The sequence below is a fragment of the Canis aureus genome, chromosome 2 (assembly GCF_053574225.1).
Source record: "Canis aureus isolate CA01 chromosome 2, VMU_Caureus_v.1.0, whole genome shotgun sequence".
In the NCBI taxonomy this organism is placed as follows: domain Eukaryota; kingdom Metazoa; phylum Chordata; class Mammalia; order Carnivora; family Canidae; genus Canis; species Canis aureus.
Window position 1 is genome coordinate 85985327 of NC_135612.1, and position 72089 is coordinate 86057415.

The window sequence follows — 72089 nt, forward strand, 5'->3', positions numbered from 1 at the left end:
GGGATGCAGAGACACAGGCAGAGGGAGAAGCAGGCTTCATGCAGGTAGCCTGACGTGGGACTCGATCTCAGGTCTCCAGGATCACGCCCTGGGCCAAAGGCAGGCGCCAAACTGCTGAGCCATCCAGGGATCCCCGACTTTATGTATTTTGAAACTGTTATTATGTATACACAAATTAAAAATATTCTATCTTCCCGGTGAATTGAATCTTTTATCATTATGAACTATTCCACTTTATGTTTAATAATGCCATGCGTCGTTTTTTATATGTATATTTTTTATTGGAGTTCGACTTGCCAACATATAGTGTAACACCCAGTGTTCATCCCATCAAGTGCCCCCCTCAGTGCCCGTCACCCAGTTGCCATGTGTCTTAAAGTCTACTTTTAAAATCTATTATTAGTAATCTTTGCTGGCTTTCTGTTTTGTTAATATTTGCAAGTTGTATCTTTTCCCATAGCTTTTTTTTTTTTTAAGATTTTATTCATTTATTTATTCATGAGAGACACACACAGAGAGAGAGAGAGAGAGAGAGTCAGAGACACAGGCAGAGGGAGAAGCAGGCTCCGTGTATGGAGGCTTGGGACTCGATCCCATGTCTCCAGGATCAGGCCCTGGACCAAAGGCAGCATTAAACCGCTGAGCCACCAGGGCTGCCTTTTTTTCATAGCTTTTGGTTTTAGATGTGTTCTCAGTAGCATGTAATTGCTTCTGTTGTTAAAAATCTAGTCTGGGGACACCTGGGTGGCTCACCTGCCCCTGGCTCAGGGTGTGATCTGCAGTCTCAGGATCAAGTCCCACATCAGGCTCCCTGCCTAGAGCCTGCTTCTCCCTCTGCCTACATCTCTGCCTTTCTCTCTCCGTGTCTTTCATGAATAAATAAATAAAATCTTTTAAAAAAAATCTAGACTGATAATCATCATCTTCTAAAAGGAATATTTAGCTCACTTACATTTAATACTGGTTTCTACGTGTCCTATCCATTTCTTTTTCTCTCTTTCCTGCCTTATCTGAAGTGATTATTTTTTATTATTTTTTTCTGTATTATATGGAAATTATATTTTACTATTTCTTTAAGGGTTGCACTAGAAATGACAAAAAAAATTCTATATTTGCAAAAATCTTAAGTTGATTGGTACTTTTACTCTTCTGAGACAATACAAGTCTCTTTGGAACAGAATTTCCCAAATTCTAATGTGTATATAAATCACAGAGGACCCTGTTAAAATGGGAATTCTGATTTAGCAAGTCTGGAGAAAGGCTCAAGATTCTCCCTTCTAATAACCTCTATGTGCCAGTCTAGGAGTAAAAAGCCCTTCGAACACTTCACCTCTATTTAATTAAATGTTAGTCAAGTGCTTTGATTCTATACATATATAAACCCCTCAACACATTACTGAAACCATTTTCTTTTTGCCTTACTTAAAGACACTCTTAGGGTTTCTTTTCATGGTGTTCTGTTGGTGAAAATTCTGTTTTTACCTAAAAATGTACCCTTAACTTTTTTTTAAAAATAAACTTTTTATTTTGGAATACTTTTAAAATTACAGCGATAAAACAGAAGGTTCTCATATATTCTTCTCTCAGTTTCCCCCAATGTTAATTTTTTTATTTTTTTATTTTTTAATTTTTTTCCCCAATGTTAATTTTATCTTACCATAATACATTTACTGAAACTAAGAAGCAACTTGACACATACTCTTGACCATACCTCAGACTTTATTTGGATTTCTCTAGTTTTTTCATTAGTGTCTTCCTTCTGCTTCAGGATCCACTCTAGGATACCATAAGTGATTAAGTCATTTGAATATCATGTACACCTGATATGAGAAGTGCATTGAACTTCTGTCGTATTCTCCAAACCAATAGCTCTGGTCTAATCATGAGAAAATATCCAACTTCAATTGTGGAACATTCTAGAAAACACCTGGCCAGTATTCCTCAAAGTTTTCACAGTCATGGAGAATAAGAAGAAACTGAGAAATTATAATAGCTTGAAGGAAACAAAGGAGACGTGATAACTGAATGCAATGTGCTTTCCTGGATTGGCACATTGAAAAAGGCAAAGCAAAAACTGACCTCAGAAAAGCAACTACTTAAGGTAGAATTATGCCAAGATGATATTTGGGTTAGATACTGGGAAATATTTGGGTTAGATGATGGGAAAGAAGGGACAAAAATTTTATTGATCCTGAAGTCTTGAAAAAATTGATAATCCTTACCTGTTTGTTTGTTTTCACTGGCAAGAGTAGAGTGTTAAAAGGGCTAGTGTAGGGTGTGAGAAGACCTTTGGATATAAGACCTTCAAAGATTTTATTTAGAGGTGAGGCAGAGAGAGAGAGAGAGAGAGAGAGAGAATCTCAAGTAGACTCTGTACTCAGTGTGGAGCCAGACACAGGGCTCGATCTCACAATTCTGGGATCATGATCCTGAGATCATGACCTCAGCTGAAATCAAGAATCAGATGCTTAACCAGCTGAGCTACCCAGGAGACTTTGGATTTAAGACCTTCAACTAAAAAAAAAAAAAAAAAAAAAAAAAAAGACCTTCAACTATTGCTTTGAACTCTTCCTTTGCTTCTGGTTTCAAGGGATATTGGAGATGTTGAGTTGCAGTTTTGTAGGATCTATTTTTTGGGTTCTGCTCCAATTATTTTTTCTCTGTCAGGAGATGTTGAAGGTCATAGAATGTCAGAAATAAGGCAAGATCTTTATCTGGGAGGGCAAAGATATATCTTTGTTTATATTGTTATATATATATAACTATATATATAACAGACACAACCTGATTATTAATAGAAGAGTCCTCTGGAACTTTGATACTTCTTTCCATTGAGCATTTAATATTATGATTCCATTTGCAGAGTAAGTCTCTGCTTATTAAATTTGCAGGGGTGCTGTCACAGAGCAAAAAGGAATGCTTTTCACTCAAGAGTGCAGTTAAGGGCTGGCAGGTAGGAAAAAAATCTGTGGGTTGTTTGAAAGACATATCCCTTGTGTATATGTTTAGTCTGAGGAAGAGGTTGAGCAAGATGAGGGATTTAATGTAGTAAGAGGAGCACCCCTTTCTACCGGGAATTGATTAGGTTGACAATCTACATTCAACTTGAGTGTTTAAGGTGTTGCGCGCACTGCAGCAACACGATCAGGGTCCTGAGGATAAGGGGATGAGGAAAATAAAAGTAAAGAGATGGGGACAGGAGGGACACAGTGGATGATGTCCAAGCAGTGCCAGCTTTATTCAAGGTTTTACAACATTTTATAGCATGAGCAAAACAAAGCCAAGAAGGTGTTTATTTTTAGCAGGTTTGTGAAACACTCCAAAGTTCCCCTTTCTCAGCATGCAAGACAGACTCATGGGTGCCAGAAGACCTTGGTAAATCGATAAGCTTGTTGCTCCAGATGTGCATACTTCGAAGGAATATTAGGTATGGTAAACAGACCAGCAAGGACAGACAGACCCTTATTTACATTGATGACCAGGCCAGAATAAGTTTTATCTATTGTGTTATGTGGGCGATCACGTACAAGCGAGCCCTGAGAACCATTGCTCAAGCACTTTCTCAAGCGTCTACCAACTATTCACCCTTTAGGCTCTCGAGCCTTTTGAGTGAACGAGGGACGCAAGTCCGGGCCTGGTTTGGTTCAGTTACTCCAGCTAGTTCGTGGTCGCCCACATCAAGGGTTAAGTCAGGGTATTGGGAACTGTTTCTTTCTTCAGAGTGCCCTCTTTGATCACAAATGAGGGTTTTTCTCCGTGTCTGTTTTTCTTTTATAAGATGGGACATTCTTTTTGCCAGTGTCCCTTCTGTTTACAACATCTACAATGTCCTTGTCAAAAATGGTTGCTTGGGAGGTGTGCCACCTAGCTGTTTGATCTACAAGATCATAGTTTATTTTAGATTGTCACATTTTTATTCTAAACCCTTCTTTTTTTCCCCCTAAATCTTTATTTAAATCCTAGTTAGTTAACGTATAGTATAATATTGGTTTCTGGAGTAGAATTTTGTGATTCACCACTTACATAAAACACCCAGTGCTCCTCACAATGAGTGCCCTCCTTAATACCCATCACTCATTTATTTTAAATCCTTCTTAAAATGTTCCAACAAGTGTTCAGGCAAAGAGGCTATTTCCTATCCTAATTTCTATTTTTGAATCAGGCTTCAGCTTCAAGTTCAGCTCCATTGAGAGATTGAGATGAAAGGGGTGTTTTTACACTGACACCTTTGTAAACTCCCAAATGTTGTTAGAAGTATTTTCTCATCCAGCACAAAAATCTCTTATATTTTTACCTTTTTTCTGTTTTCGTGATTAAATTACAGTCCAATCAATTTTTACTGGAAATATTTAGGGGATACTACTGGTAAGAGATTTGCCCTACACTTGAGGCCCTTTTTTTTTTTTTGGACCCTAGTTTTATTTATTTTTTATTTTTTTATTTTATTTTTTTATTTATTATAGTCACACACACACACACGCACAGAGAGGGAGAGAGAGAGAGAGAGAGAGAGAGGCAGAGACACAGGCAGAGGGAGAAGCAGGCTCCATGACCGGGAGCCCGACGTGGGACTCAATCCCGGGTCTCCAGGATCGCGCCCTGGGCCAAAGGCAGGCGCCAAACTGCTGCGCCACCCAGGGATCCCTGGACCCTAGTTTTATTATGGAAAAAGAGGTCCTGTAACCCTTTCTGGGTTAATCCAATCAGCCTTTGCTATTCAAGATTTAGCATCTGAGGTCCTGACTATGATGTGCACACAATGATGTAGGTTAGGCAACCCTGAATCATATGCACCCAAAAGAATTGTAAATTCTTCCAGGAATAGTTGCTGGTCTTCTTGGGGGCCTTGTAGGGAGGTCCTTACCTATAGCTCTTAATTCATCTTGGGTTGCCTGCATACCTGGTTCATAAGACAGATGGATGTTTAGAAGCAACTGACATTTTATGGTGGCAGGAGGTTGTTGGGAAAACATAGAAGGTCTGCTCAAGAGGAAGAGACAGACGTAGTTGACGGAAGTGAGGAAAGACAGAGATGAGAAGGATAAAGAGGAAGAGGGATATTGGATATACGGTAGCAAGTGGAGGACCAGGAGAAGGAGGATTTACTCAGAAATTAGTCTAGTTTCTTGTTGCTTAGGTTTGTCAAATTGCTCACCAGCTTTGGCCAAAGAATCTTTTAATGAAATAATTTTTGAACTGGAATTTCTTTTGGAGGCTTCTGTATATCAATTAAAAACTGGAGCCCATTGACCTAAGAAATCTTAATTCCCCTCTTTTTCTAGGGTACCTATTAAATGCAAAGTTTATTCAAGTCAAATGTTCCACAGAGTGGCCACTGAAGGCGCAAATCCTCAGAGCTGATGTGATGCTATTTAGAGAGATGGCCACCAGAATTGGGATTGTAATGAGAACACACATAAGTAGCAGCAGCTTTTCCTGGAGGAGGAGCGGATTTAGGCTTAGACAACCCCAGGAGAGCTGGCAAAGGTTGGTTGAAAGTGATGTTTGCACTCTTTGTGTGTCAGATTCCCAACCTGCGGGTTGGCCCCCTCCAATCACTGACCTGACAGTCTGTGCCCGCTGGCAGGTAGAGTGAGCCCTCTCTCTAAATTAAAGGTAAATTCTCAGGACAAAAAGTCAAGGTGGAAGGAGTGCCTTATCCAATTTTATTGGTGACCCGCAGTAAAGTTTGTCCAAACGGATGCCCATCTGGTGAGAACTGCAAACTCATTGGTCTATGAGGCTGGCCTGAACAACAGGCTTATAGGGCCTGCGGCTGTGTCTTACCCTATGACTCTCCTTCTTATGACAAATAGTACTTTCAGATAACACAATACAAAATAAAAGTACAAAAGAGAGCCAAAAAAAAAAAAAAAGAGGAAAAGGAATAGCCTGATTCCATCAAAGATAGCATAAGTAGAATAAATAGCTGAGGAACTCAATGCAAAGATAGCAGGGTTCAGACCCAGCGCTGACAATGCTGGCACAGACTTGACAAGTCACACGCAGCAAGGCGCAAGAGTCCTTTGTGGGGACCACATCTGGTCAAAGGTTAGGGTCCATGGTGATGGACACTGCAGATCGTGCCTCAGTGGGGTCTCTAGGAAAGCTGTGGCAAGAAACAAAGACCACTCGAATAATGGGCAGAGACTAGTCATTCAGAGCTGGCTAGAGCAAGGGAATTAGTCTCCATCACTTGCATTTGGCAGACTCAAGGTGCAGCCAGGGAAGCGGAAAAGCTTTATAGTGAAAAAAATGGGAAGGGTTCAGGTGTACTCTGATTGTTGGTAAGAGGAAGATGGAGGAAGGCTAGCTAGATAAGAACATCTTATGTCATTGGTTTAGGGAGCATATTTGTCTTTCTCTGGTTAGTCCTGAGTTGGAAGCAAGTGAAAAAATTGGGAAGCTGGCAGTCATTGGCTGAGTCCTAAGGGTTCTGGCAAGATTGCTGCCGGGGTTTTGGTTTGAGTCCCTGGGCTACTTGCTGCAGAGATTATGGATTGAGGTTCTTATCCTATCAGACATGGTCTAGTCCTTGTCCAGTTTATCAGAGTGAAGACAGCGTTAAGCAATTACATCTTATCTAATCATCGTAACGGGCTCCTCCATGTCTCTATTTTACAAGTGAGGGAAGCAAAGCTCAGAGAATATGAGTAATGTATCCAAAGTCATACAACCAGTGACACAAGCAAACTTCAGACCTATGAACTTGGATATATACTTTTGAACTATGTTGCATCTTGTAAGGACAATGAAATTATTCTGATGTTGCCCTATTAAAAATATTAGATGCTCAATAAGTATTCCTTGGGTGAGAGAACACTTCTTTTGCAACTGCCTCCAGAACCTGTATTTGTTTTGAGTAACTTCTAAGAAGGCATAGCTTGATGATGGACTTAGTTTCTAGAAACAAAAATTTTTCCAAATTAAGACCAGGAAATAAGGTGAGAGAAACTGCTAGCTCAGAAACCTAGTGTGTCTGCTCAGTAATGAGATGGATCTTGTGATATTTGCACATTTGCCTATGATTGACAAATGGCTTTGAAGGCTTTCTCAGAGAAGTTGGAAGCATAGTTATATTTGGGGAATAAGAACTCAACTCTTCAAAGGTTTAAAGTTGATGCTCACTTAAAAAAATAAGCTAAATTCTCATTATTTTTGTCGCTCATCTTTCTGTGTAGTTTTACAAAGTTCTCAAATGGTCTATCATTTAATAAATATTTGTCAAACATCTATTCTGTGTTTAGTTCTGTGCTTTGAACACATATCAAATATCACCTTTGTCAAACAGGAGCTCACAGTCTAGTTGAGGAAAACAGAAAATTAACAACTGAAATGCAGTTTGACAAGTATGAAGCTGATAAATTATAGGATACCCTAGGAAAGTATAGTTTTTTTTTAAATTTTTATTTATTTATGATAGTCACACACACACACACAGAGAGAGAGAGGCAGAGACACAGGCAGAGGGAGAAGCAGGCTCCATGCACCGGGAGCCCGACGTGGGATTCGATCCCGGGTCTCCAGGATCGCGCCCTGGGCGAAAGGCAGGCGCCAAACCGCTGCGCCTCCCTAGGAAGGTATAGTGGAAGCAATGGTGACTTGGTACACGCTGGACAACTTATTCCTGGGGAGTGGCTGGGAGGCCAGAGCCCGATTTGCAGCATTTGTTGATTTTCATGGAGCAAATACTCCCACTCATGGCCATTTTCAAACTCCTAACATGATGCCACTAAAGAGGGAGCCAGAAAGAGATAATACAGTAGCAGTACACTGCTATGCTGGATTTCCACCCTACAGATACAATAGATGTAAATAATCTCAAAAGCACAGATAACGGCAAAATGCAAAAATAAGTAGGAAGTGGTTAAGTTTGTGTATCTACTTTTGCTTTTCAGAGAGTTAACTTTACTGCAAAGCCACACAATTCATTATTAAAAAGCAACTGCACTTACAAACCAGCTCGCAAGGATCCTGAACATCTAACAATCAGCTCTTGCAAAGCGAGTTTGGACCCGGTCAAGTGGACTCCAGCACAGCGCGGAAGGAGAGCAATGCAACGTCAGGAATGGCTGTGGGCTCACCTAAGGAGGAGAGTGCAAGGAAACCCAAGGCAGGGATCCTACCTTTTCATTTCTGTGCCTCCCATCCCTAGTGCTAGGTTGTTGAATGGTCAAAGCAATTCGTTAATTCAACAGGGATTTTTTATTTTATTTTTTTTTATCTATTTTTATTTTTTATTTTATTTAGTTTTATTTATTTAATTTTATTCATTTTTATTTTTATTCATGCATGCATGCATGCCCTTGCTATATTCCGGGCACTGTTCTAGGCGCTTGGGGGGGGGGGGGTACAGCAGCGGGAACCAGGTGCGTATCTTTAGGCAGTTTACATCCATAGATGTGTGGGTGCGGGGTGTACCAAAAAAAAAAAAAAAAAAGTAAAATCAGGTGATGGGTGGTAAGTGTTGAGGCCCAAAATTCTGTAGTGCCGAGGACGAAGGGAATGGGGCGCTGCTGTGTCCTAGCGGGCTGCCAGGCCCTAGCACATGCTGAGGCTCAGGAAAGTGCGGAGGAGAGGTTCTGGGACTAGAGAGACACGGGGTCGGAAGCCTGAAGCACAGACTGCGCAAATCTCGCCATTCGACCGGGCTGGAGCGCCGAGAAGGCCGCGCCGCCTCCCTCCCGCCGCAGCCGCTGCGCACAGGTGCAGCGCTCCGCCTCCAGGTCGGGCTCGGCGCCGGCGCCCCTGCGCATGCCCAAGCCCGCAGGCCGGGAGCGCCGCTCGGCCAGTTGTGCGCATGTGCACAAACGACTCAGGATGTTTGTCCCGAGGCCTTGCCGTACCGTCCGGGCGGCGGGCGGCGGGCGGCGGGCGGCTTCCTGCTTCAGCGGCCGGGCCCCGCGCGGCCGGCGTGGGACCCCCGCCGCCGGGGCCGCCGCCGAGATGAACCGCGACAGCTTCGCGGCGGGCGAGCGGCTGGTGTCGCCGGCTTACGTGCGGCAGGGCTGTGAGGCCCGCCGCTCGCACGAGCACCTCATACGGCTGCTGCTGGAGAAGGTACGGGGCTGTCGGGCCGGCCTCGGCTCCGCGCCCCGCGGCCCTCGCGGCCCCCCTCGCGGACCCCCCTCCCTGGCGGACCCCCGCCCCCTCGCGGCCCCCGCCCCCCCGCGGCCCTCGCGGCCCCCCTCGCGGCCCCCCCGCCCCCCGCCTCCTCGCGGCCCCCCTCGCGGCCCTCGCGGACCCCCCCCTCCCTGGCGGCCCCCCGCCCCCCCGCGGCCCTCGCGGCCCCCCTCGCGGCCCCCCCGCTGCAGCCCGCGGTGCACGCCCGCCCTCCGCCCTCCGCCCTCCGTCTCCCTCTCCAGCCGGCGCCGAGCGTGGTGTTGCGGAGCTCGCGGGGTCAGCAGGTGGAGTCCTGTTTGGTTTGCTTTTTTGCCCAACTCCGGGCCAGTAGTTGCCTTACTGTTGTGTGTGCGGGAAGGCAAAGTTCGCATCCCTTCCGCTTTGACCATTGCCAGGGACCCCGAGGGCCCTATGCCCGGCTCGGGGGGAGCTGCCGGAGCCTCACGAGTCTGGTTCCCGCCAGGCTCCAGGATTTTTTTGTGTGTGCGCTTTTATTTTATTTTATGTATGTATGTATGTTTTGTTTATTGGAGGTCGACTCGCCGACCTATAGCATATCGCCCGGTGCTCCTCCCACCGAGCGCCCGGCTCCGTGCCCGCCCCCCGCCTGCCACCGCCCCTCGTCCCTTTCCCAGAGTCCGGAGTCTCTCCTGCTCTGTCTCCCTCCCTCTCTGATGCTTCCCACTCAGTTCTTCTCCTTTCCCTCTAATCCCTCTCACCCGAATTTTAATTGCACCCCACTTTGACAAGTCCTCGTTTTCACGGCCTCGGTTGGAGAATCGTCATTTGAAGATGATGACATTTATTGGTTTTCCGTTAACCTGTGCTTCCTGCAGCTTGAGACCCGAGCGGATCTCCTCCTGGTCATTTATTACCCCCCCCCACCTCCCCCCGCAATCCAGAGCTGATGGCGACGCCGTGTAACAAATGTTTGGCCTCCTCAAGGTTTTTCTTGCCTTGGGCCCAATTTATGTCTAAAGTTTAGAAAGCAAGGAGGATGGCAAAATACACATGGCGAAGTTTCAGAAAAAATCATTGAAGGAAGATTCTAGGGCTGAAATATAAGCTTTTTAAAGAACTTACTTTTATTTTCATTTTTATCTTTTTTTTAGGGGAAGTGTCCAGAGGATGGTTGGGATGAAAGTACACTTGAACTTTTTTTGCATGAGCTTGCCATCATGGATAGCAACAATTTCCTGGGCAATTGTGGTGTGGGAGAAAGGGAAGGGAGAGTCGCATCTGCATTAGTTGCTCGACGTCATTACAGGTATATTTTTAAAATAGAAACATATTTTTTTAAAAAAATATTTTGTTTATTTATTTATGAGAGACAGAGCAAGTCAGAGACACAGGCAGGGGAGAAGCAGGCTCCCTGCAGGGAGCCCCATGTGGGACTCCATCCCCTGACCCGGGATCAGGCCCTGAGCCGAAGGCAGGCACTAAACTGCTGAGCCACCCAGGCGTACCCCCACCCCCTTTTTTTTATTTTTTAAGATTTTTGTTGTTTAAAACGATGGTGGTAATACCAATAAAACATCTATTGGTAACCTACTTCTTCCCTATTCAAATGGGCGCATGAACCAGATGCAACAGGGAGATGGAAACAATTTGCCTGACTAGTTGCTTTTCAGGAGAGTAGGGTGAAAGTTCTAATTATCCTGTGGGGTTCTGGGGCTTTAACTCTACTGCCTGTACATTTAATGTGAATGAACCTATTCGGTTGTTAGAATTTAAAATATGTAGAAGTTGTTTATAGTTTGCTATATTTCTTTCCTAACGTTGCGGGTTTTTTAAGAGAATGATTAGTAGGTAGAACTTTAAAACGTTCATCTGGATCTGAACCGAATCCTATTTTATAAATCCCTTGCTTTGCTGAAATAGGTGCAGGAAAGGTACGCTACACTTGATTTTAAATTAAGTCACTTTTTCCTTTTGTGGTATTTTAGAAAGCTTTTTCATCAATTCTTTTAACCATGTAATTGGTAGTGTTTCCAAATATGATCATTTCTCTGCTCTTCCACTTTTCTGTGAAATATAGATAAACTTTTAAAAACTCCTGTCTTGAAATGTTCAGTGGTGAAGTTTTCCTGGGGATAGTAGAATTTATTTCACTCAAAATCATTGCAGTGAGAACTAATGATAATGAATCTATAACTTGGATGAAAAATTCATGGTTAACATAGGCTAATAACATGATTTATGATATTTGTAAAAAAAATGCTTTGTACATTAAGTTTCAGTGGTGATGATGTATGACACTGGTGTTCTGTGATAATCCCAGTGTGACAGATTTCTAATCTAACTATAAAGTGCAAACAGATATAAATTTGAAGAATATTCAGAGGTATCATTCATGTGTATAATGTCATCTAATTTAACATGAGTGGATTTGGACACTAATTTTCAAGGAATGTATACAGATGACCCTTGAAACAATATGGATTTGAACTGTACAGGTCCACCTACACGTGGACTTTTTTCGATGAAAACCGTACTTTCGTTCTTCCTTATGATTTCCTTAGTAAGATTTTCTTTTCTCTAACTTGCTTATTGTAAGAAAACAGTATATAATATAGCATATAAAATATGTGTTAATTGACTGTTTATGATATTGGTATGGCTTCCGGTCAACAATAGGCAAATAGTAATGAAGTTTTTGGGGGAATCAAAGTAGTTATACATAAATTTTTGACTATGCAGGCCTCTCCTAATGCCCCCCCCCCCCCCCCGATTCAAAGGTTAAGTGTAGTATTTTTTAAATTAAGGCAATATTTGAACTTGCAGCTCATCCCCATGGGAACTTAGTCCACTGCTCTCGTTAAGGAAGTGGAAAGAAATAAGAAAATCTAATGTTGCATATATTCTGGTTTTCTTTTGCTGCTAGCAAACCACCTCAAAACTTAGTAGCTTAAAACGATAGCTTATTATTACCTCTCACAGTTTTGTGGGTTAACAGGGCTCAGCAAGTTGATTATTGCTTCCAGCGTGTCATGCAGTTGTAGTCAGATGTTGGCTGAGAGTTTTAGTTACTAGGTTCAACTGGGCAATTTATCCAAGTTGACTCACTTAGGTGGCCGGGAGCTCAGATGGCCTCCCCAGGTGGTTTGGGCCTCTCCCAGCATGGCATCTGGATAATAGGAGGGAGCTCCTGCAAGAGCAGTTCTTCAAGAGGTCAGGTGAAGCTGTAAGGCTTCTTGGATCGAGATCAGAAATTCCAGAACATCACCTCCATTAGATTCTTCCTGGCCAAGCAAGTCACTAAGGCCAGCACATATTCAAGTGGAGAGGAATTTGATTCCATTTCTTGGTGTTGGCAATAGTGTATGGGCATTGGGAGAAGAGGAATTGATGGTGGCCATCTTTGGAGACTAGCCCTACAATGTAATTGATAAATTTGTTTCAATTTAACCAGGATATTTTTACATTATTAATAGTTTATGAAATAAACTTGTCTGCGATAGTCAAGTGTTGTTTCTGGTGTGGGTTTTTTTTTTTTTTTGTTACTGTATCTGTATACTTATACAGTGGATTACTTAGAACACTGAATATTTTTGTCCAGTTGTTGGCCCATTTTTTGCTTAGGTTCATTCATGGAATTGGACGATCGGGTGATATTTCTGCTGTGCAACCAAAAGCTGCAGGTTCTAGCCTTTTGAACAAAATTACCAATTCTTTGGTCCTGGACATCATAAAGTTGGCTGGTATGTACTGTGTTAATCATAATACTTTCGGCTGGCCAGCCACATACACCTTTGCCTCCTATCTTTTATGAACGCCTCTTTCCAAACAGGTTATAAATGGCTTTTGAAAGATATATATTTTTAAAAACCCTTTAGAAAAAGATAGAAAACCAGAGCCATAAGCCTGGAGGTTGAATTTGGCAGTGAGCTTCCTGAGACCAAGTAGAGAGGAAGCACTAAGTCTATAACTCCTACTGTTTGATTGAAGAACTACAGAATTTCTTCAAGAAGGATGCTAGTTTTTAGCGGAATAATTAATTTTTCTTACTTTTTATTTTTAGGTGTCCCTGCAGTGACCAGCTGCTTTGTAGTTCCCATGGCGACTGGTATGAGTCTAACCTTGTGTTTCTTAACGTTACGACACAAAAGACCAAAGGCAAAGTATATTATATGGCCAAGAATAGACCAGAAGTCTTGCTTTAAATCCATGATCACTGCAGGTAAAAGAAGAGAAGTGGCATATATAATGTAGGAAATTCAAACTTTTTGTATAGAGAAAGATGAATGAAGAAGAAACTAAATGTGTTCTTGTTCTCCCTTCTTATTGTAAGAAAGTATACATAACAAGATTTACCATTTTAATCATTTTTAAATGTATGGTTCTGTAACATTATATACATTCACATTGTCGTACAGCCATTGTGTAACATATAATCTCCAGAACTTTTTCATCTCAACTGACTCTGTACCCACTAAAATAATAACTCCTCCCTCCCCACGACCCCCAGTTCCTCACAATCACTATTCTTTCTGTCTCTGAAATTGACTGCTCTGGGTCCTTTATATAAGTGGAGTTACAGAGTATTTGTCCTTTTGAGACTGGCTTATTTCGCATAGCACAATATCTTTAAAGTTCATGTTGCAGCATGTATTAGAATTTCTTTCCTCTTTTAAGGCTAATACATCACTGTATTTATCTTTCTCAACGTTGTTTACTCATTCATTCATTTGTTGATGGACACCTGGGTTGTTTTCACTTTTTGGCTCTGGTGAATAATGCTGCTGTGAATATGGGTGCACAAATACCCATTTGAGTCCTCCTTTGAATTCTTTGGGGTATATGCCATGAAGTGGAATGGCTGTATCGTATGTCCATTCTTTAAAATGGAGTTACAAATACTTATCTCACAAGATTGTTTGAGTATTAAGCAGGATAACATATGAAATGCCCAACAGTAATCCCTGAGCACGAAGGGTGCTAAGGGCTTCAGGAATGGTTGTTGTTGTATATACATATGTGGAAAACACATAAATTGTTGTCATAAATCAAAGTGTAAGGATACAGGCATCGTTATGTATAGACGAGATAAAAACTTCACGTTGGTATTTTAGTATTTGGCTTGCTTAAATCAAGGCAAATCTGAGAATTTAAGGTTAATTTTGAATAATCTCAGTCTGTTGTATGAAATGAACTGTATTGGCCTATAACTAAACCATATAAATAATCCTAAAGAAACTCATGAAAAGGGATTCATAATATGGACATAGAGCAGAAACTGATAGACTTTTAAGAGATATACTGATTTATTTTAAGTGGTATGAAGTTGTCAAGAAGTCTGTTTATTTATATCCTATTAACCAAAGAACTAATAACCAAACTTACAGGAAAGATGGCCATATTGAAGAATTGGAAACTTTTCCAAAAGATGTTAGGATTTGTACTACAATTTATGGTTTATCCTTTCTTAGGATAGTCTATATTCTTAGGAGACAAGATAGTTGTATTCTCAAAAAAAAAAAAACATTTTTAATGTTGAAAGCGAAAGTAGGGTTAGGTCTCAAAAATTTGAGAAAGAATAGAAAATTAGGTGTCATTAGGAAGCACTATTTAGGTTTTGTTTTAATAGCTGTGAAAGTATAGATATAAAACATGGACATCTCTGAACCAACATAATCGGATTGATGATTTTAGGGTGGCCAGGTTTTTATATTTCTGTAGGTAGAATGCAGACAACTTAATATGGATTATAAAACACAGAAGAAAACTACTTCCTCTTAACTGCTTTAATTTTCTGTGTTTTGGCTCCCTTGTCTATGAAATGAGCGAGTTGAGCTAAATGGTTTCTAAATCTCTTATAGCCTCTAAATACATGAGTCCAGCCTGCTGTAGATTTGCTATTTGGGAAGACTGAAAATGTGACTATGTAATGACTTTATGTGTAAAATTTCCCTAGTTTATTTTCTATCCAGTTTGTAAGACTTAAGCACTTTGATTTTACTTTTACCCTAAGTACTTACTAGTGTTACAACATATTTAGTTATCTAAGTGCTTTGTACATTGCTTACTGTATATATTGCACATACAACTCTTAAAGTTTATGGATACCTTAATATTCACCATATAAGATTACACATTATTTGGTCAGACATTTGATCATGTGCTAGTTAAGTGTACTAATTCAATTGAAAATTGAGAAATAGTTTTTATATTTAAAGTATAGAAGGTCCTTGTAAACTATGGGATGGGTCAGTGATCATTAGGCTGATAAAATTCATTACTTTTACTTTAGGACTAAAATATAAAGTTGACGATTGTGATTTGTTTTAGTACTTGAATTATATTATTATTCTTGTCCATCTCTGAAATAAAGCCAACTTAAAAATGAAATGCTGCCAGAGAATGGATTTACTTTTCCTCAGTCTAAATGGAATCATAGTGAAGGAGTCTTACTTTTATAGGTATCTATTTGACCTTTGTTTTCCTTCCCAGAACAAGTCTTCCTAGTCATATCTAAGCATTAAATAGATTTTGTGGTCCTAATTGTGGTCTACTAGTCCTTCACGTTGTTTTGACCTGCTTTTGATTCATGCCAAGATTGAGCCAGGTCTTTATTACAAGGCAAGGGCTCACTGACCAAATTTAGAGTTCCTATGTAGAATAGCACTGCTTCCTAGAGTTCCAGGATCTTCCCTTATTTTAGTTTATCTAACATTTTGATTTCTGGTTGGCTTGGTTAGGTTTTGAGCCTGTGGTGATAGAGAACGTGTTAGAAGGTGATGAGCTGCGCACAGACCTGAAAGCAGTGGAGGCTAAAGTCCAGGAACTTGGGCCTGATAACATTCTGTGTGTTCATTCTACTACATCCTGTTTCGCTCCAAGGGTGCCTGATAGGTAAATCATTCCCAAATAATTGTCCCTTAGGCGTCCATTGGTCTTTTAAATGAAATGCAGATAGAGGGACTCTCAAAGATGCTTATTAAGTAACATTTGGAAAAAAAAAAAAAGTAACATTTGGCAGGAAATAGGTGAATGGACTAGTGGAGAAACAACACAGTGGTTTGGGGAAATAAAAATTTGATACAGAATAAGAAAAACAACTAAAACCAAATGGAGATCCCTTTATCACCTGAGTAGACACAGAGCAACTGTCTTCCTGTTTTTGTCTGTTTCTGATCTCTTTGCATCTTTGCCTCATTATTTAATAGAAGTTTCTAAGCATAATGTTGGATTTAGTTGTTTTAATTGCTCCACTTCTTTGATCTTACAGTTAGTTTTCTTATATCAGAACTACCAGTATCAACAGATTTTTAAGTAGAAAATTTAGGATTATTTATTACCTTCTGAATTTCTTTTCTTTTTTTCTTTTTTTAAAGATTTTATTTATTCATGAGAGACAGAGAGAGAGAGAGAGGGGCAGAGACACAGGCAGAGGCAAAAGCAGCCTCCATGCAGGGAGCCCAACATGGGACTCGATCCCAGGTCTCCAGGACCACATCCTGGGCCGAAGGCAGGTGCTAAATCGCTGAGCCACCCAGGGATCCCCCCCTTCTGAATTTCTTAATTGGAAGATGAACTCGTGTACACTTGAGTGTACACGGTGATTGTCTTTGCATTTAGAGAAAACTGCATATATTTAAGAGAAAAGCAAAAAGAAAAAAAAGCAGAAAAATTTTTTTTCTAAAGGATGTCCACAAATTTTATTCTGAAAATATAACAGGCTTGGGTAGAGTAATACAAATTTCTAGTTTTGATGGCACTCTCTGTTTCATTCTATCATGTTGAACAGAAGTGCTAATAATTTGTCAGAACTATATTGACTTTGGACTATTTTTTAAGATAAAGTTAAACTTTAGTTTTATTCATGGAATCACACAATTTGGCAGTAATGAATGTACGTTACTTTTTTATTAGGCATGTTTTAAGAGACAGTTTTAAGACCATGCTCTTGAAAATTTACCTTGTTTTATTTGTGACTCTGAATCCTATTTTAAGATAATATTACATATCATTTCCTTGTTTATTCATTACTTACCAGTTTTTAAATTTATATTGAAATATAAATAAAGATCTCTGTACTTTATTCATTGATGATTTTGCTACCTAGAAATATTTTAATGTGATAGAAATAAATCACATTTCCCAAAAACAGCACATGGGTATGTGTTAGATTGTTTATACTTTAGGATAGTTTTGTTTCCTTTTGATTTTTTTTTTTTTTAAGATGTTTACAGTATGCTTGGTGTAGGGTTAAGTATTTTACATGTATTATCTCTTTTGGGAAAAAAATTACAAATATTTTTTATCAGAATTCTCAAATGACACTTTTTAGTTCTGTTATATAATGAATGTTCCTGATAAGAGTGAACTTTAGGAAAATGGTGAAGCACAGTTATTAGTAATATGTTCGAATTTCTAATTTTATTAAATTTAAGATGTATTTTGATTTCTTTGCATTGAGATTATTCCTTTATCGTCTTAACTTAAATAAGCATATGTATGTTATCTTTATTAGTTAATTAATTGGACAGAGTATTGTAGGGCAAAATCAGTCAAAGGAAATATAAAAAAATAAGGGTATCATTTCTTCTATCTGAATAACATCTCAATTGGCTGCTAAGTTGCAATACAATTTGATCTACATGGAAAGTATTTTTTATCTGTCCTTGCCTTTCATTAAATATCTTTATATAATATTAGCAGATTTGATCAATTCTGAATATTTAAAACAACTCAAATGATATTTTTTTCCATTTTAAAATAGTACTTTATGTTATTATAGCGTCTTACTCTCAAGGAACTTTGTTAATAAGGAATGCTTTCATTAGAACACAAACATGTCGAAGTGCCTTTTATGAAGAAAATACTTGTGTGCATCCCAGAAGATCTATTTTGTTAAAAACAAGTATCTGATTAATTTGAGTAATGAAAGGTTCCTCTCAATTTGTGAGGTTTATGAAAATGAATGATAAAATGACTTTTTAACTCATAATACCTTAAGGAAGTAAATTGAAAACTTCTGACAGAAAAATGGCATTCCTGTCTGTACTTTTTTTTTTTTTTTTTTCTGTCTGTACTTTAAAAACATAATGCGGGCAGCTCAGGTGGCTCAGCAGTTTAGTACCGCCTTCAGCCCAGAACATGATCATGGACACCCGGGATCGAGTCCCATGTCGGGCTCCCTGCATGGAGCCTGCTTCTCCCTCTACCTGTGTCTCTGCCTCCCTCTCTCTCTCTGTGTCTCTCATGAATAAATAAATAAAATCTTAAAAAACAAACAATGTACATCCAAAAAATGTATTTTGCAAAAATAAATAACTATGTAATATATATTTGAAATACATCCTTATGGGAAAGAACTTTTATTGAATAAAAATGCTTTGCTTCCAAATCCTTTATATTATAGAAAGAACATTTTTAAGAAATTTAAAACTTTATTAAAACATAGGATTTAGTCTTAGTTTCATAGCATGTGAAGATATTTGTTAGAGATGGCCTCAGTCACAAGTAGTATTTGGATTTGCAGAGGAACACCATTCATTACACACTAATTGAAATTTATTACCTTATTTTGCATAGAGCTTGACTCTCAACTTGTTTTAATATAAGGAGTGTCAAATGAAAAAGTAAGAGTGAATTTAAAACCAGCAGCTATTTAAAAGATTCTTTAGTTTGCAAGTTGTTGGAAAATGTTATTTTGGTACTGAAACATTTTAATGTTCTGTATTTTTTAATACATTAAAGTCTACTTGAAAATGTATTTTTTACTTTATGAGATGTTAAATGTAAGATTTCTTAAGATTTTAAGACATGCTAATTATTTTGCAACTATTAGCTTTAGTATGATAAGCAACCAAAAGCATTTAAAAATGAGCATACCACCCTGTTAAGAGATCATTATAATCTTCTCGCTTTTTTATATAGGAAATTTTAAAGTGATTTAAAAGCTCCCATGTATACGGATTTTTATAAACACCCGTTTTCTCATTTATTGGTAACATTAATTTAAAAGCTTTTTTAGGTTTATCCTAAAGTGCCTGCTGCTGAATTTTATGCTAAAATACTGCTGTAGAAATTTCAGTTTTCCCGTTTTTTTCATAGTGTACATTAAGAATAACTATTGAATTAAAAAAAGTTCTCACACTGTAATTTATAAAAGCACAGTAGGAATATGTCTTTCTGTTGAATATTTATGTTTGTAGATTAGAAGAACTGGCTGTGATTTGTGCTAATTCTGGCATTCCACATATAGTCAACAATGCTTATGGAGTGCAGTCTTCAAAGTGTATGCACCTCATCCAGCAGGTAAGAGTTTAAAAAGATGTGTCAAGAAAAAACTATTTTAACATATTACAAGATTCTTCCTTTGTTTTTCTTACTACTTAATATAGTAAAATCAACCATTTGGCATCCTCAACTTCATGCAGCATTAGAAATTGGCATCTGATATCCATACAGTAAAAGTCACTTTTCTTTGCTGGTGGTTGGACTAATAGTTTTGGTCAGGACCAACAGAGAAATACTTCAATAGCTCATTTTTTTAACTTTCTGAGGTTGTTTCATTACCAACATTCTCACTTTTCTTATATACTGGGTTATTATAATTTAAAAACTATATTGATGATTTATTTCATATTTGAGGAATCACTTATTATCCTATGCTGGAAAATAGCTTCACTTTATAACATTTTAGCGTATAGCTATGTAGTTACAGGTTTTAAAATAATGTTATGATTTTGTTCTTATAAATATCAAATAGGATGAGATCCTGGTCATCTGTTTTACATTTTTTTTAAAGATTTATTTATTTATTTTAGAGAGAGTGAGCGCACGCACGTGTGGGAAAGAGGGGGCAGAGGGAGATGGAGAGAACATCTCCAGCAGACTCTGTGCTGAGCGCGATTCAGGGCTCTGTCCCACCACCCTGAGATCATGACCCGAAACCAAGAGTCAGACGCTTAACTGATGATGCTACCCAGGCACCCCTGGTTTAGATCTTTTTTGAAAATATGCCTGGGCATCCCATCCTGCTCAGGTTAAGAATTAGAGCCATGGCCTGCAAGGCTTCGTATATTCAGGCCTCTGTAGCTTCTCAGTTTTGTTTCCTGCTGTGCTCTGTCTCACCTGCTGTCTCCTGCACACCTGCCTTCCTTCTGTTCCTCCAGTGTGCCACAGGTGTGCCCACTGCCCTGGTTTTGTGCTCGTCCCTTCCCCTCACTAGATTCCTCTTCCAGAGACTTGAATGGCTTCTTACCTTTGTCAGACACCCGATCTGAAATTACTGGTTCCTTTTCCTTGCCTGCGTTTTCTGTGTCCCTTTTCCTATTTTATGCCATACTCATTTGTTTTAAGGGATACATTTTCCCACATTGTAACATCTCTAAAATGGGAGCATCTTAGAATTAGTGGTGTCTCATAATGTTAGTTGACAATGTTCTTTCTTACCTAGTGGTGTGGAAAATTTGGGTGCTTCTTAAAATTGATGGTCCCTTGCTCTTTTTCTACAAAGCACATCTCACCATTTAATATGATTTATTTACTTTTTTATTGTCTAGTTATTGTTACTAATGAAAATTGAGGTTCTGTTAAGAAAAGGACTTTGTTTTGTTCACTATTATGTCTTCAGTACTTAGGACAGAATCTGGTGTACATAATTGATACTCAGTAACTGGTTACTGAAAGCATTATCTACTTACAATGAATATTTATACTCTATGAAGATGTGGATAGATACTATTCATGTATGGTATGAAGTGTATAATTTGTGTGCATAATGATGTTGATCACATACTTGGTTTTGACACACATGTGGTTTATGTTATGTGGGGACTTATTCACAGATTATCTGTGACCTTCTTCAGTGCAGTGGTGAATACTCCTTAGCCCAGTAGGTCTTTGCTGGTTAAAAAAAAAAAAAAAAAAAAAAATTGGAGTGTTAATATCAACTCATATAAATGTGGTTTATATGATAGCTATTAGCCGATTTGCTTCTTTTCTCAAAGGTTGTACCAGTTAGGATGCAGTTGGCTACAAATAAAAGAAAACCAACTCAAAATAACCTAACCAGTGGGAACTAGATGCATTTACATAGCATAAGAAGTCCAGAGGTAGAGTGGGTGGTAGGCTTGTTATGCCAGAGGAAGACTATCATTTCTTTCATATCCTTTATTATTCCTTAACTTTTTGAGGAACTTTATCATAATTCTAGAGTAGGTTATTTCCAGTGTGAATGATAGCCAAGAAAAGTCACATAATTCTCTACACTGGAAATCCTAAAAAACATTTTCTTTCAGTGATTTGTTTTTACTTCTCCTCTTCCTTTCCCCCCTCTCTTCTTTTCCTTTTTAATTTTTAGCAGCCTCAATTACTTTGAAAGTTTAGTACATCAGTATTACTAAAAGGTCAGAAAAGTGAGGAAGGAATAGAAGGTCACTCATAATCCTATACCCCAACAAATACCCTTAATAATTTATTTGTCCACTTTTTCTCTTTTTTTATATGTGGATTGCTTTTTACATCGTGGCAATGATTGTGTGCACGAAATGTTACCTTTTTTAAACTTAGGGCAAAAAATATATTTAATTTTTGCAGGTTATATTTTGATATTCTCCACATCCCTATAAAATCTTCATATTGATCATTTCAATGGCTCCAAAACATTTACTCAAATATTATATATTTAACCTAGAAGTCCTTAGTGTTGTGGTGCTCACAGTATAATTTTGAATACCAGAAAATTTGGCAGCATTACTGGAGAGCTTAAGACAGAGACAGTGAGCTCCAGGATATGATGTAAAAGGTGCTGTTGGAGTTGTACATCACAAATGCCCTACTTTGTCAACACCTCTCTTCATTTGTGAGGTGATTTTGCTAAAATTGGGTGTTATTGAGTGCTAGTTGCTATTCATGACATTTAAAAAATTATAGTTAGCTTTAATTCATTGCAATAATTCTTAGTAATATATGCCATTTACTGAGTACCCACCATGTGTCTGGCATCCTGCTAGACTTTTAAAGTTTATTAGCTTAATCCTAACAGTTTAAGGTATACTTATTATTTCCTTTCTACAAATGAAGAAACAGACTCAGAAGGATTAAGTGACTAGCCCAAGGTTCCATAGCTACAAAATGGCCCATTTAGTTCAGTGTGACTTCAGAGCCTCCTATTTTCATCTAAAAAACAAAGTGCTAAAATTGCAAATACTTCCTTGAGAAGATAGTGTTGCACTAATCAATCAATCAAAGGGCTATAACTAAAATGTTTCCGCTCTGTTTTAATTTTTTTTTATTTTAGAGATGATGCCCCAGAATGATTTATGAAGAGCATATGAAACATTCTGGCACACGCATGTCATCCCCAGGAAGGTGGCTTTGAGGAACCTATACTTCTGTTTATATACTATACTGACTAATTTAGGAGACTGATGGAATGTGGATGGGAGGACAGATTAATGGAAAGCAATGTTATAGAGTCACAGAAATACATAGGATAAATGATTTTAGAGTCAGCATGGATTATAAAATGCCCAGAGTGTGAGAAGCAGCAGCTTCGCTTATTAAGAATTTGGGAAGGGATCCCTGGTGGCGCAATGGTTTAGCGCCTGCCTTTGGCCCAGGGCACAATCCTGGAGACCCGGGATCGAATCCCACGTCGGGCTCCCGGTGCATGGAGCCTGCTTCTCCCTCTGCCTATGTCTGCCTTTCTCTCTCTCTCTCTCTCTCTCTCTCTCTCGGTGACTATCATAAATAAATAAACAATTTAAAAAAAAAAGAATTTGGGAAAAGTAGGTGTCCTACTGCTTATTCACAGACCTAGTTGTCCATTCATTCAACAAATATTTACAGGTGCTGGGCATCAGGTTAGGCCGTGGGGATACAGTAGTGAATACAACAAAATCCTTATCTTCATGAAGCAGAAGCAGACAGTAAACAATAAGTATGACGGGTCTTGATAAATGCTCTGGATTGGGGAGGGGGTGTCAGATTAGATGGAGTGATCCAGGAGGTCCTCTCCAAGAAGTAACATTTGAGCAGAGCCCTTAGTGATAGGAAGGCATGAGCCCTGCCGCGCTCTAGAGTCCAGACAGAAGGTAACTAGCAAGTGCCAAGACTGAGGCAGGAGTGTGCTTGGAGTATGTGAGGAGCAGCAAGGATGCCAGGGTGGCTGGATCTGGACAAATGAGGACAACGACAGTAGTAAAGAGATTGAGGTGTGCTAAGGACTTGGGATTTTATCCTTGGTATGGTTGTCAACCATGGGAAGGTTTTGAGCAGGAGAGTGACGTGTAATTTACATTTTTCAGCCTCATTCTGGCTACTGTGGGGTTAATAGACGATAGGGAGGCAAGAATGGAAGGCTGTTGTGGAGCCCACATGAAATATATGTTGGTGGCTCGGGCCAAGCAGGTAGCCGTTAAGGTGTTAAGATGTGGTTGGATTCAGATGTATTTTGAGAGTGGATCTTACAGGGTGTGCTGATGAGTCAGATGTGAGGTATGAGGAAATGAGAATTCAGCGACTCCAGGGCTTTGGCTTGGGTAGCTGGAAGAATGGAAATGCCATGGGAATAATATTTTATTTCATAAACATGGGCTCTTCCTCCAGATTACCTGGCTAGGGTTTAGTCCCTGCTGTGTCTTTGATTACCTGGGTGACTCTCAGTAAGGTGCTTTAACTGCCTGGATTTGAATCCCAGCTGTGCTATTAAGTACATTTCTGACCTTGGGCAGGCTGCTTTAATTCTATCGTGCCTTAATTTTCTCATCTGTGAAATAGCTATTATATTCGCGTCTACCTCATATGGTTATTATGAGGGTCGAATGTAAAGTGCTTAGAATAGTGCCTGATGCATAGTAAGTTCACAGTGAATTCCAGCAGAAATTTTTACATGAACAATTATCTTTTATTTATTACCACTGTCCCTAGAACCTTGAGCAGTGTTTGGCAGCTGATAGGTGCCCGGATACTCTTTTGTGAATAAACAAGGAAACAAATGAACTGATAGATGGCAGCCCTTTCCTTCATAGCAGATGCTCGTGTGTTCCCTATTATGTTTAAGCCCTTTCAGCCTTATTCTGGTGGGGTTTTTTCCTTCTCATTGATATCCTCTGACTTCATTGAGAGTGGGTCCAGCTTGCTGTTTTTTTTTTCTTTTTTGCTAAGCGGGTAATTTATTAAGCCATACGTGATAGATATTAGCTAAACTTCCTATGGTAATCATTTCATAATATATACATATGTCAAATCATCATGTCATACACCTCAAACTTATACATACTATGTCAATTATATCTCAATAAAAATGACAAAAAAGTGTTTTTTCATTAAAAAAAAGAAAAAAAACTCATACTTTCACATTTATTTGCAAAGCTTCAATTATCTTTTAAAAAATATTTAGATCTACTTTGGGACTCATTCATTCTGTTTCTTTGATAAAACCGTTTGTTTTTTGTGAGGCTGTTTGCTTTCTTGCCGTAGTGTCCTGCTCTTTATGCTTTCTGTGTTTTATTGTTTTATTTTTTTTATTTTTTAAAGATTTTATTTATTTGAGAGAGAGAGAGCATGAGAGAGAACATAAGCAGGGGGTGGGGAGAGGGAGAACCAGACTTCGCTGAGCAGGGAGCCCAACATGGGGCTCAGTCCCAGGCCCCCAGGATCATGACCTGAGCCGAAGGCAGATGCTTAATTGAGTGAGCCACCCAGGCACCCCACTTTCTGTGTGTTAGTGATGAAGGGGTTCTAGCAAAGTCTGGCAGTGATTGTTCTCTTAATACTCCTGCTCCTGATTTAGGCTCACATTTCTCTTAGGAAGCTCTGGACAGTACTTAAATGTTAATAAAAGACAACTCTGAGTATTCTTCTTTATTTTTATGTGCTACTACTTTGTGTGCTGTTCAGTTATTTATTCTATTAGTCTTATATGGTTCTCTTAGTCTCTATATGCTTCTTTCTGTTTTCCTGTGATATGGTGAGATTTTCTTTGATCATAGTTTATGAGGAAATTAGAAGAGTAACAGGGAAAGGTTAAGATTTAAATAATCATGCAGTAGCTTCCAAAGTAGTCTGCTTCCCTTTCCTGCTTTTGTGTTTCTACCTATTGCCTGGATCTGGTCTCTTAGATTAGGCTGGCTATCTATTTGCTCCTTCTATTCTCCCTGAGATATGGATGTGGAGGGAAAGTGTGAAGATGAAGGTCATATGTGGTTATAATATTAATAGGAATGTAGATTGTGAATACAGATTGAAAAATCTGTCGCTACAGATAAAGAAAAAAACTATCTTAGTTGAAACTTAGATAGTATCTCTATTTTTAAGAGGAGAAAATTGAAGCACATTAGATAGAAGGTCACAGACTACATTGGATGGGGACTAGAACTTAGTTTTTACGTTTCTAGGAAGTAAGTATTCAATTTTTCACCAGAATATTAGATTTTCACTTGAAGTTCATTTGCAGTGGAATGAGATCATCTAAGATTATAACATTAGGAAACATGAGTTATGTAGAAACATTGCCAAGAGTATACAAAAAAAAATTCCATTAGTTGCTGTTAAAAATAATTTTTTTTTCTCTTTTGTTATCTGAGTGGTGGTAGGAGCAGAGCTGTTGCTTAAAGTAGTCAGATTAAGCATCAAAGAGAGGTACCTAAAGGTGTTAATTCATTGGCAACACGGGTAAGCTACATTAGATTATGGTGGCCACTCTTGAGCTCAGAGGGTGTTTAAAATTACTTAATAGTTGCAGGACCCACTGTTGGCCTTTGTTGTAAATAGAAGATCACAGATGAGACAGGATGAGAGGTATGGGAGGATTCTACTCTTAGCCAACTTTAAGATGAAAAGCTGAGTTCCCACGTGGAATAATACTGAAACTCTGCCTTCCTCCCAAGGTGGTTGTGAGGATGTAATGATTTTTTTTTTGTATGAAAGCAGGTTGGAGACTATAAAGTGCTTTTTCACCTAATAGGAGCAACATTAAAAACTCATTTTCATGCTTAAAAATCCTTTGTTGGCACTGTTATAAAGAAAATAAGAATAGTTGCTCTATTTCTGACTTTTCATGCATTGTCTAATGGTATTTATTTCTTAATAGCAGTTGTCGTTTCTTTTCCTACAAGCCAGTATGTAATACTCCGTGTATTTCATTCCAGGGGGCTCGGGTTGGCCGAATAGATGCTTTCGTTCAGAGCTTGGACAAAAATTTTATGGTTCCAGTAGGTGGTGCTATAATTGCTGGCTTTAATGATTCCTTCATTCAGGAAATCAGCAAGATGTATCCAGGTAAATAAATCAGTTGCTCTTCAGAAAAAGTAACAACAAAAATCCATTTGTACCCAGGCTACTATAATAAATCTTAATTTCTAAAGGGTTTTCCCCCTTCCTGAATGTAACTTGTTTATCTTATTTCAGGAAGAGCTTCAGCTTCACCTTCTTTAGATGTCCTTATTACTTTGTTATCACTTGGATCAAATGGCTATAAGAAGCTATTGAAAGAAAGAAAGGTAAGCTTTCCTTTTAGGTGTTAAATGATACCCTTGACTAAACTTATTCCAAATTATTGGTGTTTTTGCTTTTTGGCTTGTCACTTTGAGAATATAGCTAGCTAGTGTGGTCCTAGGGGATCTACTTTGAATGGAATCCTGTGCCAGGTGGTTTTCAGGTGATCGTTGTTTCCTGTGTGTTCAGATGTTGTGAGGGACCTTGGACAGGTGAGTTCGCCTTTGTTTTTTATTGCGAAATTTCTACATCAGAGATTCCTATTAGTTTACTTAAATTCAGTTTATTTATCACTTCAAGATATTCAAGATAGAGGGTTTTGAAAGACAAATGAACAAGTTTTTCCTTTTTAGTTCTTGGATGTCTGAAGACTTGTATAGGTGTGAGATGTCAGTCAGAGGAGAAGAACCAGGTCAGAATCTGGCCAGCTTCTCATTCTAAGATAACTCATCCCTTGCCATTACTGGAATGCTGAATGCATTGGTTATGTTGGCTGTGAAAGAAAAGTGACATTTTTGCTTGAAAACTGGACTTCATCTGCAACACTGAAAGTGGTTTAATTAATTCGGGACAACTCCAAAACTGTAGACAGAGACAGTGTTGGCAGGGTAGGTCTGGGTCAAACTAAAATGTTTTATTCATCTCTCATCTGGGAGAGCCAGAGGCTGCTGTTACAGTTTTTGCATCTATGTAGGTTTCTAACATTCAGTAGCAATTATAGTCCTTTAGATTTTTTTTTTTTAATTTTTTATTTATTTATGATAGTTACACAGTGAGAGAGAGAGAGGCAGAGACACAGGCAGAGGGAGAAACAGGCTCCATGCTCCGGGAGCCTGACGTGGGATTCGATCACGGGTCTCCAGGATCGCACCCTGGGCCCAAAGGCAGGCGCCAAACCGCTGCGCCACCCAGGGATCCCAGTCCTTTAGATTTATAATAGTACTTTCCATATTTTAAGATATGTTATATGTATTATCTGATAGAGCCTCTCAATAGCCTTATGCATATGCAGTAGAAGTTGAAAAATTTTGTTCCCTATTTTCCTCTAGCCACCTCTCTCCCCTCACCAGTTTAGTCCATAGGAAGATAATTGTTTACTTAGTATTATGGGGACATCTCTTAAGATTTACATGATGTAGGAAAAGAGACCCATCATCAGTCTTTAGGAAATGCATGTGAAAACCAGCGAGATACCACTTCACACCTAGTAGAAGGGCTAATATAAAGAAAACTGACCAGACTAAATGCTGGCAAAGATCTCAAGCAAGTAGAGAACTCTCAGACATGGCTGGCAAGAACACAAATGGTACAGTAACTTTGGAAAAACACTTTTGCAGTTTTTTAGAAAGTTAAGCATATGCTCACCGTATAAACTAGCCATCCTGCTCCTAGCTATTTACTCAAGGGAAATGAAAATTTATGTCTCTACAAAAACCTATACATGAATGTTTATAGAGATTTTATTCATAATTGCCAAACCCTGGAAACAACTCAAATGTCCATCATCTGGTGTATAAACAAACTGTGGTACATACATACTCAGCAATAAAAAGGAACAAATGACTGATATAAGCAACAAAATAATGGCTCTCAAATGCATTATACTAAATGAAATAAGCCAGACTCTAAGGGCTACATATTATATGGTTTCATATATATGCTATTCTGGAAAAGGCAAAACATAGGACAGAGAGAAGTTGTCAGAGTTATGAGTTGAGGAAGGGGGCTCATGGGATAGGAAATGGTTTGTATCCTGATAGTGGGGGTGGTTTTGTAGCTGTGTATGTTTGTCCAAACTCATAGAAGTGGACTCCTAAAAACTAGGCCTCTGAAATTATACCTCAATAAACCTAACCAAGATTTTCAAATGACTAGAATAAAACTCCAGTTTCATAAACTCCCAGAAGTAATCATCATGGTCATAGATTGTTTTAGCTAAGAGAAGGCCTCCAAGGAACCCTTTCCATATGACAGAGGAAGCCTGTTTGTAGATGAGCAAAACTCTTATGTTTATATTGTTTATATGAGAGTTTAGTTGTGTTGGATGGCCGTGGGCCTTAACTCTCCTGTAACTGGTTGTTTCACTATGGAAAAGATATTTGAACTCACAGATATTTTTGTGAGGTGTTCCCATTATCCTCATTTTTACAGGAAATGGAAGGACAGAAGAGTAACACGTGTGAGGTAAATTGTGGGACATGGGTTTAAAGCTAGGCAATTGGGCCTTTGATCCTCTATCTTAACCTTAAACTCTACTGCTTTTTTCTTACATGGATGAATAGTCTAGCCTGGTAGCTATGTAGTTGTCTTATATAGCTATCAATATGAAGACTTAGGTCTACTAATGTCCAGAGGAGGCAAAAACAATGAATGAATTTGGTGATTCTGACCAAAACTCAGTTATATTTTAGAAAGGATATAAGGTGTTTACTTGTGTGGAATCTGTTGGTTGAGAACTCCCCCTTCCTGACACCAGGCAATCCTACTGAGACTGTCAATCACAGCGTCCCTTCTTACTGTCTTTTCAGAGTGGTGGGCATATGATCTGGCTTACGTGGTTCACAGGTGGGCATGCGACAGTAGATCCCTTCCAGCAGGTGTGGTAGATCCTTTAGAGAGAGAGAGAGGGTTTGCTGTTTTGCAGATAGTAAACTGTAAGGAGATAATTTTAATACTCAGCTACCATGTTTCTAGCCATGCCAAGAGTCTTCTTGGGAATTGAGAATATGAGAGGGAAAATGAAACTAAGAGTCATTTGTGTCTCTGGATCCAGCCGTGCCTGCTTGTAGACTTGGCTGTGAGATGAACCAACAAATTCCCTTTTCTGTTTTATTTATTTATTTATGTTTTTAAAGATTTTATTTATTCATGAGAGACAGAGAGAGAGAGAGAGAGAGGCAGAGAGGCAGAGACACAGCTAGAGGGAGAACCAGGCTCCATGCAGGGAGCCTGACGTGGGACTCCATCCCGGGTCCCCAGGATCAGGCCCTGGGCTGAAGGTGGCGCTAAACCACTGAGCCACCCGGGCTGCCCCCTTTTCTGTTTTAAATTAGATTTCTAACACTGATGCTTTTTGATTCCTCTTATACCCTTGAGTCCTTCATAATGTTTACCAGCATTCAATTGCTCCTTTCTACTTCCACTACTACAACCCCTTAGCTCAAGCTCTTACCACATCATACCTGGATCGTTACAGTCATTTACCAGGTCTTCTCCTGATCCCCAATTTTACTCTTCTCTAATTTGCTATGTTCTAGACTAGTACCAGACTAATATTTTAAAGTTCTTCAGGTTATTCTGCTTTGGGTTCTGGTTGCCTGCAAGACAAAGTCCATATTCCTTAGCCTGCCATCACGATTCTTTATAGTCTGTATTGGACCCTGCTCATTCATTTATTCGGGCAAAGAGATATTTATGCATAGGCCCTCATTCACAAATGAGACTTACATAGTCTTTACCATCATGGAAATTATAGTCGGGGGAAATCTAGATATTAAATACACTATTATAAATCTGTCTGGCATTATGAAAGGACAAGCAGAAGGTATGAGAGCATGTGTCACCTAACCCAGCTGGGGCACCTAACCCAGTTCTGGCAGGGTTGGGGAAGGCCTCCCTGAGGAAGAGACATCTGTTCTACAAAAGTACAACTCGTACATTTATTAGACATCTATGGTGTCATCATAAAATAGAGTGGATGACTAAAATAACTGTAAAAACTCTTAAAGGGTACCTTAGACTGAGTCTGGAAAGCAAAGTATTGTGCCAGTTATTGGAGAGTTTGTTCTGGATCACTTCATAAAATTGGCTTTCCTTTAGGATAAATTCAGATTCAGTAAGTCTGGAATGGGGCTCAAACAACTGCATTTTTAACAAACTTCCCTGATGAATCTGATGTACATCCTAGTTTGAAACCCATTGTTTGGGGGGCACACAGGTCACTTGTATCTATAATAGAAATTTGGAGAAGAAACACAACAATGTCCTAGCATTTTAATTCATAGGTAGATAAAATCTTATGGAGTTTGGGATGGACTGCATGAGCATCCCAAATATCAAAGCTTAATGATATAACTTGTTAGTTATCTCTTTATTTCTGATCTTTTCAGTTATCCTAGTTATAGTCTTTTCTTATATTGTTGCTCTTTACCTTATAATGATTCCTCTGCAGATTTGGCTAAAAATTCATTTTTGGAATTTATAATAGCTCTGATAAAATTATTACATAAAGTTTTAAGTTAGACATTTAAAGATTACTCTTTATAATGTAGATAGAAACTTTAAAACGTTTTTATGCTGTTGTTATATCAAGTAAATGTACTATTTCATATTTCCTGTTTCTGTTCTTGAATTGAAACTGTATATGATAACTAACTAATAATTAAACTGATCTGAGTGCATTCCCCCCGCCTCTGCCCCAAATCCCCATCAAGTGTCTAAATTGAAACTTGGTCTTTGATTACAGGTAGTTTGGGAGACTCCTGTCTCCCTCGGAGTTTACATTCATCCCTCTCTGTTCTTCGTATCCTTTGCTTGATATATTAGGTGCTCATCAGATGTTTGTTGAATGAATCAATGGAAGGGATTTGGGAACACTTAGGTTTAGTTTTGTTTAATCATCTCATGTTTTACACAGAATAAGTATCTTTCTGGAAAATTAGAAAGTAAATTAATTTTTTAAAAGATTGTATTTATTTATTTGTGAGAGAGACAGAGAGAGGCATAGGCAGAAGGAGAAGCAGGCTCGCTGTGTGGAGCCTGATGAGGGACTCGATCCCAGGACCCCAGGGTCACCACCTGAGCCAAAATCAGACGCTCAACCACTGAGCCACGCAGGTGTCCTGCAAATTAACTTTTTGACATTATAATTAGGTGTTCTCATGGAAGTATTTCTCTATATGGATATAGTTGCAAATTTGTGAAAAGGAGTGAGTTAAAATGGTGATGACCTGTTATGTGTAACAGGTCCTGTATTTCTGGGAATAGGTCTTCCTCTTTAGCAGGTACTCCACTTTCAAATTAATTTCTTAATCTTAGGATTTTGGAATTGTTGATTGTAGGGGTACTCTGTCGTCTTTTTGGAATCTAAGAATTTCTGCAATGCCATGGTTCTTCTGACTTTTGACATTTATGGTTTGACTTTAAAATTTTCAGCTACTTCAAGATAATTCCAAACACTCATACATGTGTACATTTTGCATGAAAAAGAAAATCTACCAGCTTTGAGAATGACCTATAGGAATATATAGCTTAACTGGTAAATAGATCCAGCAGGTAGCCCAGCTCTACTTCTCATTGGGACTTTGTTCTTTGTTAGTCATTATATAAATATCTTATAGGGCATTTTAAGTTCTAGTGGTATCTATGAATTGAATGACTCTATCTCAGATGTCAGGAGGTTACTTCTCTTTGTAACATTCAGAACTTTGTTCATTTCCTTTTATCTAGATGGAGTAGAGTGGAATACACAGGGACAGGACAAGAATGGGATATAGCTACAGGGTATTAGCATGTGTCTGTAAAGAGTCCTGTCAGCTAATGTTACTTATATTATTATTTTTTAGTTATTTTTTTGGTAAATATTTATTTAAGAGAGAGAAAACACGAATGTGGGGTGGAAGGGCAGAGGAAGTAGGAAGGAGAATCTTGACAGACTTCAACACTGAGTGCAGAGACCTACATGGAGCTTGCTCTCATGACCCCAAGATCATGACCTGAGCCAAAACCAAGAGTTGGATGCTCAACTGAATGTGCCACACAGGTGTCCCACTAATGTTAGCTATTTTAACCTGAAAATTATTTTAGGAGGGAAAAGTAGATGGGTGGAAAGTTTTAGCATTTTTATGAATGTTTACTGTGTGCCAAGAACTCTGTTAGGTTTACTTATTCATTATTTCATGTACTACTTAAAGCAAGTTTGTGAGGAAGATATCATCCCCATTTTATAGATGAAATTGAGGCTCAGAGAAGTTAAGTACTTATTCAAAGAGCACAAAAAAGTGCCAGAACTGCTACTGAAACCCAGATCTGTGTGATTCTAAAGCCTCCGTGCTTTATGTCTTAACCACTCTCTTACTGCTTCCAGTCACTCATCCAGCATTGAGGGAGTGGTTTCCCGCTCTGTACTAGGCATTGGACCCATAAAAATGATGATCTTATGACCCTTTATTCTTAGCTACTGGAGGTATGTAAAACCCCAAAGGCTCTAATATATTAATAGGTTTTATTTAAAATTCTTTGTATAGAATGTACTTAGAACAGAGACTACCTGAAGTAGTAATCTTCAAAGTATTAAAATGCTCCTTTGAGAACTCTGTCATTTTAAGTGAATAAAAGTTTGCTCTTTAACAACTTCATTCAACAGGCAAATCTTTTCATTGAAAAATGTGGATGTCTGCCATAAGCCATAATTGCATATATGTAGCATAAATACTGTTTTTTTATTGGATTTGTTGCAGAAGTAAGGGCCTCTTTTGTTTAAATGGACTTGCTTTTGAACTGTGAAAATTTAATCGTGATAGTTTATCGGTTCAGTTCTGGAGAAGCTGAGGTAAAGCTATTTTGCTTCAGCCAGAGCTATTTATATACCATCACTGAGAGCTCCTTTTTATATTATCGGTGTTATTGCGTACTAAAAAAGGAGTGTTAAAAGAAAACTTAGGATTTTTTTTTTATTCCGTGCCCTTATTCACCACAATGATATTTTTAGAGGTTATTTCATCTAGTATATCTCTTCAGAAAGGGCTTTATCTTTTCACAGTAGAGGCAGACAAGAACTCAGCTTGAAGCCATTCCTTCTCAAGTCTTCTTTTTTGAAGGGTGAAAGGATCAGAGAGAGTGGGACTGTGTGTGTGCATTGAACCCCTGCCCTCGGCCCCTTCCCGATCCACGATCCACGCATGTGCTTCACTGATGGGACAGATGACCAGGAATTTAACTGAAGAGGCCTTTAAGAAAAGGGGTTAACATTTAAGACATTATTTCTGTGAGTTTCTCTCTGCAAAAAAGAAAGATCAGTCTTAGAAGTTTCTCCCCACTTCTGTTTGCTTCCAGAGAAGGCCATCATTCTGCTTAGCTTTCCTTTTAGAAGAGTGCTTTGCTGAACCAAGCAAGCAGATAATCACTCATTGTTGCAGATATCTCCTGAATTGGACAAGTGCGGAAGAGCAAGGGCAGTGGGTGGTTGCTTCAATGGCTAGCGTTTGTTAGCTGAGGCTTTGGAAGATCAGCTAAGTTCTAGAAGAACATCAGACATACGACTTCAAACACTGTCCTATAACAAAGCTAGGTTTGGAAACATGACTAGATTTGCAGCCCTAAAAGAGGAGTTGTTGAATCTCAAAAGTGTTGCATTTTAGACCTGGCAATGGCCTCGACAGAAGAGTTGTTGAAAGCAGTGCTTTAGCCTGAGATGCATGGCCTGCTGAGTATGCCCGGGTCCTTTCAGCTGGCCACAGTCAGAGCAGCATATTGCAGTTAGTACTGGTATCTGCACATATGGACCTCTGTGCATGGATCTGTACCTACAGTCTGTTGTCCATCTGCCCTTTCATGGTATTATGGAGGCGTTAGAGCACTTGTTATGTTTCCCTTTTGATTTTTTACCAACTCTGTAAGACATAATAATTTGTGAAGTTCTATTTTCATCTTCTCTTGTAACGTGAAACAGTATGTTTCAAAAAGCATGATTACAGAAGACATTGTCCCTTAAAATGTAGTGAATTATGCACATTTGGGGGTTATGGGGAGGGATAGGCTAAATGTTGGGCTTTACAACTGCAAATCAATTTGTGAAAGGCCATGTGAAAGATAATGCTTAATATAATTTAACTTCCCTTCCATTAACATCTTGAACTATGGTGTAAAGTTTTGTATTTTTATTCTAGAAATATAGCTGACATTAGCATTCAGGTATGCAGTTCAGTTTATCTCTAGTGAAGAGTCTTTTAAAATTAAGTTAAATACAGCACAAAAGACATGAAAAATCAATAATATTTCATTTCTTTTAAGTAAGATCTTTCTATATACATTTGCTTTGGGTGCTTATAAATTTCTCCCTTTACAGAAGTATTTTATAATAAATGTCAGTTATAGATTTAACTGTGGCAAAAAAATAGTGCAGGTTTTGTAGTACCTTTAATATATCAGGAAAAAAACTGCTTAGCTAAGTAGTATGTGGGAAATAGTGGTTCAGTCTCCTAAACGATATATTTTAAATGTAGTGATATTAACGGGAGAGCATTTAGGACCTTATGCTGTCAGATATTGTAGGATTCATATATTGTGCATTAAGACATTTCAGCTTCTTTGCTGATTGGATTACGTATCATAGCCCTTTACACTGAGTATTTGCGGATGGCTGTGAACTTGACTCACAGATGTTTTCTTTTTTGTCTTACTACTCCCATGCTAGTGATATTAGTATAATGTTTGTAGTCTAAAGATTTTGACTGCAGTTAAAGCTGAATTATAGTGGCATTAGGAAGTGATTGGTAGAACCAGTTAAAACTGATTCGTTAAAGTATTAGAAATGGAGTATTAGGAAAATCTGAGTTTTTTAATAGCCATGTGTGCATCGATAAGTTTAAAAGCACCCTCTAGGGGTGTTACTAAGGAAATATTTCCTCTTTTTTTGGGAAATAGCTAACTACAAATTAAGTACATATTAATTACTCATCAGGCTTTTCTTAGTTTCCAGGTGTGACCACATCAGTGATGACCGTGGCAGCCATATTAGATAGAATAATATTTTAAATTTGTCCTTGCTGCTTAAAGAAGTATTTTGCTGTAACTGTTACGGTGGAAAACGGAGGAATCCATAAAAGGCATTTTTTTCTGTCTATCAGATTTGTTTCTGCTTATGAGACGTTGAATTTGAGACTAAGAACTAGACAGACAGATGCAGATTAAGACTTTGGTGTGTAACAGATGATGAAAAATCGGCAGTTAATCTCTAAGTTAAAACATGCTACTGCCTTTTTCTTTTTTTTAATCAATAAAGAGCATTTAAATTAATGATCTAGTTACTTTATAGTAGTTGAAAATATATAAATGAAACCCAGAAATTTTACTGTTCATTAACACTGGTATATAGTACTAAAAGATAACAGATTGTTCTAGTTGCCAGAAAAAAACTCTTCATTTCTACATTCCATTTGATTATCTTACTGTTTCTGATATACTGTGAATATCAGAATATTAGTTGAAGAGAGGGGGGCCAAGAAATCTACTTGTCTAAGAACAGATGCCTACATAGCTTTTTTTTTTTTTTTTTTTTTTTTTGCCTACATAGCTTTTTACAATTTGCAAATGGTGGTAACATTTGCCTCCTTAAATATTTCTCTATATATTTTTTTTAAATGAAAGAGAAAGGCTTATTACATCTAATAGTAACATTTCCTCGTGGCTTCATTAGATGTGGCAAATGTGGATGTTAACTTTTCTAATATAAAAAAAAAATTGGTTTATTTTAGTGATCTAAGACTTCGTGATTCTGACTTCCTGAGAGAATTGATCTTATAAAATAGCCTAAAAATTTAAGAATGACTATTAGTTTAAAATTTTTTAGCCGGGATCCCTGGGTGGCGCAGCGGTTTGGCGCCTGCCTTTGGCCCAGGGCGTGATCCTGGAGACCCGGGATCGAATCCCACGTCAGGCTCCCGGTGCATGGAGCCTGCTCCTCCCTCTGCCTATGTCTCTGCCTCTCTCTCTCTCTGTGTGACAATCAAAAATAAATAAAAATTAAAAAAAAAAAATTTAAAATTTTTTAGGGCAGAGTATAAAATATACCATATTGACAAGGGCAAAAATACTTGGGATCTTAAGAGTAGACTCATTAATAATGAACAAACTTGGTAGGACTTTCCTCTTCTTTATTTAATAAAAGACAGATTTAGTGGGATCAGACTATCCAGCCTTTACCTTAGAGAAACTGAAGCAGTGTTTGTGGCCTTTGAAGTAGAAGTATTGTTTCCTGCTGTCTCTACTTGGGTACTCTGTTGGCCCTTGGCTCTATGGTGTATCCTTAGAGTTTGTGTGTTTTGACTATGACTGGATGAGGTCAGTACACATGCACTTCTTCAGAAAGACTTATTTGGGCAGATTTTTATTTTAACACTTTATAAAGGGCTTACTAGAAAGTAGAACTTTATCTAACGGTTTCCAATTTAATACTTATTTACAGTATTTTGTTAAAACTTTGTTAAACTACTTACATGTACATGTGAAATTTTGTACTTCTAAAATATTTTTTATTTTCTATTATTAGATTTATATTATTTTTCAGAGTAAGACCAAGAATACAATTTTTCATTTTTAGTTGCTTATATTCTTTTGAGATGGAATTGTTAATTTTGAATTTATGCAATTTAAAGGAAATGCATTTTAAACTACTTTTTCGTAAGTCACTTACATGCTAAAAGTCTGGCATATTTTTCTTGGTGTTTGGAAAACAGTAATGAAGAACACAAAGTCCGTGCTTTCAGGTTTTCCCATTTGAGTAGATAGTTATAGGGAGTATTCATTTAAGCAAGTAAATGAGATAATTTCAGATTCTGATACATATAGTGAAGAAACCAAAATTAGGGAGTGGTTGTTGGAGGGAGATTAGTTGTTCATTAATAGGGAAGTCATAATGGTAGGTCCCATGGAATATTCTGGGAGAACTGAGTTTGGGGAAGCAGGCATGAAGGTTCTGACACTGGAAGGAGCTTGACATGTTCAGTGGTTGGAAAGGAGGCTGATGTGGCCGGCACTATACTAAGTGGGGGGAATGACTATTGCGCAGTTGGCTTTGGCTGGGCTAGTTCATTTGGGCCTTATAGGTAAGAGTTTGGTTTTGTAATACTTACAGAAGAGTTCGTCGTTGGGAAGGACATGATCTGATTTATGCTTTTCAAAGACTACTCATGGCCTCTGCATGTAGAACAGACTATAGAGGGGCAAGGAAAGTTGGCAGAGAAGTCATTTAGTTTCTATTGCTGTGGTCCAGGGAACAGATTGATGGCCACTTGGATTAGAGTGGAGGCCCTGGAGGTTCTAAAAAGAGGATAGATTTGTGATAGATACATAATAGTCCCAAAGAAGGAAATATGCTGGTCCTTTGCCTTCTTTACCTAAAGCCTGTGGTTTCTAATAATTGTGGTGGCTTTGAATCTCACTATATTGTGTCAAAGGAAAGAACTGCTCCTAGGGCACATAGATGAGTTAATTTATAGCATAGACATCGCACTAAACAGATTTTGTCTCATTTAATCTGGTAAGTTGCAATAAGCATTTATTTGATTTTCTTTAAATGTAACATTTTGTTGTTGCAGGAAATGTTTTCATATTTGTCCAGCCAACTGAAGAAGCTGTCAGAAAGCTACAATGAAAGACTGTTGCATACACCTCACAATCCCATATCTTTAGGTAATATATTTTTCTTAAGAAAAATAAAAATCAGTGCTGCTTAACCTTTCCCAGCAGGGACTTGGTATTTCTAGAAAGAGTATGAATTCTTTCTGGTTAAAATGATATTTCTAAGTTGAATACAGTATTAATTTGAAAATTGAAAAAGCCTAGCTTTTAGAAATGCTTTAGTGTATTTCTGAGATAAAAAGTATACACCGAAAAGAATCTAAATCACTCTTAAGTTTTTATAATGCATATACAGAAAATGATACTTTAATTCTTTCTAACCAAAATCATTTAGTCACTAGGAAGAGCTCTATAAAAATTTTTTAAAATTTCTACCAGTTAACACAACATCATAAGGTTAGAAATTAAATCTCTATTATTTTTAATGCTATGATTATTTTCCTGAGCGTCTTTATACTAGAGAAATCTGTATTTATGATAATTTCCTTTGTATAAGGACTATATATTTTTGTCATGTAGTATAAGGACTACTAAACAAGATAATACGAATGTTGACTTTTATACATTTAACTTTTAGGTTTCATAATTATCCCTTTTGTGACTAGTCATAGAATAACATGTTTCATTTGTTATGTATATCTGAGGAAACTAAAGAATCAATCATTTGTAACTGAAGCCTTTTTCAGGAATAGGCTTCCATGGAAAACCATTTGCCACCGATGTATAATAAAACCCATCCCACTTAGTCCTTTGCTGGTATATAAACTATGTAGATGTTGTAGAAAATGATATGGTATGATTTAAATCCCCATTCTGCAATGTACTAACCTCTGACCCCCATTCCCCTATCTGTAAAATAGAATGATTCCTCATACACAATTGTTAAAGAATGGTTGAGGGGCGCCTGAGTGGCTCAGTCGGTTAAGCATTTGACTCTTGATTTTGGCTCAGGTCATGATCTCAGGTTCAAGCCCCACATTGGACTCTGAGCTCCTCTCCACACAGAGAGTCTGCTTGTCCCTCTCTCCCTCTGTTCCTGCTCCCCTCTCAATAAATAAAATCTTAAAAAAAAAAAAAAGAATGGTTAAGATTATAAAGTATCTAGTATGGTAAATCAGTCCTCAGGAAATGGTAGCTAATAGTGGTGAGGAGAACATGGCTTACCAACATAACCTCAGTAAGATTTTTGTTTGCATATGCAGAAGGTGATCTTACTTAGTCTTACATATATACTGAAAATATTCCTGAATATTTGAAATATTGAATATTTGCAATATTCAAATACTGAATTTGAATAAACTACCGTATTGATCGTGTCATTGTTCTATTTTATTGGAAAGTTCACTCTCCATAAGGGTGAAATGGAAAGTCTGTTCTGACTCTTAGTATGTTCGTTTGTATTAACTTATTTTTGTCTGATATGCAAACAGATGCTTACTATAATTTATTAAGTGCATTAAAATGAAATCATGCCATTTGACAATGAATAAAAAGTAACTTCCCCAGCCAGTTACAAAAAATATATGATTCCTTTTGTGTGGGGTACTTAGTGTAGTGAGAACCACAGAGACAGAGAATGGTGACTGTGAGGAGCCCGGGCACGGGGGCAAGAATGGAGAGGTATTGTTGAATAGGTACAGTCTTTTTATCTTGTGAGATGGAAAGAGTTATGGGGATGGACAGTGGCGATGGTTGCACAACAGTGTGAATGTGTTTAATCATGGACTGTACACCTAAAAGTGGTTAAGATGGTAAAATTTTATGTCATGTGTATTTTAACACACACAAAAGTAGAGTCTCCATCAGTAAGTGTTTGGTGGTTTTTTTTGTTTGTTTGTTTGTTTGTTTGTTTTTTTGAGTGATTTTGTGCTGGTGAACCAAGGTACAGTGGGATCCTTTTTTTCTTTTTCAGCTATGACACTTAAGACACAAGGTGAACACCAAGACAAAGCTATCACTCAGCTCGGCTCGATGCTTTTTACCAGACAGGTTTCTGGAGCCAGGTAAGTCTGTCTAAAAGAGGTTGGATTTACGGGGCTTTTCCAAGGTAACTGTAATAAAGTACTTTTCCCAAACAGTTGTCCCCCAAATATCTGCTGAGCTCCATGTGAAAATCGGTCACGGGTGAAGAAGGGGTGAGGTGGAGAGTTTGTAAGGCCGTGCTGGCCCACCTATGCAAGGCCTGCACTGGAAACCATCTCAGGAGGGTGGGACTCCTGTCTGTTGTTACAGGACCTGCAGACAGAGTTTCAGCACCTCCATATGCATTCTTATCCTTATTTTCCTTTGTTAGATAATCTTTAGTGGTGTCACATTGTGGTGTTGGAAATAAGTCATCTTCATTACTAAATTTGGATGAAAACATTTCTAAGGAAAAGCCCATTTCCTGAACCAAAAAGGTTATGCAATTATTGTCTAAGTACTGCCTTTGAAAAATGTACTCTTTGCTCCTATATGTACATGGCTTAAAAATGAATTTCATTTTTCATTTTATATTTGATGAGGTCAGAGAAAAATGACTTGAAAAGAAATATCCTGCTCTAAGTACTCTTCTTTACATGCCTTTATTAAAGACTTTCTCTCTGACTACCAGAGATTAGAGATTTTACATCAAAGGACAACTTTTTAAAAGAAAAAAGCTTAGATTAGTTCAGCTTTTACCTTGATGAACTGTATCCATATACAGCATAGTTTTGATGCTCCAAAAATGGTTTTCTTGGCCTTGCTTGTAGCGTTGCTACTATTTGTCTTTTTGTTAAGGTTGATCTTAATTGACTTTTTTTTTTAAAGTACTGTTAGAAATCTGCTTATGATCAAGTATACCAATGAAATCAAACTTAAAAAATGCATGTACCACTGCCGAATATCACTGATTGCTAACCACCACCCTGCTGTAAGCAGTTACGGGATTTTTTCCTGGGTCCTTGCTCTAACACCCTCCATTGTACCACACTGATCAGATAAGTGTAATTCCAGTTTGTTGGTTATTTGAGGTGATACACGGCAATTAGTCAAGGTGGTGGTTTGACTTAGAAATTTCAGTATTCCATTAAAGTATGTATATGTGAAGGTCAGATTCCATACTTAGTACAAAAACAGAAATAATCTTTTCCCTTTCAGGGTTGTGCCTCTTGGGTCTGTGCAAACCGTGAGTGGCCACACTTTCCGAGGCTTTATGTCACATACAAATAATTACCCTTGCGCTTACCTCAATGCTGCATCAGCCATTGGAATGAAGATGCAGGATGTGGACTTGTTCATCAAGAGACTTGACAAGTGTTTAAAGACAGTAAGAAAAGAACAAAATAAGGAGAGTAACGTATCTGGAGTTGACAATTATGACAAAACTGAAGATGTGGATATTGAAGAAATGGCTTTAAAACTAGATAATGTGCTTTTTGACACGTACCAGAATTCTTCCTGACATTTGAAAGGTTTCTTTTTTATCATTTGAAAAAAGCGATGAGGCTGCAGTGCAAATAAGCAGTTTAAAGATAAGACTTGAGGTTTCGGAATTGAGAATTTCACGGAGAATATTTGGTCAAGGGATAGAATGTGGCTGAGCGAGCCATTGAGGACTGTTAGGTTCTTTTACTCTTAGACTGCCTCAATCATTATGACCCTTAACAGATAAAATACAATTAAGATTTTTTCTAATTGTTAGAATATTTGTCAATTAAACATGATTCAGATAATTCTTACTAATGTGACAGTCAAATTACTTCTAATTCTTTTTGAAATGCTTTCTCCTAACAATACCATTCACAAATTACTTATGTTTCTGGTCACAGAGAATTTAGAATGATCCAATGCTACTATTTACAAGATGTTGATATGTGTAAGTCATGGTCTGCCTGTGAAATGGACACTTCCCTGGGGAAGCAGAGTCCAGGCGTAAGCTTCAGTTTTCACTCAGTAGCAGTGGTTCTCAACTGGGGATGATTTGCTTATATCTAAGCAACGTGGAGGGACATTTTTAGTTGTCACAACCTGTGGAATGCTGTTGACATCTAGGGGTGGAGGCCAGGGGTACTACTGCTCAACATCCTGCAGTGGACCAGAAAACTTCCCAGAGCAGAGCCCCAAATCTCAGTAATACTGAGGTCGAGGAATACTACTCTAAACAAACTTCCCAAGTAAAGTTTTCCACGGCAACTTTAGTTGTTCAGTAGCGCTTCAAAGAAGAAAGCTCTACAAATGTCATCAAATTATATAGCGTTAGATTCTTAAGTGATAACCAGGATTACCAGTTCTAAACATGAGATCTTAGGGCATTTGTGCGTTTTTCCCTTTGGGCAGGTGAAAGCTTTATTCCACTGTTTTTGCCTGAAGCAGGCTTTGCATATTGGACATTTTGTTCAGCTGTTGTACATAGCCATTATCAAGAGTGGTTAACCTGGGTATTTTTGAACATATTTTTGCTAGGGAGATGAAAATGATGTAGTGGGATAAACAGATGTATTTCCCTCTGCCCACCCCTTCCCCCATCCCCATGCTCACATTCTTAGTCTGATATTCCAGACTTACTGGCTATAACAATTTTTATTGTTTATTTTTGAGAAATAGACTAATGTCTCAAAGCTTGAGGAATTAGTGAAGCTTTTGAGTACACCAAAATGCCAAAGTCCTATTTCTCTATACCTCCTTGGTGGAGCAGTATTCCTATGAGATGCTCACGGGGATAAAGTGTTTCATAGGCAGATAATTTTGGGCCTTTGTAAACCTGCCTATCAGCATGTTAAAGGCTCTGAGATACCTTGGAAGCCAGCTTAAATATGGCCTTAACCAAAGGTGGAACCCTTTGTTTTCCAATTAAATACTTACTGACATCCCGCTGAACATGCTTTTGAAAACGTTGCAGTTGAGAATGCCACCTCAGTTTCTGGGTTGTGTTTTTCTTTGTTGATTTAGTAATGTAAACCATCTTAAACATGAGCTCCGACAGATACCACTCCTATCAGTGTGTAAGTTAAAATACTGACACTAACCTGACAACCTTGGAAGTCAAGACTGTTCAGATAAAGTACTTAATTATAAATATTGTAAAGGTTACTCTGAAATTATTATATCTTTGGGGCTCCGATATTTTAGATATCTTTTTTTTAATAGCTATAGTAACACATTTCAGAGGTGTAAATCCTGGATAAAAAGGTTGTGTGAGGTTTTTTTATATGAATTTGGGACTGAGTTGTAGAACCAATAAAGCCGAAGAGTCCCAGCCATACCTCTGGAGTCTACGAGAGGAAATGAAGCGATGTTGGAAATGTTAAGTGCTGGTGGCACAGCTTACTGTACACATGAGCCAAGATGGTTTTCTAGAACAAGTGATCTATACTGTGTGATCATCATTTAGCTTGAGAAGGCCGGAGCCGAGAGACCAGCAAATGTTTTCTCATCTGCAGTGTATCAGCAGTTCTTGGGCTTCAGCTGCTGAATAGATAATAATTCTAATTGAAGATAAATTACATGAACCCACATGTGAATGATAGATGTGTTGTAACATTTCATTCCTGGTGCATAAAATCAGCTGCAGTTTTTATTATTAGTTCTTTCTTTTCAGAGGTTTTGGAATAACAGCTCTATTCCTGCTGGTTTATATTTGACCTTGAGGTCCTAGAATTCACAAGAGCTTTTGAAGAGGTGCCATAGGTCCTGTATACTCAGGCTTGCCTTCGCTCCTACCCCAGTCTCATTTTTGCTCACTCTTGTCCATTTCCACATGTAACTATAAATAAGTATGTACAATTATTTATTTTAAATTGTTAGTACCAACCAGTAAACCTCATAATTGGCCTTCGTTACTCTTCGACAGTGGCTGGGGAGCAACGGCCTGATGCCTTTTCTGATCAGGACTAAGATGACCTGTCTTTATGATCTGACTGCCCTTATTAAGGTTCTCAGGCAGAGTTTGGGAGTTTGGTTTTTAAAGTCATTGGACTGTGGTAGTCTTCCCAGAAAAGAAAATTGAATAACACAAAATATTCTTTAGGTCACTACACAATGTGTTACTTATTCGCTCAGCAGGGAAAGGTGTTTTAAAATCCAGCTCTCAATTTGGCTCTTATGTCCCTCTGCTGATGAATTCTCTATCAGGGAATGATATGTGATACCAGCCTTAAGAGCCCAGTGTTCAACTATAAATCCTTCTATTTAGCTTTAAGTATTAGTTGAAGTTATAGAATATGAATTGTTGAATACAGTTCTGTTCATCCAATAGGCACTTGATACACAGGATGGTAAATTTAAATATAAATTAAGTTTCTACTGATATTTCTCCCCAGCACATAACTTTCCTGTGGTTCTGTTTCTGTAAGCACCCCATCATGCCATCATGACTCTGTCGAGGCCGAAGCTATAGGCTGTGTTTTCATTTGTAGACTATGTGCTTAGAGAGGCTTTAGGAAAATTTAAATGAAATAAAGACAGTTTTTTTTTTTTTTAAACCGGTGAGATTACTTCAATCTTGAAATAGCTCAAAAAAAAAAATCTTGAAATAGCTCATCGCGAGAGTAAAATTCTTGTGTCCCTTCAAAGAGGAGAACAGCCGACAGTTGACAGTAATAGCAGCAAACTGGTGAGTCTCATTCGTGTAGCACTCAGAGAAAGATTTTGCACGCATGTACGTTTGGTACACCTAAAACTTGAGTTTTTTCTTCCCATTTCCTAAGATGTGCTAATTTCTCCCAAGCCCTTAGATGGTTGTGTTATGTCTTGCATTCATGAGGTTGACTTTATTTTGGAACTAGGAAAAAATCCAGCTTGTGTACATAGAAACTTGGTCATTTCAGAAGTGTGGTGCCCTCTGAATAATTTGGTAAAAACTGTGAATATGCTATTAGCACTTAAGAAAGAAATTCCTGTAAGCAGCTTTGCCTTGTCTGTCACATCATGTTGATGATATGTTCCTTATGGCCACTCTTAATGTAAAAAAGGTCTGAGACCTCCCCACTGAGTCTTGTGCCTTTCTTCTTGCTTTCCTTCTCCTTTCAGCCATATGGTGTGTACACATGTCAGGTGATGAGTTCAGGGCTAATGAATAGATCTTTATAACATCCCACCTAATACTCAGTTCAATCTAAGGCCTGAGGCAAAATCTCAAAGTGTTTATACCGTCTTGTTTTCATCAAGTGATGTCAACTTGGAACTTTTAGAGAAACGTGAAGACAAGCTATGTTTCACCGTAACAATTGTGAGGGGACTTTACCTACTAGAATTGAAGCTCATGTCAGCCTGCTACCCTGTACGTTTACCAAAAGAAAAAGATGTTTCAAAAAAATATTTTTTGGTGTAGACTGTTTAAAAATAAAAGTGAATTATATAATTTATTACATGAAATAAATTTTCAATAAATCATTGACAGTGCATTACATTATTTTACCTAATCATTGCTGCAGATAAAAATCTGAAAGTACAGATAATGAACGTCAAATTATTGCTCATTTTTTGATTCAGTCATCAGTACCAATCAGCAAGAGAAGTCCTATTTACAATGGGAATCATGAGTCATGGGGTTGGGGGCTAGTTTGTTGCTGTTTTTTTTTTTTAAAAAAGGAAGGAGATGACATTCCAACAACCTTTTGCAAGGCATCTATTGACTATAGAAAGTTGGATGCATAGAATTATTTAATCTTTTCTAAAACACTTTATTTGAAAATAAAATAGTATTACTGCCTTCTTCAGATTTTATTTTTAAATTGTGCTGTTTGAATTTTGCAGGTAGTTCTCATTTGATTTGGAACTGGATCTCTGCACGGGAACTTATTAATAACCATGTGAGCTCACACATTTAACCTCTATCGGCCCCGTCATATGTGAAATGGGTACAATCTTACAGGATTGAGGATTGAATGAGATGATAATATATGTAAAGATTTAATCAGTGCCTGGTATAGAACTTCCTGTTAATAACTGCTATGATGCTGTACATAAAGCTCATTTGTACTAGATTTAAATGGAAAGATACTCATTTTCTAGTTAGTTTAGTAGAACTTTTTTGAAGGAGAATCATCAATGAATTTTGTCCATTCTCCAGTGGAAATTAAAAAGTATGTAGTTGATATAATTTTATTTATTTATTTTTTATTTATTTATTTTTTTGGTTTTTAATCTTTTTTTAATAATAAATTTATTTTTTATTGGTGTTCAATTTGCCAACATACAGAATAACACCCAGTGCTCATCCCGTCAAGTGTGTAGTTGATTTTAGATCTTTTTTTTTACTTTCAGAATTTTTCTATTTTGGTTTCTATGAGTTCCTTTTTGTTTTACACTTGAGAATTGTTTTTAAGAAACAGTAAAGATGCATTTGCTATTTTATGCACCCGAACTCAGATCGCAGCTCAGGAGAGTCGTACAGAAATAGTTCCTGGCACAGTGACTTCATATCGGTTGTATTATCGGACCAAAGTTTTTGGTGTAGCCAGCAGACCAGTGAGCAGAGCAGTTCATCATATTCAGCCCTATTCTTAGATGACTCTACACATTCAGTAGAATGACTAATGACTCCCAAATTTACATCTTTTAGTAGACCTCTTTCCTCAACTCTGCAATTGTAAGAAACTGTCAATCACTTCTTGGGTGTCCGTCTGTTGAACCTTCATCTTCCTCATGCCGAGGGCGATCCCTTGATCTTTTCCCCAGAAAACCTGTGAATATGTCTTTTCCCCAGAAAACGTGAATATGTACAGGTCTGAGGCTACCCGCAGCCTTCCCCTTCTCAGTCGAATATGTTTCTGTTCTTTCAATTACTTAGTCCAAAAACCGTGGAGTTATCTTCTGTTCCTCTCTTTCTAACATTCTGTGTCTTACCCATCAAAAAATCATATCGGATCTACCTTTAAAAAATTATCCAGAATCAAACCACTACTCACCTTCTCCTCTGCTAGCAGCCCCACCTGAACTGTCAGTGTTTCCCGTCTGGATTATTGCAGTACGCCCCCCTCTCTGTCCTCCTGCCATCAAAGAGGGAGGCAGTATGCCGCCTGTCTTCCATCCATGCCCCTTTGTAATCTATTGGGAATATAATATCCAGGGGGATCTTTTTAAGGCATGGATCCTATCAGCTGTCTGCTCAGACTCTTGCGGTGTGAGTACACCCAGTATACTCATGCTACTGGGCATAAGCCAAAGTCCTTGCTGTGCCCAAAGTTCAACAGCATGTGGCCATCCGACCCCTGCCTCCCTTACTTTTCTGGCCCTTCTTCCTACTCTTTACCTTTGTCTCCTCCCTCTGCTCCGGCCTAACTGGCCATCTTGCTGTTCCTCAAACGCTATGGGTGCGCGTTGCCTCAGAGCCTTGGTTCCAGACATCTATGCCCCGTCCACCTGCCCGGGAACACCCCAGCCCAGATCCTTGGCTAAATGCCTCCCCGGCTTCGTGTTTTTAATCAAAATTTTCCTTTTCAGTGATGTCTACTTAGATTATCCTTTTAATTTTTTAAAATTTTTATTTATTTTTTAAAAAGACTTTGAGTAGAGAGCACACACATGAGCAGCAGGGGGTGGGGCGGAGGGAGAGGGAGAAGCAGACTCCTCCCTGAGCAGGGAGCCCAACCTGGGGCTCGATCCCAGGACCCCGAGATCATGACCTAAGCCAAAGGCAGATGCCCCCACACTATTCCTTTTTAAGACCCTGGTTATCTCTGCCACTGTAACGGCATCTAAATATCATCTTAAAACCAAGAACAAAGCCTCAGTTTTACCGTACTTAAGAATCTCCTGAGGTTCTTGTTAAAATGCAGATTTGAAATCAGTAGGTCTGGGGTGAAGCCAGCATTTCTAGCAAACCCTGACGTGATACTGATCCCTCGGGCCACACACAAGGAGCAGAGGTCCGGCACACTACGAAGTTCACATTATTTATTGTGTCCTCCTGTTTGTCTCTCCCTCTGGCTAGAGCGTGGGCTCCACTAGAGCAGGATCTTTGTTTTGTCCACTCATGTATCCCAAGCACCTCGAGAGCCCCTGGCACGTGACAGACGCTCAAATATTTGTTGTAGGAATGATTCCGTGGGCACTGCTAAATATTTATATATATATATATGAAATCCCATCATGTCTGATTGGAGCTATTCTGCAGTTTTCCACCGGTTTTGGAACAGAGCTCCCAAATTCCTATTAGTTATGGCAGACACAGAGGTGCTGCTCGGACCCGCCTTCCAGAGAGGACTTGCTACCCAGCTGCAGGGAGCATGTGCTTTGCTGACCGCCTCCCTGCCTCAAGTTTAGCTCAAACCTCAGTTTTTGAGCCAAAGTCACCCCCTTGGTCAATTTCCGAGCAAGGCAGCGTGGTGCCAGGCCTGGTACCAGGGCCTGAAGGATCCCTCGAACGGGCTGTCTCTGCTTCAGAGCCCCTCACGGGGCTGGCTCAACTTGGTGGGGTCGGCACCGCAGTCCGACGGCTCCCCCTGCCCCAGCCTGCCTCCCCGCTCGTCTTTACAGGCGTTCCTCCCGTAAGCCTCCGGTACTCTTAGGCACAAAGGGAGGCACGTGTCTGCTTCCCAACCTTTCCCACCTGCTGCCTCTTCCGTGCGCCTTCTCCCTTGCTCGAAAGACACCGGCCAAATCCCAAAGGCATCTACTTACTACTATTTAAATAATACCGACGCATAGTATAGTTCCTCGTTAGGCTAATTGCTCTTTCATTTGTTGGCCATCACAGATTCTTACGTTGTCTTAGTCTGGCATCATCTGTTAGCTGTGTCATAACTTAAAATACTGATTTAATGTTTTTGAGTGTGTGGCAAGACATCAGATTTGGCAGAGCTTTGATGAGTGGTCCATATTCTGCGAGAGACCTAAATCACCCACCAGCCAACTTTCAGGAAGAGTTTCATTCGAGGCGTGTTGTGGCTCTGGAGTAAGTAAAAGGCAGACTTCACCTGGGCCTCGCCGCCTCGCACAAGTCACTTTTGACCCATCTGTGAAATGGGGACAAAAATATGGAAAGGGGTTAATAAAGATTGCATTAAATCATGGATATAAATCACCTAGCCAAGAGTCTGACGAACAGCAAGTGCTCTGATAGTAGCTATTTTTACATGGTGGTTCTCAAAAAAAATGCTAAGTATCTCCCATAAAGTAGCACCAAAACCAGTCATCGTAAAATACAGCTGTGTTTATCGGCCCAATGTTTATTAAACCCTATTAGGTCAGATGAAGAAAAAGAACACTGAGACCAGAACTGCACTCAGAGTCTTGGTTCAAGCGGCCTCTTTGTTGTGCTTTGCCCACTTCCTTCCTTGCTTTTTGCTTCCACCCGACTTGCTGCTGTTGGAGTCGTGGCTCTTGTCTTACGTCTGTTTTCTCCTGTTAAAATGCAGATACAGGGCAGCCCGGGGCGGGGGTCTCAGCGGTTTAGCGCCGCCTTCAGCCCAGGGCCTGATCCTGGGGACCGGGGATCGAGTCCCACACCGGGATTCCTGCATGGAGCCTGCTTCTCCCTCTGCCTGTGTCTCTGCCTCTCTCTCATGAATAAATAAAAATCTTAAAATAAAATGCAGATACATCAGGGTGCCTGGGTGGCTCCGTCAGTTAGGCATCTGACTCTTGATTCCGCTTAGGTCATGATCTTGGGGGGGGAGCCCCGCATCAGCTCTGCACTAAGCATGGAGCCTGCTTGAGATTCTCTCTCCCTCTCCCTCTGCTCCTCCCGCTGCATGTGCGTGCGCGCTCTCAAAATAAATAAAATCTTAAAGTAAAATACAGGTACATTAAGAAGTTGAGAGCTGCTATGTATCCTTGTCAGCAGCATCTTGGTGTAGATGAGTTTATCACTTGTTTCCCTAGGAGTGGGTTAGTTAATTTATTTTTTAAAGATTTTATTTATTTACTTGGGAGAGAGAGCACAAGCAGAGGGAGCGGCAGGCAGAGGGAAAGGGAGAAGCAGGCTCCCCGCTGAGCAGGGAGGCCCATGTGGGGCTCGATCTCAGGACCCTGAGATCATGCCTGAGCCAAAGACAGACTCTTGACTGACTGGGCCACCCAGAAGCCCCAGGAGCAGATTATTTAAAACAAAGACAAAAAAAAAAAAAAAAAAAAAGAAAAAAAGTTTTATAGAAAATTTCAAGCATGTATAAAAGCAGAGAGAACCACAAAATGAAGCCTGTATCCATCACTGAGCTTTGACACTTAACAACTTGCATCTCATTTTGTGTCCCCAACACCACCTTATTTTAATCAAATCTCAGGCATCAGTTCATGGACATCTCCTTTCAATATGTATCTCCAAAGTAAAGGACTCTTAAAAAAAAAAAAGTCACGATACACCATTATCACAGTTTTTAAAAACTTGTAATATCTTGATATCATCAAATATGCTGTCGGTGTCCATTTTTCTAATTACCTTTCTTTTTACACTTGAGTCAGGATCCAAATAAGGTTTCCTAGGGGTAGGGGCGCCTGGGTGGCTCAGCGTTTGGATGTCTGCCTTTGGCTCAGGGCGTGATCCCGGGGTCCTGGGATCGAGTCCCACATTGGGCTCCCTGCAGGGAGCCTGCTCCTCCTTCTGCTTCTGTCTCTGCCTCTCTCTCTATGAATAAATAAAAATCTTAAAAAAAAAGATTTCCTAAGGATAGATTTTAGTGGAAAAAGGCGAAGAGGTGAGAAGCAGCTCGAGATGCCAGTGAAAGTGCAGTCAGTGCAGAGAGGAGATGCGAAACGCTCGAGACGGTGTTTTCTAACAGCTTTTCTTTTCTTAAAAAGATTTTATTTATTCATTCCTGAGAGACACACACGGGCCTGGGGGGGCCTTGGAGGGCTGGAGTGGACGAGACGCTGAGAGGGGCACTTCTGCTCTCCCCGACCCCAAACGGGTCCCTCACACCACACAGGCAGAGAGGACTTTCAGCTAGGAAGCTGGGCGGGGAGCCCCAAACAACGGAACCAAGCCCCCCGAGCCCCTGTTAACCTGGAAACGTGATGGAGCCCCCCGAGCCCCGCCGCACCCCCACTGAGCAGACAGTCGCACTGGCCCGCGGATCGCCGGCGGACAGCTGCCCCCGGGGCAGGGCCAGGGCTGAAGCACGGGGAGAGCAAACCCTTTGCAAGGTAAAAAGTGGATTCGGAGAACATTTTCGCAGTTTCGGGTAAACTTTCATTTCCTTGTAAAATGCATGGAGGTCTGTTTCTTCAGCTTCCCTGGCTGCTCCCACCGTGTCCAATGTATGTCCCGTTCGCCGGTGACTCCAACCTTCCCGGGTGGGGGGGACAGGGGGGTAGGGGGGGCAGGAGCCTTTGGCACAGCAACCCCGGAACTTTCTGAAGACCAGTAAAAATACTCTCTGATTTCAATCTACCAATTATAAGCACACGGACCTTTTAACATTAGGAAATTCAGCATTTTGGGTTTTGGTGGGGTTTTTTTTGGGGGGGGGGGTGGAGGTTGCATTTATGATTGCTATTTCCCATTTATTCCCATCTATTTGCCATAAGAGTATATCGGGGCCAATACTTGGTTTACGCTGTTCCCCAGGAAAAAAAAAAGGAGAGGGGAAAAAAAAAAAGGAAAACTGACAACCCACCAGACTGCTTCTATAGCCGTCCCCACGGAGCCCGCGCTTCCTAGGCGTGAAATTGACTGACGCATGGAAAGGCAGCAGGTGCGGGGCCACATGCCACTTGCCGCCCTTTTTTTTTTTTCCCAGCGTGTGTTTATAATCAGTAAATGGCTGTGGCTGTTTGAACGGCCCCTAATACCGATGGAGAGCGGATGCCATTATAACTTGAACTTGGATTGCCGCGCAGATGGTGGAAATAAACATCCAATTCTGCGCACGGTTTTGTTTGCCTCTCGGTTTTAAAAGATCAGCCGAGTGTCAGGCGTGCACAGTGCCAGCGGTTGGGGGGACCTGGGGGCTGGGCATGGGGCCGGGGGGCGCGGGGGAGGCCGGCCGAGCAGGGCTGCTGTTGGGCTCCAGCCTGGCCTTTGTTCCTGTAAAGGGGGGGCTCACGGCAGCCGCGGACCCCACCCCGGGGCCGCCCCGGACCCCACCCCGGAGTTAGCCGGCAGCGGCTCCGAATACCCCAGGGCTGGTGGCATCAGATCCCATTTCTCCCTGCCGGCCCCTCGGATCGCCTCCTTTCTGCCGGAGGTGGGGGGGCCTTGATGCATCAAACTTCCCTCCGTGCCCTCGGCACGTGGGGGGGCCTCGGCAGGTACGGGGTGAACCAATGACCCACGAACTTGCTCGCGCTGTAGAATTCGGGAACACGGTTTACTGTTGGGCTCCTCTAGGGATACTCGCTTTAACGAGTTTGGAATAAAGACCCACGTGGATTCCTGCGCCACGTGGCGAGCCAGGGAGCAGAAAGAACAGGGCGAGTTTGGGGTGGAGATGCCCTGGGCAGGAAGCCCATGCCTTGGGACGACGGCCAGGCCGGGGCAGGCCCCCTCGGCCGCTTCGGGGCAGGGGCACCGGCCTCCGACATGAACGCTGCCCGGTGGATTCGAGTGTCAGGCCACACAAACCAGGACGTGAGCCAGGGGCACGGGGTTGATGACAAAGGCCATTTCGTGCAGGCTTGGATTTAATTATTGATGAATCGTGTGCAGAAGCAAAGTCGAATTTCCCTCCAGCCCCTGCCCCTGCGCCCCACCGGCTTATTTCCCTCCTACCAACCTCCTTCCTCTGAATCAAATACTGCAGTGATCCCTCTCATTTCTACAGAGTGCTTTCCAGACTACAGGGATGCTTTCACATCCGTTATTGTATTTTCATCTTCTGACGGTCTTCAGAGCCAGGCAGGGCGTGGTGATGATCCTTAGTTATTTTTTATTTTTATTTTTTGAGAGAGAGAGGGTGAGAAGAGGGGCAGGGGGAGAGGGAAAAGAATTGAGCAGACTCCTCGCCCAGCTCAGAGCCCGACCAGGATTCGATCTCACCACCCTGAGATCATGACCTGAGCCGAAATCGAGAGGTGGACGCCTAACCGACTGAGCCACCCACCCTGGCGCCCCGGGATGACCCTTATTTTTCCGTGAAGCCCAAGAGAAGTTTGACGACTCAGGTGTCTCGTCTGGCCTCATTCCGAGGGTAGGGCCTTCGAAACTCAGGGCTGTGGGCCCGGCCTCAGAGCTTTCCTGGAAACTTGGCAATAAGGGTTTCAGACAGAATCACGCGACAGGGGCCGGCGCTCTTCTCCTGTCGAGAACCGGGTAGTAAATATTTTAGGCTTTGCAGGCCATACGGCCCCTGCCGTAATTACTCGAAAGCAGCCACAGACAATATGTAAATGACGGGCCTGGCTGTGTTCCAATAACACTTTATTTATGGACACTGAAATTTGAATTTCAGATAATTTTCACGAGTTGTGAAATATCGGTCTTCTTGGATGTCCCCCCCCCCCCCAATCACTTAAAAGTGTAAGACCTATTCTTAGCTTGTGAGCTGTACAAAACCCAAGGGGGCCGCTCGGATCTCGCTCTGGGCCGTGGTGGGCCAATGCGCGTCGAGAGCCGGTTCGCGTGACGTGTGTCATTTGGGGCAGGCGATCTCGACAAGCCTCAGCATCAACTACAAGGTGGGGAAGGTGACGACACCTCCCCGCAGGGACGGAGCGACGAGATCTAAGGACTGTGAAGCATTCGGCGTAAGGCTTCCTAGGAGTCCGCCCCTGGTAGACGGGAGGCGGGTGCTCTCCACGGTGCTGCTACGTTCCGGGGAGTAGTTCATCCTGCCCGAATGTTCTGGGCTCTTTCAAACCACCTCAGCCTTTTCTGCACCTGGTGCTGATGAAAAATTGTGCATCGAAGACAAATCCAGACATGCCCACAGGGCAGAAATACTTTTTTTTTTTAAACCACAGATATGCCCTTAAAAATAATCTCATCACTGATGAAAAAAAAAAAGAAGGCTCAAATGAAATGAGTACAGGCTGCCCATTGGGTGTCCCGCCCCGAAATCAGGATAAGCAGTTTCTGTGTTCTGGCCTTAATTTCCTCATCTGTAAAATGGGGGTAATAGCAATAGTCTCCACCTCGTAGGATGGAGATCAAATAGGATAATAGGTGTGCGGGGCACAGGCTGGTGCTCTGCTTGGGGTGAGCGCTCTTCCAGAGCAGATGAACTCCCTGCCCCGTCCCTCGTCGGTGCCCACCTCCAAGCCAGGCTCTGAAGAGGCCAGTGTTGGTGTGGACGGTGGTTGGGTGGTGGTGGTGGGGGGGTCGTCTGTTAGCCAAATATGCACCCCTGGTCCCTGAGGACAGAGATGGCCAGAACTTTGGAAACAGCCCTCTGAGCCTGTCACCCGGAGAATTCAGACCCAGGCCAGGGGGCATGTCCCCAGGGCTCTGGTGTCACCGATGAGACTGGGGTGGAGGCCAGAAGGCGCCTGGGAGCTCAGTGAGCTACTGAGAGGCTGAGTCCGGGAAAAGGCCCTGGGCCTGTGTGCTCAGCCTAGAATGGCCCGGGATGGCCCGGGATGAGTCTGGGATTGCTTGGGATGGCCTAGGATGAGCCTGGGATGGCCCAGAATGAGATTGGGATGGCTGGGGATGGCCCGAGATGGGTCTGAGATGGCCCGGGATGGCCCAGGATGGCTGGGGATGGCCCGGAATGAGTCTAGGATGGCCCAGGATACCCCCCAGGATAGCCCAAGATGAGCCTGGGATAGCCCGAGATGGCCTGGGATGGCCCAGGATGAGCCGGGATGAGCCCAGGATGGCCCGGGGGCTAGGATGAGCCTGTGATGGCCCGGGATGGTCCTATATGAGCCTGAGATGGCCCAGGATAGCCTGGAATGAGCCGGGATGAGCCCAGAATGGCCTGGAATGGCCCAGGCTGCCCAGGATGAGTCTGGGATGGCCTGGAATGAGACTGGGATGGCCTCGGATGAGCCTGGGATGGCCCAGAGTGGGCTGGGATGAGCCTGGGATGGCCCAGGATGGCCAGGGATGGACTGAGATGAGTCTGAGGTTGTCTGGGTTGCCAAAGGATGGCCAGAGACGGCCCGGGATGAGTCTGGGATGGCCCGGGATGAGCTGGGATGGCCCAGGATGAGTCTGGGATGGCCTAGGATGGCTCAGGATGGCCTGGGATGGCCCAGGATAAGTCTGGGATGGTCCAGGATGGCCCAAGATGGCCTGGGATGGCCCTAGTGTGGCTCCCCGCCTTCCCCTTTTGGAAGCAGATGCTTGTGGCTCAGCACCTGTTTCTGGAATCCTCTAGAGACCAGCCTTGTCAGGTGACCCAGGGATGATGCAGGCCCAGGGGTGAGAGCAGAGCTCTGGGGACCCAGGAGACCAAGTGGAGTGTGTGCACTCCTGGCCCTGGGGCTCCCCGTTCGTCAGCAGGATGTCCACCCGCCCGTGCCCACAGGCCCCCTGGCACTCCCGCCAACCATGCTGCAGGTGCCAGCTTTGCCTCCGTGCCAGCGGTCGGGGAGAGCCCTCGGTCACCAAGTAGATATGGGCTGGGCTGAAGGGCCAGTGGGGAAGGTTGGTTTGCGGCCCTGCCCACACCACCCCACAGCCTCAGTGTCACCTCTCCTGTGCCCAGGGATTGCCCTGGCGGTGATTTGGGGGGACCTCACTTATGGGAAGGAGGGGGGATGCCACAGCCCGAATGCTGGCTGCCTCTGCCCTGCTCAGCCCTCTACCCGAGCCTGCGTCCTCCCTTCTGACTCTGACTTAGTCACTGCTCATAGCCCGGTCTTCACAAATTATGGGTCCACTGGCCTCCAACCCCAGGGGTTCCGCCGGGCATGGATGCAAGAGCCCCCACCCCCGTATCTATCTGTCTAAGATTGAGCACTGGCTGGGAGCTGCTAGCTTCTTTCCCCCTCTCCCTTAGAACCCCAGCTCTACCTGGGAAGAGTGGCACCCTTCCAATGAATTGAGTTCCCAGCCTGCTTTGGTGTCAGGAGGTGTAACCACACACAGAAAGGTCAGGCCAGTGAGCGGTCAGCGGAGTTATCGCGTGGGACTGCTGGCAGGTTTCCTTAAAAGGGAAGCAATTCCCATTTTTGTGCTTCCTTATTCCTAACACAGAATTCAGATGTGACGGCTGGAGCTCAAGCAACCATCCTGAGCCACGAAGTGGACAAGCCTGGTGGAGTAGCTGGGTAGGAGTCTGGGCCTGTGACGACGACAACAGCGTCACAAAACTCTCCCTGGGGCACGCCCTTCCAGGCATTTTTTGTAAGAGGCGGATAAACGGCTCCCTTCGGAAACGACTACGGTCATGATTCACTTGCTACCTAGCCAAACCCGATCTAAACGGACATGAGTGCTCCCCCAATGCCAGACCCTTTTCCGGTGGGTGGGGGTGACCCAGCAGCAAGGATCGTACACGTGGCACACGTCCTGTGCCCTCACATCCTAGCGCAGAGAGGCCTGTAAATGAGGAAACACAGTAATCCCAGGAAATAACGGGTGCCACGAAGCAAAGAGGACAAGGTAATATTGAGTGTAACCCGGTTCTCAGCCAGTCCCATGTGGTCACCGACTTAATTTTCATGTCAATTCTGTGAAGAAGGGACCATTATAATCCCCATCTAAGAGTGGGGGAAACAGAGGCACGATAAGAAGATAAAATTGCCTGCATAAGACACACGGCCAGCGAGTGGATGAAGTGGCACGCGGACCCTGGCGCTCGGCCTCCCGAGGCCGCACCCCAACGCTGCACCCTGCTGTCCCCTAACAGGCTCTTGGGAGAACGTGTGGCTTGGGAACTGCCGCTCAGCTGGTCCTGATACCAGTGTTGTCCCTCGTCAGGTGCGGCCTTTTCAGCCTGCTGGTTCTGGGGCATGAGACTTCTGAAGGGGAGGCTCCCCGAACCCCGGGCCAGCACCCCCAGAGCCCCAGGTGGAGTCGGCACGTCCTTTCTAATCTGCACTACCTGTCTGTCTCCCATTGCACTCTAGGGGTGGCAAGTGAGTCACAGATGCTGGCCCAGATGCAGGGAGGGGGCACGGACCTCCGCCTTTCTCCGTGGGAGTGTCAGGGAACATGTAGACGTGCTTGAAACCACCCCACGGGTCAGTAAGGTGAGCACCAGGAATGGTCACACCGGCTGGTGTGGGCGGGGGGCGGGGGGGGGTGGAGCCCTGGGAAGCAAGCAGAGCGCAGATGTGACGGCTGGAGCTCACGCAACCAACTTGGACCGTGAGGGCTCCACAGGGAGACACCAGGAGCGAAGATCACAGCACAGACTATAGGGATGTGTGTAGCCAGTCTTTCCAGAACCTGACCTGACGTGGACTAGAAGCTGAGGAGGCCTTGGTGCCACGCTGGGCATCAATCCCCGCACCCTGTGTTGGCTGGGTCCCCTCCCTGATGGACCTGGGAACTGCCAATCATCACACCGGCTAGCTTGATAAGAACGGATGGGCTGCGGCCTGCACAGATGTGCCCCGGTCGTGGGGTGTCCGCCCCAGGCAGGGCCAGCTGTCGCGGTCTACCAGCCCCAGGGAGGCGAGATCACTCACGGATGGGCTGGTGGGAAGGCCGAGGACGCTCCCAAACACTGACATCTTGGAGGAAGTGGTTCTGAGATCAACCTACCTCTACAGGGACCAGCCCTAGACCCAGGATAACCTTCTAAGGACAGTCCCTGGAGGGTCCCCCCCAAACTGCGGAATGGCCCGAGATGTGGGGAGTGTGGACCCGTGCGGGAGAAGCTTGGGGCCTTGCTCCAGACGTCTTCCAAGCCCGCCACCCCCCATCACCCCACCTCCGACGTACCGCCTAGGCAACAGTGGGCCCCCGGCTCCAAGAATATCACTGGGTGGTTCACGGAGCAGCAGACGCAGGAGTGGTTGCTATATACTGAGGACCTCGACTTTTCATGTATGATCATACGCCATCTGGCTTCATCTCTGCAGCAATCCTACAAGAGAAATCCTTATTCCCTTTTCTACGCAGGGGGATACTGAAATCCAGAAAGATTAAGTCACAAAGCCTAAGGTCGCAAAGCAGGTGGCAAGGACAAGACTAAAAGCCAAACCTGCCTGGCCCTGAACTTTATTCTCCTCCCTCTTGCCCCATCCTAACCCTCACCCCTTGAGGAGGTGGAGGGATGAGCCTGGATCGGCTTTGCGAGCCTTGAGCGACAGCAGAGGCATGTGGGCAGCTGCCTCAACCAGGCGAGAATGAGCCCAGCCAGGCTCAAGGGCAAATCCTATAGGAAGGGGGCCTTCTCAACGCTTAGTAGGTCCTCGGAGTTGCCCTGGGGGCTCAGACGCTGTAGACCATCCAGCTTGGGACAGCTGGGCCCTGGGAAGACGTCTGTAGGATGTTTTCCCAGGGAAATATGGTTTATTAGGGAGGGGAGGACGGGGGAGGATCTGGAACTAAAGGAAAGATTTGAGTTTCATTGAGAAGACTTCTGTCCCTGCCTCTTTTCCTTGGATTGAGAACAAAGCTCTGTCTTTTTATATACTTTGAACAAATGGTTTGTTCGATAGGTTCCTCGGAAAGCCCACCCCAAGCACACGTAGCCCGTGACCTTGGAGGGCTCTTTCTGCCGGAGGACTCCCCGCTTCTTCGAAATGAGAAGCGTGAGCAGAGATTTGTATCTCGGCTTGGCTTTTGTTCCTTTACAGAGCCACACTCCGTGAACATCATCCCAGGGCCGAATCCTGTGAAAATCTGAAATTTAAGAAAATCTGAAGTTTAAGAAAATCTGAGAAAAAAAAAAAAAAAAGAAAATCTGAAGTTTAAGAAAATCTGACTTGGGGCGCCTGGGTGGCTCGGTGGGTTACGCATGTGCCTTTGGCTCAGGTCATGATCCCTGGGTCTTGGGATTGGCCCCACGTCGGGTTCCCTGCTCAGCGGGGAGCCTGCTTCTCCCTCTCCCTTGGCCCCTCCCCTTGTTTGTGCTCTCTCTTTCTCTCAAATAAATAAAAAATTATATATATTTTAAATCTGACTTGAATGCAGGGCTCTTTTTAGCCTTCATTTATTCCACTTTATGTGAATATTCATCCATTTTTGCTCCGGAGAAATCCATGTGTTTGCATACAGGATGCTGCTACCCCATATGAACTATGCCCCCTGGTATCTTGTTTTATATATTTTTTTTCTTCAGCTAACACAGCAGAATCCATGATTTATTATACAGGTGTGACAGGTCGCCGCAGATGAAAACAGAACTACTCCTGAAAGTCACAGGTCCAGGGAAAAGGACCCAAAGGGACCTACTGCTCTGGTACGTGCAAGGCGGGTTGCTCCAAGGTGGTCATTGCGGTCGGATGGTGATGGATGTCCTCAATCCATTGCATCAACGTTCTAGAAAGTAGGCGCGCAGCCCCTGGCCTCTGGCCTTCCTTATTTCCGCACCTGTGGCTTCCACGGCCACACAGGCCAGCGGCTTACTTGGAACTCTGCCTCCCCTTGCTTCTTCCCCGCCAAGCCTGGGTATCCACTCCTTCCTCCCCTGGGCTCGCATGGTTTCCGAGAAGATGGCCCAAAGGCAGAGAGGACCATTGTATCTTCCTCAAAACCCCGAAAATCTGAGTATGGAAAACATCTGGTCCCAAGAGGATCAGAAATGGAATTGTGGATCCCCACCAGAAAAGTGGCTGAGCACCGCTCTTCTGACCCTTCTCTCCTTCCCTCTTTGTCCTTCCTTTTTACCACCCTCCCCGCCACCTTTACAAAATATCCTGCTGCTTCTTTCCCTCCCCTTTCTACTTTTCCATCTTCCTGGTTCTTTGGCCCTCTCCTCCCCTCCCATGCACACCAGCACCCACCCACCCACCCACCCACCCAAGAGGCCCGCACTGGGTCAGGCATGGTCATGCAGGGGGTGCATGGGAGTGTGGGGGAGGAGTACCTCCCCCAGTCTGGGGGGCGGGGGATGGAGCCCACGTGGGAGGCTCGTAGGTGCTTCATTCCCCACCCCTATCTTCACAGAAAAAACAAATTCTCAGACAAAAAATCACTTGGCAGCCCTAAAAAAAATAATTTAAATAAAAGAGAGAGAGTATCCTTGCAATAAGAGGACTGGCTCTTTATTCAGCTACCACTACCCGCCTCACCCCCCTTGCACCCGAGCTCACCACGAATACGCACGCTAGCGTGATACTCTTTGCAGCCCCGACTCCGCACCAGCCCCTGGCCTCCTCTTCTGCCAGGAAGCTCCAGCCACCCCCCCGCCCCCTGCCAGCCTGACTCTTCTGTAGACCATCGTCAGGGCCTTGGGGAAGGCTTCCTGAGAAAGGGGGCACCTAGGTGGGGGGTCAGAGGATCCTGTTGGCTGGGATGGCCTTCGTCCCTCTTTACTGTTTGACATTCAGTGTAGTAGTTTGCTAGGGCTCCTGTAACCAGGTGCCACAAAGGGGGCCCTTTACACAACAGAAATGTGCCGTCTCCCGACTGGAGGCTGGAAGTCCAAGACCAAGGTGTCGGCTGGGTTGGTTCCTTCTGAGGCCGTGAGGGAGAACCTGTTCCGTGCCCCACTCCCAGCTTCCAGTGCTTTGCTGGCAACCGTTCACACTCCTTGGCCTCTGACATGTCACCCTGACCCCTGTCTTCACCTTTATGCCTCCTCATGGTGTTTCCCCTGTGTACGTCTGTGTCCAAACTTCCTCTCCTTAGAAGCACACGGGTCCTGTTGGATGAGTGTCTGCCCCCCTCCAGCATAACCTTGTCTTAACTAATCACCTCTGCAATGACCCTGTTTCCAAACAAGGTGGGTCACCTTGTGAAATACTGGAGTTGGGACTTCAACGTATGCATTGTAGAGGGACACAATTTAACCCGTAACATCAAGTCTTTCCTTGTGGCCGATGTTTCCAGAGAGGACACTTCGGTCCCTGCCACCATCTTCGTCTGGGGCTGTGGCTCCTGAAGAGACTGATGGGGAATGAGGCAGGAGGCAGAAGAGGAGCCTCATTGGCGAGGCTTCCCATTCAGTGCTCCTAGGGCCACCTGAACGGGCTTTGTAAACTACTCACCAGATTAAAAAAAAAAATTAACAGAAAAGAGAATCATCTCCCACGATCCCATCCTACCATAAAGCTAAGTTCAGAAAAGATGACAGAGAAGGGACAGATCAGTGTAGCGCAGTGGTCAGGACATGGGTTTGGACACCAGCTCTGCCACTGAGCTGTGTGACCTTGGCGAAATTACTCACCGGCTCTGGGCTTCAGTTCCTTCATCTGCATGACCAGGTTAATAGCTGTTCCTTCTTCCCTGAGTTGTTGGAAGAATCACTTGTGAGCCTGTAAATAAAGCCCCGGGGACACTGTCCAACACACTGTATGTTCCTCGGCAGATGTCGGTGTCATGACACAGAATGTGAGCGTGTGTGGAAGCCCAGAACAGACCATGACGGCACTTAGTTTGCTCCTAGCTTCCTCAGAGAGGCTGACCTTTAAATGACCGTTCAGGGAACGAGTGAACAGATTCTTAAGACCAGGAAGAGAGTGAAAGCATATGGAGCTACTTTAGGGCCATTCCCAAGGCTCAGCTCAACTGTACCCCAGGAACACTGGAAAACTTGCTGAAGTGGCCATACAGTTGCTGCCTGCGTCCAGTGAGGAGTCAAGAGATAGGGGATTGGTGGGAGAGAGCCAGGGATGGAAAGGGTTCTCCTAGGTTTTGTTGTTGTTGTTGTTGTTTTTGTCTTGTTTTGTTTTTTTTTTAAGGAGAAAAGGATAAATTGTAGAGACTCCAGACTGGGGTGATAACAATCCCCTGTAAAAATATTAGATAGCTTGGGCATACGTGGGTTGGAAGAAAGAAGTGATCACCTGGTACTCTTGTGGGTTCACTATAAACAAGTCATGCCAAACCCACTATATGCCTTTTGGGGATGGGGTTAATGTGGATCTGGGAAATGCTGAAGACTTGGTAAGCCTTGATCTTGTCAGATGTTTATCAGAGACCCTAACAACAGCCTTTTGGGCACGAAGGAGAAATGTGGTCTGACTGTATAGCCCAGATAGGTTGATTCATCTTCGGTTGTAGACAAAGAATGTTGAATAATGACCAGTTTGAGAGGAAGGTCTTAAGTCTTAGATCCAAACATCTTTCTATTGCATTTTAGAAATAGATACCATGCTCTCCAGCTCCACTCCTATTTTTCTGTTTCTTTTTCCCCCTTCTGAACATTATTTTATTTATTTATTTATTTATTTATTTATTTATTATTATTTTTTTAAGATTTTATTTTTTTATTTGTTTATTCATGAGAGACCTAGAGAGAAAGAGAGGCAGAGACACAGGCAGAGGGAGCGGCAGGCTCCATGGCCCCTGAACATCGTTTTAAAGTTTTGTTTGTTTGTTCATAGAATCATGTTAAAATGGTAACCACAAACATAGGATAAATTTTGCTTTTTTTTTTTCTTAAAATTTCCCCCAATGGTGAAATGTTTCATTAAAATTCAGTTTGGTAATAATTTCGCATTTCATGTAATACTGAAGTCCCTGAGGCAACTTGCTGATGAAGACCAAAGCTAGTTGGTCAATAAGCCTTCTTTTCTGCTGTTGTTCTTTGAAAAAAAAAAAAATTGCTTAGTACCATGTGACAGGCACTGTGCTGGGCACAAGAGAATCACAGGGTAAAAAAATCAGAAGGAACCTGAGTTTCTAGACTAAGTACAAAGGTCTTTTCCTGATAACACAGAAGTTATGGAAGCATTTTAATGAGAGCTTATGCTATACAGCCATCCTCAAAAGGTTTGCAAGCTTCCTTACCCTTTGTGCTGGGGTTTTACTTTTGAAATAAAAGCTGATCTCGTGGGAGAGGCCATAAAAGCAAAAATGCAGCCCAGGCATTTTTTTTTTTTTAAAGCAAGAAGAATGTTCAGAAAAGAAATCCTGAATGATTACATTTGGCCAACTCCAGGAAACAAACAAATAACCCAACCTTTCCCACATATGACCGCCCCCCACCCCATCCCTACAGCCCAACAATTAAAAATCCAAATCGACCCCAGACGTGGAGTCAGGCCCATGCCCTGCCTCGAACAGCCCCTTTCCTGGCCCTGGAGGAGGTGTGTGTGTGGTGGGACCAGCTGTGTACACCGTTCCCGGAATATTGCAGGGACATTTGTGCTCGTAAGTGGAGTGGAACAGAACGTGGATCGTAGCTGTGACAAGCCAGGAGCCCACATCCCTGAGTTTCCCGCTGCAGCTGCTTTTGACTGTACAGCGTGTTTTCTACTGACAGGACAAATGTAAAAAGAGAAGGAGCAGTCTCCTGTTTTGGCCTAGGCCACCCCCCGTCCCCTCACTTGCACTCTCTAGATGACAGGGCACTTCTCTGAGTCGGGGCCGGGGGGGTGGGGAGTGCAGGAGTCACATAATCCAAAGGGCGGTGTTTTGTCCAAGTTAGGGTCGCCCTGGGCTGCTGGGAGTTTGGGGGGCCAAGGGGGTCACATGCTTCTGTGAGAGCAGCCAGCAGGAGTCGCTCCTTCACCCATGATCTGGGGCAGTGGCTGCCAGTGAAGGATGCCAGGACCGCCCCCCCCCCCCAGGCCAAGTGATGCATATGTCTAGGGGGTCGGGGGCCTGGATTCCCCCACTTTCTCAGACTCTCCCCAGGTGTTTCTGAACCACTGAGGTGGCAAGAGCTTGGGGTTTACACCAGGGAGATCTGGGTTTGAGACTGGATGTTCCTGTTCTGTTTTGATGGGGGGATCCTTGAGGTTCCTTAAATTCTGGAGGTTGTTTCCTCAGGGATAAAATGGGGGGTGACAGCAACGACCATACGGTGGAATCTGTCCATGTTTGGCGGGCACCAAGTGTTCAATACACAGTTGTTGCTCGTACTTCTTCTTCTTTTTTTTTTTTTTAAACTTATCCATGAGAGACAGAGAGAGAGGAGAGAGAGAGAGAGAGAGAGAGAGAGAGGCAGAGACACAGGCAGAGGGAGAAGCAGGCTCCATGCAGGGAGCCTGATGAGGGACTGGATCTCAGGACCCTGGGGTCACGCCCTGAGCCTAAGGCAGATGCTCAACCACTGAGCCCCCCAGGCGTCCCCATTGCTCATATTCCCATCGGGGTTTTCAGGCATCGCCAGAGGCTTGTGGACCTCCAGCATCTGTCCCACGGAAGCCTCCTCCGTGCCCCGAGGCCGTGTTCCGAGGCCCCAGGACCCATCTTCCCGCCCTTCCCTGCGCTGCCCAGCAGGGCGCGGCCTTCAGGCTCAGCCTCCCTGGAACCTGGGCTGTTAACTGTAATGGGGCAGAGAGAGAGGTTAAAGCACAGGGAGCAGGGAGCTGGAAAGGGACAAGCAGGAGCACTTTCAAGCCGGGTGCAACGCCTTGGTCTGCTCTGTGGATTGCAATATTGCGTGTTACTTCTCTACACACCTGTAATCCATTCCTGGCGGCTCCGTGAACAGGTTCAAATCTTTCTTTGCTCAGGCTCTTCCACCTGCCTAGTGCCATGTTCCTCCCTCTGTGTGCACCCACCTCAAGTCCACCCATCCTTCAGGAGCCCACTCAAATTCTCCTGCTTCACAAAGCCTTCTGTGGACCCCGTGCTCCTTCACCTCTTACCCGTGGCCAAACGAAATGCCGTTCAGATTTCCCGCACTATGTGTGTCTCTCGTACAGCATGTATCACTTCCTGTGGCACTGCCCTTCTAGGACATGCTATTGCTCCTACTGCTAGTCTTCGATCTTCTTGGGGGCTGAGTTGACTCATCTCGGTGCCTTCATTCGTGTGATACTTAATTTTGTGTCCACTCGGGTGGGCCATGGTGCCTGGATATGTGGTCCAAATGTTATTTTGGATGTTTCTGCCAGGTGTTTTTGGATAAGATTAACGTTTAAGTCACTTGACAGTGAGTAAAGCAGATTGCCCTCCATAATATGGGTGAGCCTTGCCCCATCAGTTGAAGGCCTCATCCAACCAGTTGACTAGAACAAAAGCCCCACTTCCGCTGAGCCAGAGGGAATTCTATCAGCACATGGTCTTGGGACTTGAACTGCAACATCAGCTCCTCCTGGCTGTCCAGCCTGCTGGTCCACCCTGCAGATTTTGGACTTGTCAGCCTCCATAATCATACATAGATTCCTTAAACTTCTTCCTTTGTATATAAATATCATATCAGCTTTGCTTCTCTGGCATACCCTGGGTAGTACAATTACCTAGCAGAGTGCCTGGTAAGTGTTTGCCCATAAAGGAATGAACGAATGAATAAATGGATCCTGCATGGCCCCTGGGTGCTATGCATCTGAGGGAGAATCTGGTTTGCAACTGAAGCTAATGGGATTATACATGGGCACACACTGTATGAAAGGCCAAGCTCCACCCTAAATATTTGTTGTTGAAATTGTTATTTCTCCCACCGCCGTGGCTACAGAGTCCAAGGCTTAGAGCGGTCTGCAGCTCTTGTCCTCGTGAACCTCCAGACACGTCGTTCCAAAGAACCACACCTCTCCTCTTTCCCCAACTGCCTAGTACTGAGCTGATCAATAGTGTTGAATTCCCAGCCTTCCTTTTACACCTGGGCCAGTTGTTTGAAGTTCTGTCCCAATTGGATGGAAGGAAGCTGTGGGGACGGGGCATTCACTGTGCCTTTTTCTTTCTCATGAGCAAACCATGCAGCCATGGAGGAACCAAGCTATGTTAACAGAGGTTTTCTTTTCTTTTCTTTTTTCTTTTTTTTTGCCAGTATATCTGGTAGTAAGAGAAAGCCAGTTTTCCAAACCTATGACATTGCCAAGATGTGTTACTGCCTCCACTGAAATGCCTTTGCTGAAACTATGGAGACAAGAAAAAGATCAATGGTTGCCAGGGGTGGAGGTGGGGGCAGAGGGGATAAAGAGGCAGAGCACAGAGGATTTTTAGGGCAGTGAGAATGCCCTGTATTATATTATAATGATGGATACGTGTCCTTATACATTTGTCCAAAACCACTGAATGTTTAACACCAGGAGTGAACCCTTAGATAAACTATGCACTTTGGTGATTATGATGTGTCAATGTCGGTTCATCCTTAATAATAATAAAAAAAAATGTGCCATTCTGATAAGTGTTGTTGATAATGGAGGAGGGAAAGGGGGATATATGGGAAGTCTCTACATCTTCCTCTCAATTTTATTGTAAGCCTAGAACTGCTCTAAAAAATACTATCTTAAAAACAAAAAACAAAGCCTTTGCTGAATGAGAACAGTTTCTGAAACCAATGAAAATCCCCGGATGAAAAATTGCCCCTATTTATTGTAAGTCCAAACAGCTTGGCTCAGATAAGGGGGCTGGCAGCACATCTGAAGAACAGCTGGGAGATCAATTTGGGTTTGGGTTTATTAGCCGTGCATCGGGCTTGGAAGGGTATCTTTGGGGAAAAGGGGTCTTGGGCAGGGGACCGAAGCCACTGTGAATAATCCTAGCAGCACATGCGTTGCGGGGGAAGATTTAACAACCCCAGCTGTGCCTCGTCACTCAGCCAGTTCAACGGAGCCTCGGCAGATAAGAAACAACAACCCAGGGCCAGCCAGCCAACTCCAGCCCAGTGGGGCCCGGATTGATTTCACTTGCTGTCTGAGTCTCAGCCTCTCTGAGCCTCCCAGGTGGAAGAGGCCCAGGAAAATCACGGGGTCCAACAGTTGTTGGATGAGAGAAGACTTGTGAGGCTTTCTGGGGTGAGAGTGTGTCACCTTAGGACACCGCAGAAGGGCAGCAGCCACACAGATGCACACTTACCACTTGCCAGCCTAGTCCGTACCCTCTAGGAGCTCAGCTCCTCCCAGGGCGGCCTGTGAGGGAGCACCAGGGCTTCCACGAAGGCTGTTTTGCCTTCCCAGGTTGGTTGAGCTCGGATGTTATCTTGCTTTTTCCCTTGTTTGTTCTTTCATTCATTCATCCACCCATTCATTGTTTACAAAGATGTTATTCGCATTCTGTGTACCTCCTCTTGAAAAAAAATTAAATACAGAAAGGTAGAAAGACGAATACAAAACACCCGACGAACCAGAAACAAATCCTTTGAACATTCTGACATTTGACAGTGAAGTTTTCGACACCTTCCTCTATGTATATACTCATGTAGACATTTATGTGTCACTTGACATAATGAGACATTTCCTGCTTCCCAATTTGCATTTTTTTTTATTCAACAGTGTCACAGGGAGCTTCCTCCAACAATGACTACACAGCAACATTTTAAATGGCTGCTTTGTATTCTGTCAAAATGTGGTGTGGGCCATCCGCGGATGGACTTTCAGGTTGCTGTCAGGCTCTTGCTCTGATAACCACCACCCCCACCCCAAACGCACACATACGCCATCCACACTCTCATATCCTCCTGCCTGCTTGATCACACTCTGCCCAGTGTATAGTAGGTGCTCAGTAAATGTTTGGGTAACGACTCAAGTGAACAGCTTTGTGTCCTTGTTCTGTTACGCCCTTTTTAAAAAAAAGATTTTACTTATTTATTCATGAGAGACACAGGCAGAGGGAGAAGCAGCTCCCTGCAGGGAGCCCAATGCGGGACTCGATCCCAGGACCTCAAGATCACAACCTGAGCCGAAGGAAGACGCTCAACCACTGAGCCACCCAGGCGTCCCTGTTCTGTTATCGCCTTAGAAAAAGTTCCTAGAACTAGAATTTTAGGGTCAAAGGGAATAGACATTTAAATTTGAGTCCTATATTGCCAGATTGCTGTCCAGAATGGTCCTAGCAATTCACAATCCTACACACACCGCCAGAGCGTCTCCTCGCCTCTGCCAAAGCTGGGTGTTTTCCTTTTTTTGCAACTTTAGTCAATCCAATAGGTTTGAGGCTTTATACCTGACCCTAGCACTGTGTATCAATTTTGGTTAGAATTCATCTATTTTCTTTCTTCTCATTAGCAGCTGCTTTGGGCCTGAAGCGAGTTTAATACTTAATATATATGAAATGCAGTAGCTCAAAAATATTTATAAAGTTCATCACCACACTAGGCACGGCTTCTGCTGCTGTCCACGTGGAGACCCAGCGCGTGACCTTTGGACAGAAACAGGAGGGAGAGCACAGGAACGTGAGGGTCATCCCAAGCCATGAAAGGCAGAGGATGTGTCCTGGGAGTGGACACAATGTCTGGGGGGTGGAAAAGAGGAAGCGCAGGACATCGCCCAGGTTGGCACCCTCGGCCTAGCCCTCGAGGAGAGAGTCAATGCAGAAGGAAGGGACCGTGGGGCAACCACGTTTCTTAAACTCCAGCTGAGAGGCCCCTCCAAGAGAAGCCTGCGTTGCTCTGGTGTAATAACATGGATTTTCCTGGGTTCACGGAGTCAGAACCCCCGGGGATTGGACCGGTCCTGACACACCCACCGGGAAATTCCTCTACACGCCAGAACTGAGGAGCCACCACTTAGGGCGACACCCACCTAATAGGTGCGCGAGTGACAGACATGCTCAGCCAGAGAAAGAGGATTTAAGGTTCAGACAAAAGCAAATAACCAGCTTGTCTGGCACCCTCACTCGGCTCGCACACCCTCGCATCAGCCCATTGTCCTGGTGTCAAGCCGACCGCAAAGAAAATCCCTCTTGCTGATTCTTGTGCAACCTCGCTGCGGGCGAACATTCTTTCGTCTGAGGGGTTTAGAGACCGAGCCAAGTGTGGCTGCTGATGCTGGCGAGGTGGGTGCTGACGTCCCCCACCCCCCCGAAGCACACTCACCGTGACACCCTTGGGAGCCTTTGTGTAGTGGGGAAGGCTCTGGGCTTTTCTCGGGAGACTCCGCGGAGGGCCCCCCTACCCCTGTTCAGTGGCCCCAGAGAAGGGCACACTCCTACCTCCGGCCCTGTCCTCAGTTTCCCTTCCTGGGTGGGGGGCAGGTCCCCTCGGGGGACTTGCTGAGGACAGAGCGGGACAGAGCAGCTGCTGGAAGCTTCCCAGGTAGCTGCCCACAGGCACTGGGGAATGAGCCTCCCAGATGAGCACCCGCGGGAAATGCAGTTTCTGCTGTTGCCTCCCGAGCTTGTGGCCACCAAGAGCAATGGGCGTGTCAGAAGGCAAGGGACGCGGTGGAAGGGTGGCTGTCATCGCCCAGGCGTCCATCCGTCCTGACCTTGCTGCACCCATGGGCTGGGCTGGGCACCCCGGCCCTGATGCGCCGTGACCTCAGGGAGGCCACCAGGTGGCCGGGCGACCCGTGTCACCCCGCCTGCCACCCCGGGAATCATGCGGGGGACACGGAGCCCTCGGGCCGTGGCGGGTGGCACGTCTGCCTCCCGCGGGCTGCCCCGGGGTGATGCACCTCGACCCCTGGCGTGAGCTCCCAGCAAAGGCCCGACAGGCCTCTTGCAGCGGCGATGACGCCCGCACACCCGCATCATGCCTCTTGGATCGTCTCCCCCTGCAACCAAAGGAGGCAGCGGCTCTTCCAAGTTCGCTGACCTCAGGGGGATGAGCGAGGCGCAGAGAGGCCAGCAGCCTCCCCCGGGCCTCCACCCTGCCCGCTTTCTCTGGCCTCCTCCCGCCCGGAGCCACGCCTGCTCTTCTCTAAATGACCATGGACTCTACCCCTGCCTTCGAGAAGCCTCCCGGGGTTTGCCGAGCCCCAAGGCCAAGGCCCTTTGCTTAAAAGGCACTTTCAGGGGCGCCTGGGTGGCTCAGTCGGTTGGGCATCTGACTCTCGGTTTCGGCCCCGGTCGTGATCCCAGGGTCCTGAGCCCGAGCCCCACGTCGGGCCCTGCACTCAGCCCCCCTCCCTCTTCCCGCCCCTCTGCTCCTCCCTTCCCCCCTTACGAGCACGCTCACCCTAAAATAAATAACATCCTAAAAAAAAGGAATGCGCTTTTATAATTTAACTTTTTAAGATGTTATTTATTTATCTGACAGAGAGAGCGCACAAGCAGGTGGAGCCAGGCAGAGGGAGGAGGAGAAGCAGGCTCCTCGCTGAGCAGGGAGCCCGATGTGGGGCTCGATCCCAGGACCCCGAGATCATGACCTGAGCCGAAGGCAGACGCTTCACCGACTGAGGCACCCAGGCGCCCTCGAAGAACGCCACTTTTAAAACCAGGCACCCCCCCGAGGACTAGATTCCCAGGTCTCCCCACTACTGAGTGTGTGGGCTTGGGCAACCTTCGGGGCTGCTGGGAGGACGGCATGAGTCCGTAACGCCCTAGGAATGTAGAGGAGCCCTCAGTAGAGCTAGTGTATGTAGCACACAGGAGGTGGTACATGCAAAACCACATGCATCTAACAGGTGGTATCATGGGACATCATGTTGTATACAATATGATACACATATTTACCATATAATAGTAATTAGGGGTAGTTCAACAAATATTCACCGCTGCGTACCAAGCGTGGTGACCACTACTGGAAATGGGAGTGAAAGGCAGGAGAAACAAATACAAAGCAAAATAAAATGTCTCTTGTTCTCCTCAGCAAAGGAACAAGCAGCCCGCAACTTGATCTAACACAGAGTCACAGAAAAGAAAAGGATCCTTTCCAAGCAGAGGGGGTGGGACTGAGGCTCGAGGAGGGAGAGGCCGAGGGAAGAAAGAAGAAACGCTCCGGGTCATTGTAGCGGCTGTGGAGGATGGGAGGGCTCCCTGGAAAATTCGAGTGTGTGCTGGACACTGAAGGATAAGCCGGATTCACCAGGAAGAGCCAGGGCCGGGGGCCTGGGGCGGGGGGGGTGGGTTTGGGGGGGGTGCTTGGGCTGTGGCCGTCCCAGGAACAGGCCAGGGAGGGGACCGCAGGCACTCACCCATCCCGGGGACACTGAGTGAGCGCCCCCGGTGGGCCAAGCTCTGTGCTAGGCCCTGGGGAGAGAGCAGCGACACTGTGGGTCACAAAAGCTGAGCTGGGGTTAGGAAGAAGGAGGGTATAACACCAGGGAGGTGGAGACCCCTTTCTTACCCTTCGGATCCCTAGAGGTCATGGTGAACAGTGGAACCACAGGAGACTGGAAAGCTCGCCTACCTGGGGCTTTGCTTCTCTGTCCCCTGCTGGCCGCTGGCGGGGCAAGTAGCGTTAGAAAGACCCAGATGGGCAGGGGTGCGCTAGGGCACCTGGGGGCTGGAGCTTTTGCACGGGTGCTCGTGGCTCAGGGGAGCCTCGGAGCAGGCCCGATCCTAACCCAGGGCCCCGTAGGCTCCCCAGGCACGCCGAGTCTTCCTACATGGCGTTCCTCTCAGTGTTCCTCTCAGTGTGCAAACACCTATCTCGGTGTTTCAACGGCCCAGACTCAGCAAAACCTGAAGCGCTTAATCACTGCAACGCCACGAGCCGCGGTTAGGAGTAGCAGAACCTTCTGGAGCCTCAGCTTTCCTATTGGTTTCTCCAGGAGGTCCGTTCTCCAAGCGTGGGCCTCCCTGCATGGTGGGATCGGTGTCATCGGGCACCTCCTGGGAACTTACTAGGAATGTAAATCCTCAGACTCTACCCCACTCACCCCATCAGCGCCTGGGGCCGGAGCTCGGCACTCGGTGAGGGTGGCGGGGTGGCGGGGCAGGGGTGTTGGTCGGCCAGCTGTCCTGATGGTTTTGAGGACACGCTGAGGTGGGAGCACCGCTGGTCCAGACAGTGGGCAGACAGGTGAGCTGGGAGGAAGCAAGCAATGATCAGATGGCGCCTGGCAAAGAGCCAGCCCCTGGCCGGCTCCCTTCTCTGGTGGGTTTGCCAAATCAGGGTGTGGTGTTGGGGAGGGGGATGTTCGGAGCGGATGGCCTGCACAGGACTCTGCCCAATGAGAGAGAGAGAGAGAAGGAGGGAGGGGTCACAGGCCCCCACCTAACAACAGATGAGAAACTGAACTTCAGGGCCATCAGGCCCTTCCCAGACTCGGGCGGCTAGGATGTGCAGGGCCGGCCTTGGCCCCAGGTCTGTCTGTCCTGCTAGCCCTGCTCCACTGCGGCCTCATCATTATTTACAAACATATTTCACCTTTTTTTAAAGCAGCCGCAGGGTAAGCGTGTGTGCGGAGACTCAGCCAGGGTGGCATGGGCTTTGTGGGTGGCGAGCGTGTCAGGGTCCCCGGGTGGCTGGGTGACTGGGTGGCTGGGTGACTGGGTGAGCAGGTGGCTGTGTGACTGGGGGACCAGGTGGCTGGAGGGCCGGGTGGGTCCGGTGGCCGGGGGCTGGGTGGGCAGGTGGCCAGGTAGCTGGGGGGCCGGGTGGGCAGGTGGCCGGGTGCCTGGGGGGCCGGGTGGGCAGGTGCCTGGGGAGGACAGGGTCTGGTGGCCGGGTGGCTGGGGGGCTGGGTGGGCAGGTGGCCAGGTAGCTGGGGGACCGGGTGGGCAGGTGGCCGGGTGCCTGGGGGGGCCG

General features: G+C 43.4%; 1 protein-coding gene across 2 annotated transcripts; it reads left to right on the top strand.

Moving 5' to 3' along the window:
* The first annotated feature begins 8867 nt into the window (after positions 1–8867).
* SEPSECS (Sep (O-phosphoserine) tRNA:Sec (selenocysteine) tRNA synthase) lies at positions 8868–45285 on the top strand. Of its 2 annotated transcripts, none has more exons than XM_077880835.1 (11): positions 8868–9060; positions 10236–10390; positions 12706–12824; positions 13145–13189; positions 15822–15975; positions 19284–19386; positions 26229–26358; positions 26488–26579; positions 37890–37983; positions 39845–39935; positions 41053–45285. In XM_077880835.1, exons 1-11 carry the CDS (start codon positions 8947–8949, stop codon positions 41354–41356), a joined length of 1401 nt encoding a protein of 466 aa, XP_077736961.1. In that variant the 5' UTR covers positions 8868–8946; the 3' UTR covers positions 41357–45285. The 2 variants fall into 2 exon arrangements, with proteins under 2 accessions (XP_077736961.1, XP_077736952.1); XM_077880826.1 differs by having other exon boundaries at positions 8871–9060; positions 13145–13303.
* The last annotated feature ends 26804 nt before the right edge of the window (positions 45286–72089 follow it).

Excerpts from the sequence above, each read along its gene's own strand:
- SEPSECS (XM_077880826.1), top strand. The coding sequence starts at position 8,947 with ATGAACCGCGACAGCTTCGCGGCGGGCGAGCGGCTGGTGTCGCCGGCT. Across the intron at positions 26,359-26,487 it reads AATCAGCAAGATGTATCCAG|GAAGAGCTTCAGCTTCACCT; the intron begins GTAAATAAATCA and ends ATCTTATTTCAG. Across the intron at positions 39,936-41,052 it reads AGACAGGTTTCTGGAGCCAG|GGTTGTGCCTCTTGGGTCTG; the intron begins GTAAGTCTGTCT and ends TTTCCCTTTCAG.